The following is a 72,089-nucleotide window of genomic DNA, read 5'->3' on the forward strand; positions in this document are numbered from 1 at the left end:
TACACACATTTGAAACCGGGGTATTTTAACATACAAAGTGATCCATGTAAAATAATGCCATTCAACACGAAGCAAAAATTCTCTCAGGGTTGTCTGCCAATCTATTATCTCTACTCCCACCCCCTACAACAGGAGAGGTGACATAATGTCTTTATCTGGGGACACCATTGTAAGCTAAACTTCAGCCTAACCTTTTAATGGTTTCTTCATGACAGTCTCTGACACCGCAAATGAATCCCGTTGTCACAACTGATACGCTGTCGCCTGATCCTGACAGAAGCTGATGAGCATGCTACTCAGTTTTTCCACCACAGCCATGGGGCAGCTACTGACATTCCTCAGGCCCTGTCCCGCAGACATCTAACACAGCATCCCACTACTAGGACAGTCCAAGGACCCTCTAGTTCTTTCATCTGCGCGGAACTCAAAATAACCAGGAAGACTGGTTCTGACTTAGGGATTTTCCTTTTCTGAAACAGCTAACTGGCGCTCCGGATTATATCAGTGAAGAATCAAGAGCCTGGAATCCACACGAGCTTTATTTAGGAAGGAAAACAGTCTGGTTAGTTTAGGCCTTGATTAAAACAATGTAGGGATACTTTACCAGTCCTTGGACACTGATATATAACCATTATGATAAAGGAACTGGGTAACTGCCTCACTCCCAACACAAACAAACAATTCCACCTGAACCTCAGGCAGGCCTTTCCGCTAAAGCGTTAGGAGGAAGGTTTATGGTGTGTAGAGGAGCTGGGCTCAGGCTACCTAGGAAATAATCCGTGTCCAAAGAACCCACAGGCCTCCAAGGCTTACCAGAGTCCAGACAAGGACTGCTGTAGTCACTGTAGGGCGGCTCTCAGAACAGACTTTGTTTAATCAGCTGCCCGAGTCCCATGAAAGACCTTTGTTTAACAAGTAAGTAAATGTATTCTGGACAGAAAAGCAGAAGCAAAACACACATTGAGGTTTTTCCCCGTGGAAGAATGCTTTCCCAGTGTGCACCAAGCCCTGCATTGCAACCCAAACAGGAGCAACATGTCCCCTAAACGAACAACAAAAGTACTTTCCAAGTAAGATCAGACGGGGAAAATAAAATAAAGTGTGTTAAAGAGGGTTGAAGGAAATTTTGGGAAACAATGTAATTACTACTCTGCCCATAATAGCAACTTTTATATTTTCTCTAGGCACACGTATACACAGGGGTGAGGTGGGGGAACTTAATGATTTAGATTTGAATTTCTCCTGCCTTCTCATTGACCTTGAAAAACGAAGTAGCTCAGGTTACACAACCTTGAACTAAGCAGAGACTAAAGCTTCACAGTGCTAGTGTTGAGCATACAGTTGGGGCTACAGCTTGAGTTTAGGTTGGTGTTGGGTTCACAGTGACAGATCCGTCCCAGCCTAGGGAAGTAAGAGAACACACCTGTTCAGATGGTGTTACATGAACAGCTTCAGCTCGAACTCTGAGAAGAGAAGGGAAGTTCATCTACACTGGAGAAGTAGACCAACAGACACATTAGAGTTAAAATGGAGTCTCACATACATGGAGGTCAGACCAGAAAGAGAACCAGGTTTCTCCTTCAGGAAAAATCCCACCCATTTCTGTAAGGTGTCCTAATACTTTTTTGTATCACTGTTTAGAGTCACCCCATGGCACCAGTGTCAACATAAAGGGACAAGGAAGGAACGGCAGGCTTATGAGAACTCTCAGGTCCTCTTCTCGAGGTGTCCTGACCACAGCTGGAAGCAACTCCCGTGTTTATCTGCAGTCCCTACAGAGCCCAGAGCACACTGTGTAATGCGCTGTGTGCCTTTCAAGTCGGAAGCTCTGTACATAAAAGCACTTACCCTTCGGGGGTCCCAGCTATAGTTATTTCTGTACAACCATCAACAAAGCCATTAGCCACAGGATCTGAGGTGGCTGCTGACCTGGTACGGCGGACAGGCACGGCATGCTTGTCCTTCAGGGGACCTCACTGAAGTCACTGCTGTGGCTTCCTCAGCTTGGACATATTTGGTCTAGGGAATGCAAGGAATTTGCTGGCTGAGCAACTTCACCCATTCTGCTTTGTAAGGCTCCTCTCCATAACTGTTTCTAAAAAAAGAAGAAAAATCCCCCAGCAGGCTCTGTGGCAGAAGTAGCACCCTGGTCAAGGGGACAGTTTAAATGTGAAAGAAATTTCTCAAAACTGCACCACACTTACTCCAGAACCAGAATCTGGTCCTTGCTTCGCCTAATTATCACTCCCTAGAATTACTGCCTACCTGTCCTGAAGACAAATGGCTAATGGGAGTTCTTCCTGGTTTACTGATGTTTAAACTGAGAGTCCCAGAAGCTGAACATGGCCATGTTGAAGCACTGGGTGGCAGACCAGGACTTGGCAGGCAATTGTCATGGTGCTGTAAGGTTGTGTAATATTGGTGGTGTATTCTTCTCCCAGATACTGTGTAACCGTCACTACCTTCCTACTATATTCAATTTGATAAAATATCCTTAGGCATTAAGTCTGGATTTAAGAAAAATACATAAATCAAGGTCAGGCTAATGACATAGTTAAAAAAAAAGTAGTATTATTACAATTAGTGTGATATTTTTTATTTGTAAATAACCCCCAACACTGTATCTTAAACCTTCTTCAGAAAGTAAAAATTGGGTTAGTGTCATGTAGAAACCATGCTTTCCCTCATTTAATTTACTCACTTATGAGTTCAAACAAACAAACAAACAAACAAACAAAAATTAGCCGCATCTTAAGGGAATAAGCCCAAACTAAATTAATTTGGGTGCCTAAGTGGAAAAAGGTGGAACACTTTTGCCATCTAGTGACAGAATGTGGCCTGGCAACTAAACCAGCCAACACAATTCCTTTCTACAAACTCTCCTCAGGACTATGAGCCCAGAAATGGCTCTGGTGACAAATTAATGGTGGTGGTGGTGGTGATGATGGTGATGGTGGTGGTGGTGGTGATGGTGATGATGGTGGTGGTGGTGGTGATGGTGATGATGGTGGTGGTGGTGGTGATGGTGATGATGGTGGTGGTGGTGGTGGTGATGGTGATGATGGTGGTGGTGGTGATGGTGATGATGATGGTGATGATGATGATGGTGATGGTGGTGGTGATGATGATGGTGATGGTGGTGGTGGTGGTGATGGTGGTGGTGGTGGTGGTGATGATGATGATTTCAGTGCAAGGAGACAGTCTCAAGAGGTTTAGATGCTTCTCAAGTGTTTCTGGAGGTAGACCCAATTTTTCTTTGAAAGATGCACCATGGGTCTTGTTGAGTTCCTTCATTTTGCCTAAAACCACAGTCATCATTTTATGAATTAACCAGGGTTGGAAGTGCACACACAATCAGTAAGCCTGAGGTGTTTTCTCCTGTCTGAACAGGACTTGTTCTTCACAAGGCTTGGAATCGGACTCGTAACTTTTTTCTTGGTTCTCTGTCTCTGATCTTGTCTGAAATCTAGGGTCTTCTCACAATGCTCAGCAGATATAAAATATGTAAAGATACTTACCCTGCTTCAAAAACTTCAAAATATTACTTTGAGCCCAAGAAATTACAAAGTAATAAGCTTCGTGTGCATTTGTGGAAGATGTACTTTGTCTCATGTTTCTGTTTCATTTGATTGGGTTCATGGTCTGTGTGGAAAGGTATTTACTTAGGAAATTTGGAATTCATGTGGCGGGATGAGAACGTTTTCTGTTACAAAAAAAGAGGAAAGTACACTTCAGTTTAGTAAATGTAGGAGTTAAATGAACACCAGTGTACTCGAGAACTGTACAGCCTGGGCATTATAGAATTCGGTTAGGTTTTGTTCCAGTGACATTCACAGGGTGTGGCTCTCTGCTCCCTTCTCAAGAGGATGGTCGTTAGCTTGGTGTGTCCCTCAGAAATCTTTTAAAAACCCAAATTCCAACTAGACTTTGACTCCTGAGGTTCCATAAAGCCACGTATGTGTGTCAAGGTCGCCTTCCTATTCCTCTCCATTTATATTTGAACTTTCTCCACCATATGGGTTCTAGAGATTGAATTCGGGCCATGAGCCTCAGTGGCAAGCACCTTCACTCACTGAGCCGTCTCCCTAGGGCTACCTTATTTTTAAAGACAGTCACTACTGGGCCTAGAACTACCAATCAGCACTGGCTAAGAAGCAAGCAGCAGGGAGCCTTTTGTCTCCGTGACCCTAGTGCTTGTTTCTAGGGATGTGCCGTGGCATTGACTGTTGACATGTGTGCGGGGGCTCTAAACGCTGCCAGCATTACTGACTGAGCTGCCACCCCACCCTGTGACATGATTTTTATAATAGTGACTCTTAGAAATAGTGCTTATGTGGCCCAGCATTGGTTTAGGCCAAGACTGGCTACCAGCAAATATAAAGTTGACTAAACTGTCTTTCGACTTGCTGCTTAACCTTTCCAATTCTTTCAAAGTCCACAGGTGAAGCTGGCCCAGACAAAAGTGACAAAGATCCAGAGAGGATGTAGTTGTATTTTCTATGTCTTTTGTGGAACCAGGGATCGGATCCAAGATCTTACAGATGCCAGTGCCTCCACACCACTTCACTGGTGTGTGAGAGCACAGTGAGTCCACTGGGAACGAAGTGAGGAGAGACAGAATGGAAACAAGCCAAGAGTTCATCACTGTATAAAGTTTTTAAAGACAGGTTTATTTATATATAAGTGCATGAAATTGAATACAGAAACTTTATTAAAATACTGTATATTACAAACTTTAATCCAATAAATTCTGTGTAATGACATTGAAGTGCTGGACTCACTTTAACATATATTCTGTGTGTTTTCAGCAGTTCACCCTGTATATTACAAAGAGGAGAGCCATGTGCAGATGGATCTCGGAAGTTGTCCTGGGACCAGACGCAGATGGTGTAAGTTGTGCGTCTCCCTTTACAGCAGTGAACTGAACTGCATTCTTATCTTCTGAGGCCAACTTTCAAGAATCAAAGTAACTTGCATATGTTTATTGCTGCCCTTTGAAGAAAATGTGTGGTGAAAAATAATTTAAAATAAGGACCAGCATCTCTGAGGCTAACCTGATGCTTACTGCGATTAAAATACTTAAAATTCACTGCAAAATTTGTGTCTCCAGGGAGTTATGCTATATACACAATGAGATTTGTACATGACTTGGGAAATAAAAAAATTGCTCATATAAAATTAAAAATCAATAGTATACAATATTTACAACCTGTTAGGTATTACATATAAACACAGTTTAAATAATCCTTCAAAATGAAATTGTTTTATGTAAACATGCAATACACATCCTCATACAGTGTAGTCTATAGTCGTAACAGAAGGGGAAATCGTGTTCACATAATGCGGGTTCATCAAACACACTTCTGTCTGAGTATCATCCTCCAATGTCTATCCTTCCTGTCTTTAAACTTCACAGTACATTTAGTATTTCTATCGTAAAAATAAATCCCTGATGGTAAACATATTTCTAAAGGTTACATAAAGTGTCTGCCTTTGTACTACAATATTAAACTAACACTGTCCACACAGGAATCTCTAGTTTACATAAAACTCAACTTTAAAATCCCACATTTAATTTGTTTGACTACAGTTTTCTAATTTCATACTTACTTGGAAAAAAAGAAAGAAAAAAAAGGAGAAAGAGGAGAATGCCCCCGTGTGGTGAAGGGTGGTAAAAGCAGTTGTCATCTGTCACAGTGGCTAACTTCTATGGAACTGGAACTGTAGAAAGTTAAGTAGCTGGACTTGTCTCAGTGGCTCACCTTAAGCTCTGGAATCTTTCTGTAGGTGAAGTGCACAGAGCCAGCTCATTGGTGCCAAACCCCAGCCCTCCCTTAGGTTCTTAACTTTCAAGGCACTGAGATATCATTTAGCTTAAAAAAGAGTTACAGTGTGGTTTAGCTAAATGGTTCATCAGTGGGCTGACAAAGATTGCTTCTTAGTAGGTGCTGGATCCTACTTACACAACGCCATGGTAGCGTATAAACAAGCTGCTCCTGGGACATCTTAAGGCGGGGCTAATACTTAGGCTAGAACCTTGGGTGAATGTTCTGCCAGATCATAGGGCGACCATGAGCATGAGGGGAGCTTCCTGTTTGTCCATCCAACAGGTAGAGCTCAAGAGTAAAGGTGAGTACAGGCAAAGAGTGAGGGTGTTTCTAAATTTCTTCATGGAAAACACATCTACTATCATCAACACTATATGCAGACAAGAGTATTTTTCTTTCTAGGAAGGAAACTTTAAAACTATTCTATCCCAACCACTTTCAGTGATGAAACGTAAACATTTTGACTTAAAAAGGAGGAGCCATGCACAGTGGTACACACCTGCAATCCTGGTACCTGATAGGCTGAGACAGAAGGATCACAAGCTCAAAGCCAATCTGGGCTACAAAGTGAGACTATCTCAAAAAATATAAAACTTAAAAACTTTAAAAAAAAAAACCCAAACCTTTAAACATCAGTAGTATTCCCAAGCTATAGTTTGTTTAGACAAGCCTCTAAACAAGTTAATGTCTTGAAAAGAATCCCCAGTACATGTCTAGGAGGGGAAGAACTCTACTCATGGGGTCCAGATGATGTGCATTAGAGCACAGACCTAGGCATTCCCCAAAGGGAAGGGCTGTATCTGTACCACCGAGCCTGGACACCGGGTGTGGGTACAGGATATGGCCTAAAGGAAAAGAGGGGCATCCCATGGATCAGCTATCCCCCACCCCCACTGTGCCTTCCATGTAACCTTTTCAATGAGATGACCACAGCATAAACAAGGGCACTGAGCCGTCTCTCTAGACCAGTACTTCAGCTTCTCTCAAGAACTGTACACAAAGGAGAGAGATTGTTAGAGAAACTGTTAAATAAATTAGTTTGGGAAAACAGAAAGGCCATTATGTATGTTCAATGCATGTGCCATACATGTGAAATGTGTGAATGTGAAAGTCCATCTTAAATTAACAAACAATTCTGTATCTCAGCTCAGCTTGCTCAGAAAGGTAAGAGCTGCCATTACCCTCATAAAGAGGTAGCCAGTTAGTCACCCTGCTTCCTGAAAACATTTCACATACGAAACATTAATTTCTCCCAAACAGATTCTAGTTGTGTTCTAAGTAAGGGAGGCAAATTCAGAAACTAACCAAGCACACTGGGTCACCTACAGAAAACAGGAACCTCAAGGGCAGATCCACCACACACAAAACGTACTGAAAGCACATGTGTTTTGTAGAGCCCACGCTCACTGGATTAGCAAGCTTCTCTCTCCATGGTTGTTTACAGTCTTAACGGGATGGAGGAATCATGCTTGCACAGCACAGGGAATTTTTTTTCATATATGCTTTTGCTTTTGTGTATTAACCTCTCTAACAATTTCCCCCTTCGAATTTCCCTGTTGCAAATGGTATTATACATTTAAAAAACATTACATTTTAAAATCCAGTAATGTCCTTCATATCCTGAACAGTTTCAAAGGATGAGAAATTATGGATAATTAGGAGACTACTGGATGACTGTCAAGTCTAACCACTGAGAATATAACCTCTGATTGTAAAATGAAACAGTAATCTACCCGGTCATACTAGCCCTATGTTATCATACTTCTCTGTAATCAGAAATTCCCCAGTAATGTTTCCACATTCTTTATGTCTTTTAAACAAATTAAATATGGACGTTTCGTTGTTTTGAGACATTCTTAAAAAATATTTTCTATGTTAAGAGCACTGTTGTCTACATACCTTTCAGAAAGAGCTCTTAGCCTTCTTACCCAAGTTTACAATAATGGTACTTTTTTAGGTTAGATGGAGAGAGAGAGGGGGTAGGGGTGGGGGGGGTGGGGGAGGGGATGAAGGGAGGGAAGGAGGGAGGGAGAGAGAGAGAACACACAACAGTGACACCGGACACTGCTCACAGTGACAGATGATAGGTAACCAGAGGGCAGGAGCTAATACAAGGGCAGTACTTGCATAAGGGACCTAGTCAATGATGTTCTGTGTCAAACCAAAGAGAGCAGGTAGGAAATGGCTGTGGAGGACATGCTGGCCACACCCACTCTTTCTACATTAACCAGTGGTGACCAGACCTGTAATGTATTCCTATTTACCCATCACACCCACCACCATCAACTCCCCAAGTCTCCTTAGAAAAGTTATCTGTAGGGGTTGGGGATTTAGCCCTGGGTTCAGTCCCCAGCTCCGAAAAAAAGAAAAAAGAGAAAAAAAAAAAAAAAGAAAAGAAAAGTTATCTGTTGGTTTTAAGGGGCAAAGAGGAGGTGAAAAAAAGTAAAATTATACGAAAGGTTGTTTTTTAATATACGAAAAAAATTAGAAATGGATGAAGGTGAATTTTACAAAACCCCATCCCAATGGGTATTGCAAAATACCACTTTACAGTTCTATTGAGTGTCTTGAGCCCTTTCTGTCAGATACACTGTTTACCACAGGAGGTATTAATAATTCAAAGTGAGACCCGAAGCTGAGAGTGGCTAAGTGATGCTCAGACCAAAGTGAAGGAAGTGACAGACAGAGCATGGACTCCGGCCTGTCCCACTGGCTTACAGTATGATCCTTGTCCCCAGTTCAGAGCAACATCTAGACACTAAAATGTCCAATTCAGAGGATGAGATGGAAAAAGAAAAACTGAGGTCACGGGAGGGAGAAAGGATGAGTTTCAGGAAGCAATAAGGTACTATCCCAACCTTTTTAGGGTTTGAAATTGTCCAGTTCCTGGTTGACACTGAGGAAATCTTCCTATTTTAGGCATCTTGTACACAGGAGATCGACAGAACAGAACTCACCAAACTGAGCTAGGTATCGAGTTCCAGCCTGGGCAACTCACAGAGGCCACCCAGCCAGCCAGCCAGCCAGCCAGCCTTCGTTCCTTCCACATGGGGAATGAAAGGTCCTGGAGCACTGTTTCCTAGAGCATTCTCAGATCTTAAGTCATCCTTGTTCCTCACTACACATCTTATTTCCTTCCTTTCACAAACAAATCCCCTGAAGGCTTAGAAAAGGAGCTGTGGAATTCTATGTTGCAAATACTAAGAGTCCTGGGTGAGACCTTAACACTGGATGAGATACACAAGGATTTAAGTTAACCTTGTCTCCTGAGAAGCCAACAGAACTGTGTCACAGCCCGTGTCCTCCATCTCCTTCCTGGGAAAGTTATCAGGTTTCTCTTGTAGCTTACGTGAGGCCATGGTGCTAAAGAAGAAAAAGTACTACTCAACTGTGGCTGAAGTTTTAAGAAAATGGAATTGACTATGTCAGTGAGGGCTTTTGTCAGGTTCAAATCAAGGGTCTCCAGCAAAATCCTTAAATACCCTCCAGTCTACTTAAAAGATTAATCACTTAACTGAACAAATATACCAATTTCTCCAGTAGAACAGGAAAATGTTCATCAAACAAAGCTTTCCAATTGGTCTGTATCCATATATAGCTATCTATATATGTATAGAGTGATATACTTGTGTATATATATATATTTCATTAAACACTTTGTCTCTATAAGAAACAGCTTGAGAACTTTGCCAAATAAGCAGATATATAGACGGTTTCATTGATCCACACTACTCCACTGCACTTCAAAATACAGGAGTGATAGTTACACGGAATTCCAACGGAAATAAGTAAAGAAACTACAAATGCCCTCACATGGGAAGTGCATACACACACAATCCTTAATGCGAACCAGCCTGACAAGGAGATGACTGCAGGACAGTGTGTAAAGTGGTGATTAATCCTCTTAGACTTTCATCCTAGAGCATGAAACAAGCCCAAATCTCTTTGGCCCATTCATTCAAATATTCAATGTGTCAAGTGAATTTTTAGTTAGTTTTAGATTTGAACAACAGGCTCCATATTACTTCAAACATGATAACTTTCTTAGATGATAAAATAACCATGTTAAAATAGGTATTTGTTCTGTACACAAGACAAGCTCCGAGTTGCTGATAAGAGCAGAGGCCAGCCTAACAGGAGAGGAGAACCAGGGTTATTTGGAAAAGATGCTCACGTTTGAGTTTAGAAAGCAGCAAGACTACAAAGAATGGGCGGTGGGGTAGGAGAGCAGGCCTGGGCACAACAGGAGGAGCAAATCTCAGACTTGCTCTCCAACATCTCTGAGGATGTAGGTTTGCTTATTGGTTGATTTCTGGGTTGTTAAATCTCCAAGCCACATTATTAGTAAGTCTGCACTGGCTGATGCACTGGCAAGAGCAGCTCCTCCAAAAACTGAAAACAGATTCTTTTTGTTAGAGAAAAGGGGGTATGGGTAATAATTCTTAAACCAAATCAAGTTAAAGAGCTCAAGGTGCTATGCTATTTTTTAGATTACCTACAAATTCATAATTTCTACAATGGATCTTCCCTTAAGTTAGCACATTTGTAATTACAATTGGTTAACACACACACACACACACACACACACACACACACACACACACACACAGTTCAACCAGGGTTTGTACTTTCCCAACTTCTTGTATTTGTAATATTGTAATTAACAACTGTGTGTTTTCCTAAATCTCTTAAAACATTTTATAAACAAAGTACATTTCCACTGCTAATGAGTGTGATCTGAGACTCTTTTAGACCAAGGTAATAACTTAGAAACACAAACTTAAATCACACGCCTAACATTCCCCTTAGATAAAGATTCTGCGCTGTTTTGATATACTCAGACTAACTGCCAACTTGAAAACAATCCACTTAGTCCCCCAGTCTTCCTGAAGTACACTTAGTCCCCCAGTCTTCCTGAAGTATAATTCCAACCCTGCCACATACACAGAGTGAGACAGTTTACTGCTCTTCCTATGTAAGGTACTTATTATTTTTCTATAAACGAAGCATTCTTAACCCCAGAGCCTAATTTAGGCCACTCTCAAAGCAGTACTCCAGAATTAAATTTGGGAGGCAAAAAACTCGTTTTGAAGGGTTGAAGAATGCAACATGCATTTCAGACTTTTTCTTACAAAATGTATAAGAAAAATGTAAATTATATTTTATGACACACAAGTGACAATGTGTCTGACTCATAAAGGTTTGATCCATAAATATAGAATATGATATATGAGGGAAACTATTAAAGGTGTAGGTTACTGGAAAGTGTGCACCCTACGAGTCTATCTGAATCTGTAGAACAGCTTAGCTAGTCCTCCATTAGGAAGACTAGTAGTTTTCACATAAATTAAATAACAACACAGAGACATATTAAAACCCCAAGTCCCAGAAACACTCAGCTTTAAAACCAAACCTTCCTTAGTATTGAAAGCTCAGTATCTGACATTCACATGGGAGTTAACATAACAAAACAAAGCCTGACTACGTTACCTGAATCCATGTCAAGTATATTCACAGCACTCACCCTACATCTACACTTGCAAACTGTCACATGATCAATGTTAACAGAAAGGAAAGTTTGGCACATAGATCAATCTCAAAACGTTTCTGTAACTTAACACAACACTGTTGAGAACGATGATTTCAACACCAATGTTAACCTGATTGGCAGCTAAACAAGGTGCTCTTTCTTGCGGCTTCACATAGTGTCTCTTGCACCTTGCCTGGGATGGAGGCACGTAAGGTGCAGTGCGGTAGTGCAATCGCTTGGACGCCAGAGGGCAGGCTTTCCACACAGCTCAGGGTCTTCCCTAGGTTTTGACTTGCTGGATCCCTGCTTGTACCACTTCATTTCAGCTGGTTAGCACTGCACTTCCGGGAATCTGTACACCCATTTCCTTAGTCAAGAAGACATTCCCTCAGAACTCAAAGTGTTGCGAGGATCCTTGAAAAGGAGATGATAAGTGTCAGTACAGTCTGCCCCACACCCCACACCAGGGCTTCCAGGGGGGCCATGTTCTTCCCAGCCACTCTGTAGATGCCAGCCACTGCTGCACCTGTGAGGGAAGCAGAGCAGAGTCACCCAGGGCACCACCAGACACACGGCTGCCTACCTCAAGCCACCTTTCCAGCAGAATACCTCAGCATATCTTCACCTGACACAGTATTTGCTTCTCCCACGGCTGGTTAAAAGTTACCTTTACGGAACCACCCAATTCGGGAATGGTGCTTTCAACTGAAAGCTAAAAGACACGGTTCATGCTCTCAGTGCTTTTAATGTGAGGATATTTTCAATTAACAATTGCCACTCATGTTTTACTCCAGAATAAACTCTCATCCCCTTAAAATACATACACTGTAAAGGAAAGAAATAGATGCTGGCCTCAGTACTCCATGCACTAATTCTAGCCAGCAGTCACGGCAGGAGGAACATCAGTGCCTCCTAACTAACAGTGCTGGAATAGCCATTCTGCTCCTACCTCACACCATGCTGCCAGGTGGACTAAAGAAAACGCAAAACCAAACCACAAGTGTAAACTTGAAAAGGAAGTAAGTAGGTTCGATATACTAAGAAAGAGGGGGCCTTAAAACCACAAGGAAGGAAAGTAGGGAGGGAGGGAGGGAGTGAAGAAGAAACGAAGCGGAGGGGAGGGAAAGAAAGGGAAAAGTAGTAGAAAAGAAAAGGCACAGCAGCCCTTTAATCGCCGCTCGCAGGAAGCAGAGGCAGGTGGTTCCCAGTGAGCTGCAGGCCGGCCTGTCTCTGACTTTCCTTTACCTTCCTGACATGGTCAGATGCAAATTTCTGCAACAGTTTGGATTAACGAGGAGAGAGGGTTATTGCTTCTTAAAATTCTGGTAGGGATGCCCTAAGTACTGTATTTGGGTCTGGAGATTGGGGGACAGGGCTCTTCAGTGCTTCAGTGACTTAAAATAGTTCCTGTTCACTAGTGATCTCCTGAAGCCCACGCTGACACTGACACTCACTAGCATACAACTGTCCAATAAGTGTTACGCTTTAGATTCTCAATCGGTGACTCCACTTCCGTTGTTTCTTCAGTCCCAGTCTGTATCTGACCTAAGGCTTCGCCTGTCGCCAGTCCACTCACTTCTTCATGGCACCAGGCCTCTGTGAATTCTTCTAAACACAACTAACCAAGAGTCACAGGATTTCCTCACACAGTGCAACCACAGTATGACAAGAAATAACGTGCACATCAGCTGTAAGACGATGTTTAGGGTTTGTGCAAAGCACACAGCTCCTGCTAAGGAAACAGTTTTACCTCTAGTGAAAGGGAAGATGGGTTCCTTAAGTGGACAAGTCACATACCCTAACATTCCAGAGCTTCCCGAATAAGTTCTAACAAAAACAATACTCATGCTTTGGGGGTGGGGGGATTCAGCGGATACACGCTAACATTCCTGTGAAGGAACAATTCATCAACAGCCGGCTGCACTAACTTTTAACTACCTAGGACACACTCACTATAACAACACACTACAAAACCAGAGGCCTAAGAACTATGGCCCTGCTGAGAGACTAGAAAAAGAAGATGAACAAATGACAAGAGCCAAGAGACGTAGCCCTGGCTATAGGGAATACAGCAAACAAGAAGGCAGCACCCACACACTGATCGGTAACTGACGGGTTACGTCGGTGGTTACTGGGTTAAAAACTGACTTACATCATAGGAGGGGGTCCCAGCTGATACCGAAAACAAAGGTGACAGTCTGACTAACAGATGACTACCTGTTTCTGTGAATAATTTTCTTTGGAACAAGTGGTGTCCATTCATTTTCCCACATCTATGCTTTGTGCTACAACAGTAGGCTTAGGTAACATAGATCATTGCCTCCTGAGTCTAAACACTGACCATCTGTCTGTTCTTTAAAAAGATTGGTCCTGACTCTTGGTGGTGGTTTGAAAAGGCCTGGCCTCCACAGACTCATGTCTGAATGTTTGGCCCATAGGGAATGTCACTACTAGGCGGTGTAGCCTTGTTCGAGGAGGTGTGGCTTTATAGGTCACTGTACAGGGGGTGGGGGTGGGGGTGGGGGCTGCTTGAGGTCTTCTATGCTTAAGCTCTGCCCACTGTGGAATTCCAGTCTCCTCCTGCCTGGCTTTGGATTAAGATGTAGAACTCTTGGCTCCTCCAGTGCAAGGCCTGCCTGAATGCTGAGTGCTTCCCATCAAGATGATAATAGACTGAACCTCTGAAACTGTAAGCCAGCCCCAATTATATGTTGTCTTTATAAGAGTTGCCTTGGTCACGGTGTCTGTTCACAGCAGTATCCTACGCTAGATGAATGAAAGACTACTATAATAGGTAAAGGTCTAAAATAAAGGATATATATCAGTATCTTTTTATTCTCATATGAAACAAAATTTCTTAATGCCCCAAATTATAAACCCTAAGTGGGAAACAAACAAGCAACCCTTTAAGCTATAGTACATCGCTATTTAAACATTTCTACTCAATAAACTCACTACATAAGGGGAACCAGTAAGAACCTGGGAAAAGTGATTTGCAAAAGCCAGAGCAGCCTAGGCCCTCTGTGTGAGCATGAGAAGTGACTGTAAGACAGTGAGGAGGAGGCAGGTGCAGCCAAAGCAGAGCACAGAATCAAGCAATGTGCCCAAGAGAAAGCTTTGTGAACAGTGAGGGAAGAAAGATGTGGAGATTCACCAGGATACAGAGAAATGCAAATTAAATCAACCAAAAGATGACACTCTACATCTTTAGATTAGCTAAAATATTTATAAAAGATTAGACAGCTAAAATGGGGTACAATACAGAAATAAACCCATTTCTTCTTTTTTAAAACTTTATTTGTAGCAGGGTGTGGTGACACATGACCTTGATCCCAGTACCCAAGAGGCAGCAACAAAGGCAGGCAAGACTTTGAGTTCCAAGGTAGCTCGGTCTACAGAGTGCTGCAGGATAGCCAGGGCTACAAACCCTATCTCAATCAAGTAAACACACACAGACATAGACAGACAGACATACACACAAAGGGGGGTGGGGGCAGAGGCTCTTTATGTATGTAGCAGGGAGCAGGCTGCAGTGTGAAGGTGACAGCAGGATGCTCTCCACTTGGAAACTCACCACTTGGCAGCTAGGCTATCTGGATACCCTACTCTCTCCCTAGTGCTGGGGCTACAGGCTTGCATGGCCACACCCAGGGTATTGCATGGGAGCTGGAGCACCAACTCAGGTCCTCACATTTACAAAGCAAATACTCGCACACACTGAGTTACCTCCCTAACACCACTCTAACTCACTCCTTTTCTGCTTAAATCAAACCACACAGTATCTATACAAATCAAATGAGAAGAACAAACAAACGAAAAGCCCAACAACACATCACTTTTCTTGGAAACAAAATCTAAGTAAGAAACATAATGGATATGTCCCAATATCCATCCCATCAGTACTGTACTGATAAGGATAGTTAGCAGCTGCTGAGTTCAATGTACAGCTATGTATAAGCCACTGAGCTACACTAAGAAAAGACATACAGGGCTGCAGAGATAGATCAGTGGTTAAAAGCACTGACCACTCCTCTCGAGGACCCCAGTTTGCTTCTCAGCACCTACATGGTGGCTCACAACCATCTATAAATGTAGTTCCAGGGGATCTGATGTTTCCTTCTAGCCTCTGACAGCACTGCATGAATGTGGTGCACAGATACATATACAAGAAAAACACCCATGTGCATAAAATAAAGTGGAAAAGAGCTTTTAAAAACAAAGAGAAAGAGATGACATACAGCTAAATATTCTAGATAGTTTTCTTTTTTTTTTTTTTTTTTGCTCTTTTTTTTTTTTTTTTTTGCTCTTTTTTTTCGGAGCTGGGGACCGAACCCAGGGCCTTGCGCTTCCTAGGTAAGCGCTCTACCACTGAGCTAAATCCCCAGCCCCTAGATAGTTTTCTTAATGCATCTTTGCAAGTAAAAAAATTACTAACAAAACATTTGTGTGTTCTTGCTGACCCAAGAACCAAATTTTTATCTGAAATTGTGGCAGACTTACATTTTCAAGAATTTCTAAACATTTCATTGCAGTTTTAAAAATCACTAATTTATCATACTTGTGATGAAACTGAAAGTGGGTTGGTTACATGTAAGCAGCCATATTAGACATAAATGGAGGTAGAATTAAATTCCCCACACACCCTTCAAAATCTTACAATGACATAACCGCATGATTAGTGTTTACAACATCTGAGCAAACTGCTTCTCTGTTCTCTCCCCAGACCATTACAAACAGAAGTCCAGACTCACTGTCCCTGTCTCTTGGAATCAAAGTGACCAGTGCATAGCCATCACCTAGCTCAGACCCTGACACAAGTACAGGTTCTACCCGTAGCTCTTCCTTCTTCTTCCTTCACCTTCATTCACCTTCTCGATTCTACCCATTTCCTTCCTTCTCTTTCTCTTTCACCCTATCCACCCAGCTAACAGTACTAAGTAGTTCTATTAGTGGGTGTGCAATGAAGGCCCTGCCTTTAAGAGTTTCTCTTGCTTCTTTTCATATATTTTATAAAGTTATAAAACAGAATGTCTGAGTGAATCTGAGTGAAGAACTTTGCTTCATACCAACCCCTTTTAAAGTATCTATTTGTCTGGAGATGCTCAGAAGTTCATGTGTACTTCAAAGCCCACCCACAGAGGCTCATATACACACACCTCAAAGCCCACCCACAGAGGTGCATGTATAGCATTACTGCTCTTGCAGAAAACAGGAATTCAGTTCCCAGCACCTATGTAGCAACTAACAACCAGCTATAACTCCAGTGGATCCTACGTCCTCCTCTGGCCTCTGTATATACTGCATGCACAAGGCACACAGACATATACACAGGCAAAACACCAACAGGAATCTTTAAAAAAGGAAAAATAAAAATGTCTATTTGTTTTCTGCGGCCTGCAGGAAAAAACTGCAGACTTTTTAGGTAGCCTTTCAAGACCCTTTGTCACTTAACTCCAGTCTCTTCTTGATGATTCTCTGAGAACCCCAAGAGCTAGACCTGCGTCTGGCCTGTTTCAAACCCAACCTGTGACAAAGTGGACAAAAAGCCATAGGATAAAGTCGCACAGTGCTCCAATACAAGCTAACCCAGGGAATCATATATTAAAGAAGGGATTTTTTAAAAAAGAGACAAATCACTATTTCCCACAAGTGTGTCATTGCTGTCTTGATATCAGGAGACATATTTAGACACAGGACGACCCCTCTCCTCTTTAGGTAAGATACGCTAATCACTCTGAAGCAGGCGGTAGAGGGCCTTGTACTATAAAAACAAGGCCTTCCTCATATTGTGTGGCCAGAATCATCTGAAAGAAAGAAGTCCCTGGTGGAGAACCCGGAACAGATGCATGCAGCAGTAGGCGGTGGCCTGCAGTGTAGAAAACAGCCACAAGGGGATGCTGTGTAAGTCTGTGTCTCAGAAGCAACAGGAAGTAAGTCGGCAGCCTTAAGCACAGCCTGGGAGAAAGCAGCTGTCCTGCTTCCAGGATGCAGCTGGGTTCTGCTCAAGCAGCAGCCCCAGAAACCAGAACTAACTCTGAAGTGCAGGGTGGAGGAGGGCCAAGTTCAGCGTCAGGGGAACAAAACCAAGTGACAGGTTAAGAAAATCCACAAGACAGCTCTGCAGAAAACTGCATTTCCTGAAGCAGAGAAGTTTTGTCATGATAAGTGGTACAGGAAAAAATGCAATGTTGTCACAGGCGGATGAGCCCACAGACTCAAAGGCTTTCTCTTTGAGTTCTTAAAAGACAGCTGCTACTGTTGGATTTCAGCGCCTATCTTTTTCCTCAGCAGACAGTACGCATATTTAAAGCAGAAACTTTTGCTATAAAACCCTTTCAGACTGAAGCAGTCAGGCCTCTTGCAGATGCCTTTCCTCACAAAGCCATGCAGAGCACATACACACAGTGACGCCTTCTGCCTGGTGAGTCAATCATCTCACCTTCGCCTTCGATGCTGAGGTGCGCTCTACAGGAAAGACACTGTTTCTTTTACAGTAAGAACAGCACTTACAAAGCAATATTTGCATATAAAATTATGCCCTTAGACAAAACAAATCGACTTACTAGTAATCATTGCTCCGGTTACGGAGGCCAGGAAGCCGATGCTGACGGCGATGATGGAGAGCACTCTGCCCTGCCTGTGCCGCTGGAGCATCACAAACATCAGCACGCCTGCAGCACCGTGCACAAACAGAGAGGAGAAGAGAGCCCAGAGGAAGATCCAATACCACATCTCTGAAAGGGAAAGAACAGGTTAGTCCTGCGGACAAGCACAGTTGAGAAGACTCACGAGCACCCATGTATATCAAAGGCCTCATCTGCTATCTGACACACAGTAGAAAGGCAGCCAGTGACTATCATCAAAGCTAATCAAGGCTTGATGGAAGAACTGCTCCATGATCTCAAAAGGTGAAGGCCATTCTCTCACTATCTCTCCATATCCCATTTAGAAAGCTGTCTTAACACGCCACAGGGACAGAGCACACCGTTAGTCTTCCTGGCCTTCATTTCCTGTCTTCCAGGCCTCTGCTGCTTCACACTATCCACACACTTCTCATGGAGACTGATGCTCTACACTGGTGTAACTCCGTCTCCTGCCCACATCCAAGAGACAGGCACAATAGAGGTAGCAGCTACTCTGGGGGGGTGGGGGGGCTGAACATTCCCTTTCCCTGGAGATTGACTGACTCATCTCCATCTTTGAGAAACTGAGTTAAACCTGTTTCCTCATCACACAGTGCAGGCCACAGAACAGAAAGAAAAGGAGGGAGGGAGGGAGGGAAGGAGGGAGGGAGGGAGGGAGGGAGGGAGGGAGGGAGGGAGGGAGGAAGGAATCCCACCAATGACAAGAGGCCACCAAGACTAATATTTCAGCCACTTCCAGGGCCTGTCATATTATATCTTTATACAGAATAGTTTCTCTGTAATTAAACACCTGGTTCATGTGAAGCAGTTCAGGAAAGGTTGCTTCTAACTGAAGAGCCAACACCATGTTTAGCCACCCTTGAGAGGGTCATCTTTGGTATGCAAACACTCTGTGAGGAAGGGTCTCCTCTGCTATTTGTGCTACTTGTACTTTCTGTCAAGTCTTATGAGGGGACACTTTTTAAAAGTAAGAACTATTTTTCCAAACATCATAGTGGAAATTTATAACCATGCAATTACCATGAAAAACAGTATGGCAGTTCCTCACAAAACCTAAGAACAGAACTACCATACGATCCAATGCCATTTCTTGGTGTGTATCTGACCTGATTAGATTTTACTGTCAACTTGACAAAACCCAGAGTCTCCTGGGAAAAGGGACCCTCAACTGAAGAGCTGCCCAGATCATTTTGGTCTGCAGCCCTGTCTGTGAGGGGTTGTCTGGACTGATGAGTGTTTTGAGTGTGCACAGTCATTCCTAGACTACTAAGAAATCTAGTTGGGGACTAGAAAGACAGTCCAGCAGTTAAAACTCGAGTTCTCTTTCTAGCACACAACATGGTGGCACAAACCTGTCTTTAGTACAGTTCAGGGCATCCATGTGCACCTGGTACACATGCATACAGGTAGGCAAAACACTCACACACAGAAAAGTAAGTAATCACTAAGAAAGCCAGTTGATCAGTTAGCATGCCAAAGTGAAGGGGGCCCCAACACTAGATGGAGAGCTATAGGCAATTAATGACTGCTGAGAGGGAAAAGCCACTCTTCAGAGACTAGTCTCTTAACTGGTTCTCCAATGCCAAGTGGTCAGCCTGAAAAATATACACACAAGCACAACTAAGTAGACTGGCAGGTTCTGGTTATATGTGCATACACATATATAATGAAAAAGAGAAAAGTGGTAATTAGGAAATGAGGAGGGAGGGTAGGAGGGAAGGAAGGATTAAGGAAGAAAAGCAAGCAGGCAAGCATATATTCCACCTATGCCCTTAGAACTTCTAAGAGGCCAGAATAAAGAGGGATGGACTAATTCCTAAGCAGAGGAAATTTCAAGACGGCATAGCACTGAGTCTGTGATGTGACTATTACTGATTACTCTGATGCAGGCTTACAATAGAGAAAAGCAACAGGCAGGGCAGAAGGAAAAGAATGTGTAGCTTGGAGAGGAAGAGAATGGTAGGAAGCATAAGGCTGCCATAAAGACATCTGCTGTGGAAAAAGGCTGTGATTTTTAGAGAGATAAACATTACTAATTTTAATCGTTGTGCTCTGCACTGGGATAAAAGGTATTCTGAAGGAAAGGCCTCTCCTGGCTAAGCATACAACTTGTGACAGGAGAAGTCGAAGGGTTTTTTTTTTTTTTTTGTTCCCAAAACAAACATCTAGCCAATGTTTTTCACAGCTTCAGTACATTGAAGCTTCTGCAACTATGGTTCAAGGGAAGGGCCAGTGTCTAGTCCACGCTGGCCGCTGAACTTGGCAGTGTCATCCACATGTCGTTTTTGGAGGTATGAAAGACACATGATTAAGAAAGTCATTGGTTGGGGCTGGGGATTTAGCTCAGTGGTAGAGCGCTTACCTAGGAAGCGCAAGGCCCTGGGTTCGGTCCCCAGCTCCGAAAAAAAGAACCAAAAAAAAAAAAAAAAAAAAGAAAGTCATTGGTTCTTTCTCCAGAATTCCAGAGAGCTGCTCTATTTGTCAGGGTTTTCTAGAGAAGAAAAACTGATAGAATGAATCTATACATACATTAAATGGGATTTATTATGTCTGGCTAGTCCAACAATAGCTGTCTCCTAACAGAAAAGCTAAGGGTCCTGTAGCTGTTCAGTCTATGGGGCTGGATATCTCAGCTGTCCCACGCTGGTGCTCATGTTTCAGGAAGGTCCTGGGGAGAGCTGCCCGTATCCAGTTGAAGGCTGAAGAAGTTGTTCTAACATCAGCAAAGGAATGCCCAAACAGCACGACAGATGAATTTGCCAGCCAGAGTGAAAACAAGCAAGCGAACAGCAAAAGCTCCCTTCTTTAATATCCTTTTGTGGGAAGCCACAAGGTGTGGGCCAGATTTAAAGTGAGTCTTCCAACCTCAAATGATACAGATTTAGGGCTGATCTTCCACAACAATGATCCTATCAAGGAAAATTCTACATAGGTTTGCCCAGCTGCTTGGTTTTAATTACTTTGGACTCAGTCAAAGTTGACAAGCAAGACTAGTTATCTCAGTTCCTGAAGCCAGGCAACATGTGGCAAGGACAAAGCCTCTGAGAGGCCACTGTGTGAAGTTGTGAACTTTGTAAAGCCTATGTTGTGGCAGAGATCCCAAGATGTTGGGGGATACCAGAGCCTTACCTGCTAAGGAGTGTTGGGCCCTACCTTGGTGTTTCCCTTCCCCCTCGCTGAGCCTTTCAGCCTGCTATAGCAAGAAGTTGTTTACACCCTTGGCAGCTGCTCTTAGCCCCTGATTTGAGGCTGGGATTTTCCATGGCACCCTTCCTCCCCACCCAGCCTTCCAGCTTGTTGTTGTTTAAGAAGTTGTTTATGCCCCTGATTGGGCCCGGAACTTTCCACCACACAGACTTTTCCTGTTTTCCTGGTTGGGGATTTTCACCTGCCTTGTTTTCCACGGCTTTTGCCTCGCATATATAAGGAGATCTCAGTAAAGCCTTGGTGGCACTCGCTGAAAACGGGTGACCTGTGTACGTGTTTTCTTTCAATCCCGTAGACCTACGCCCGATATTCACACACTGATGGCGCAGATGCCGACAAAGGAGGTCTGCCTAAAGCAAAGAGAACCAGCCCCCAAGAGAGATGCATGTTGCAGGCAGCGAAGCTGGAGGACAGCCTCTAAGCCCTTTAAACTGAAACTCTTAATGCTGGATGCAAAGATACAGGATTTGGGGTTTTCCCCACTAGGTTTCAGTCTTGCTTTGGTCTGGTATTTCCTCACTATGCCCCCATTCCTCCTCTTATGGAATGTGAACGTATATTCTGTGGCATTATATGCTGAAAGTATGTAATTTGTTTTTTAGTCTCATGGTTGAGTCACAGTTAAGACATTTTCTTGGAAATACCTCAAGTGACTTTGAACTTCTGAACAATGCTGCAGCTGTTGAAAGACTATAGGGACTTTAAAGTTGGACTAAAAGCATTTTTGTATCATGAGATGGCCATGAGCCTCTGGAAGCCAGCGGCAGAAATGGTGGCGTGAAGAAGAACTGTCTGTCCGTTGGCTCGTCTATTTGTGCACTTGATTTGCACAGTGGTATTTGGGAAAGACACGGAACCTTTAGGAAGTGGAGCTTTATGGAATGAAGTACTTCTCATTTAGGCTTTGAGAGTTTATAGCCTCACTTCCCTTTCGGCCCTGTTCTCTATCTCCGCTTCTTGTGGGTAGAAGAAATGTGAACTGTAAGCCAAAATAAACCTATCATCTTTAAGTTGATTTTGGTCAAAGTATTTTATCACAGAAACAGAAGACTAAGACAATACCCAAAAGGATTGAAGAGTAGACTAGTTGCTTCAAGAGATACTGGCATGTATGCTCATGCAAGCATATCCATCACAGATGGGAGGTAGAAGCAACCCACGTGTGCAACAACACATGAATGATCACACACACACACACACACACACACACACACACACACACACACGGGGGGGGGAGCGTGAGCTATCTTGGGAAATGATTCAGTTTTAAAAAGAAAACAAATTACGTCACATGGCTCAGCTCAGATGAACCTTGAGTACATCTGTTGAGTGGACTGAGCAGTCACCGAAGGACGTACATTGTATGATCTTCATGAGTACTGCTGGTCACTTAGTAATAACCAACCCCAAGTGGAGGACATCCCCATTTTACCTCTGGTCAGAAATATTCGTGAGAACAGGAAACAGAAATCGGCTATGCAGTTTAGGAGCTGGATCCTCAAAAGTGAACAATTCCATTCTGGTCCTTGGCCAGAAGCAGGAACTGCCTTTGGTTTTTCGGCTGGGTATCAGTAAGTCAGGAAAGAGTCCTGGTCTCTTATGTCCTCCTACATGAACATCCCTGTCTGCAGGCTGTGCTTGGGCGGGTGACTCAAACTCCAGTCCAGACATTCATCCCCTCTACTGAACAGCTTTGGAGCAAGGACTCCACATTTCCATGGTAATAAGTTATATCTATTCCCCAATTTCAGCCTATCTCCTAAATGACTTTAGGTCCCCATTCTTCAAGGGGGAATGTTACAGGATCCCTTCTATAATCTATTCTGGCCCTAGGTCAAAACATGGTATTCTGATCTGTTCGGAAGGTCACATTACAGTGTTGTCTCCTCCGTTGAGAGTTAATCTAGCTGGATGGGATGCCCCTCAGAAGTCTAATGAGTCTAATGTAAGGGGGGGAGAGAGGGAGAGAGAGAGAGAGAGGTGACTGTCACCTTGATGAGACAATGTCCTGACCTCCCCGAGGCCTGCTCTTGGAGCAGGCACTTGCAGAGCTGGCTGCTGTCAGCAGCTTGGCCTTCCTAGGTTCTGAGTCACCTGCTCCTGCACGACCTGCCGGTTCTCACTTAGGAGGGAGCAGACACCACAACCCCCTTGGCATTCCTGGCCAGAGAATCAAAGACAACTTCTGCTTCTGGACAAAGACAAGAACTCAAGCGTCCGGGACCTAGTTACTTACCTTACAGTCTTTTTACCTCTTCCTTCCCTTTAGATATAAGGCAGAGCCTGGAAAGCTTCCTCAGACACTGCATTTCCTTCCTTTTCCTCTGAAGACACACCCTTGTGTGCCAAGGGGCTGTTTGCTGGCCTCAACACCTAACTCGAAAGGCATGATTTCCCCTCTTCTAACTCTCATGCTCCTTACTCCTGACAGCTGCTAAGATTCCCAGTCTGCCTTCCCCACTGTTCTGTTTTTGTTTTTTTAATTAATTAATTAATTAAATATAAGTACACTGCAGCTGTCTTCAGACACACCAGGGCATCAGATCTCATTACAGATGGTTGTGAGCCACCATGTGGTTGCTGGGATTTGAACTCAGGACCTCTGGAAGAGCAGTCAGTGCTCTTAACCACTAACAAACAAAACAAAACAAAACAAACAAAAAAAAAAAACTCCAGTAAAATTATCCTTGAGCTACCTTCTGAGTTTGTTTTTAAATTCTTATTCATGAGACTAAAAGCCAAAGAGACTAATTTCTTGAGTCACATATAGCCTCTAAGGTGGGCTCCCAAAATCCTCTAGTATGGGGAAACTCCAGATGTTGAACTGGCATCTGAAGTTAGCCAGTCTGTGGGCTGAGCCTTGACTTGTGGGATCAGGTGTTAACTGCAGGTGAAGTGTCAGAATTGAATTGCATGGCAGGACACCTAGCTGATGCCTAGGAGAGCTGCTTGTCATACTGGTCACAGAGTCTTCCCTGGGAGAGTAAATAAGACATGTGTTTCATATGTTTATTTTTATAGCCACTATTTTTAAAGATAAATAAGTTAAAATGGGTAAAACATGGATATAAATTTCTAACATTTACTTTTAAGTGAAGACAATAAATGACAAAAAAATTAAAAACAAACTATCTTGAAAATGAAGAAAGGTACAAAAGGGCAACATAAGATGTATCTGTGGCAACGGGGGTGCTCCGCACTGGGTATCAGTAAGTCACTGTGTGAGCCACACAGCCACACATGCCTAAACCGTTCGCTCGTGTTCCCTCCCCCACCCTCTCTCCCTCTCCCTCTCTCTCTCCCTCGATTGCTCACACGCACGCACACAGTGTGTGTGAGAGAGACAGAGAGAGAGAGGTGTACAAATGAGAACAAGCACATCCACAAGTCTGGAGGAAGCTGAGTATGGTTGGCAGACCGAGTCAACGTCAGTCGGTGCAACACACTGTGGCTTCTAAGACGGCCGTCAGGCCAGCTGGACAAAAGGCTCACCAGCTCGCTCTCTCCTACGTATTATTTCCTACCACTGTGTGGAGTTATAATTACCTCAGAATGAAAGGTTTAATCACTAGGAAGAGAAGGACAGAATTACAGAAAACAAAATTGAGAGCATGGACTCTCCTGCTACACACAGAACGGACTCAGAACACTTGATTGTTTCAAGCAGGAGACATCTGATATGTTTCATAATGTGTGCTAAATAAAATACCACACATACTTCCCAACAATTAAAGGTAGAGACTCTGATAATTAAGGGAAAAGGTGCTTTCCTATCAAGGTAAAACAGCTTCAATTATAAGTTCCATTAAGAATTCAAAAGTTTAACTAGTTCGGCAGATATCTGTATATTAAAGGATATACTTCCTCAGAGTGAACCCAAAAAAGTGAAATGTAAGGAAGATTAGTGTCACGAGTAAGCTCCTGCTGCATCCTACTCTGGGCCAGCCAGCACAATCTCATGGTGGTCACAAGCACTGCAGGACCAGAAGTTAACAAAAGCCTGTATGTCCAGCAAACTGAGGAAAACCAAACACATTTTCTTACTCCAAGGTCCTCTTCCAATGTCCTTGTAGTACACAAGGGAGCATCTCTTGATTACATAGACACAGGGTTATCTAACAAAAAAGGGGGATTGTTTACTCACCGAATAGATTACCTCTATACAGTAAATGCACTTAATAGGGAGTTTCTCAAGCTCAATGTTTCATAAAGATCCAAGATATCAAAAGAACAATACACTAAAATACAACCTCATGAGGTCCTGAGGTCCAGCCCAGTGTCATCTGTCGAGTGAACTCTCTGAACTAACTACCCCAAAGTTAAACTTATGCTCACAGTTCCACTTTACTCTCTCTTAATTATGCTAATTTATTACTCATCTTCGAGAGCACAGACTTCTGCTGCTAAGGTTATTAGGTTGGATTCAGAGTTGCTACTATTGTTCTTAATTTCCTGGCATTTCAACATGGCCTTCAGGATTGACACAGCCTCCGGAACTCTTGGTCACTCTGGGCAAGCAAGTCTGACTAAGACTCAATCCCCAGTGGTAATCACAGAAAACCTTTGATTGGCTAAAGTAAAGAGAATTACAGGACTTCAGTAACAGGTACCCACAGCCCCAAGGAGGAATGATACCAAGAGGTTACTCAGAGCCCTTTCCTCATTTGTTGCATCCACAAAACAATGTATCACTAGAATGTATTCATTTGGAAAAGCCATATATCTGAGTATTTGTACTAAAATCACCATCTCAGTTAACAAACTTCTGCTCTGATGTGAATGACATGCAATACGGTGGAACTGAGTGCAGTACATCTCATTTGATCACAGCACATATTCTGGGCAAATGCAAGCCCAATATATCAAGATGTCCTCTTGTGGTATTGGGCCTATCCTGCATGGCTCCAAGGACTGATCTGACCAGAATTATGAAGGGAGGGAGGGAGGGAAGGAAGGAGGGAGGGAGGGAAGGAAGGAGGGAGAGAGGGAGGGAGGGAAGGAAGGGAGGGAGGGAGGGAGGGAGGGAGGGAAGAAAAGAAGGAAAAAGGACAGATAAACACAGAGACTGGGTAGACTAGTCTCTCTGATGGAGAAGCCACAATACTGCAGAAGCTGAGCATGTTTATTATATAGTTGAACAGGGAGGCAAGGCTATTACATATAGATAAACAAGGGGCAAGTTTACTGGGAAGACAGTAGGAACAGTCTTCAGGAGGCAAATATCAGGGGGCAGGAAAGCTAGGACAAATTATTTCTGCATATAGGATCAACATGCACACTTGGACCAGAGGAAGGCTCTGCTAACCCTCTGAGCCTCACCTGAGGAAAAGCTTGCCCATTTCCAATGGACCTCAGTAAGTGAGGCTTTGGTCCTTGACATGGGCAGCTCATGTGAACAACATACACCCACTCATGACTTCACACACTCAGCTTCCTCTGCTCCCCACAGTCTTACACTTTGCTTTGCATTTGACCCAACCAGGCTTCATGTTTTGGGTCTTATAACAACTTCCAAAACAGAGATCATTAAGAACAGGGAGCATATTGAAAACCAGTGCAAAGCTGTATGGCACACTACAAAGCCCACAGATCCATCAATGGCAGGATCAGGCTAAACTATGCATTGCAAAACAGGTAGCAAAGCTTGACCAGAATGTTCATTAACAGTTTCCAAATATCCAACAACTGGCTGACCGGCAGTAGTCACAATTCTAATCCCCCATTCCCCTTCCTGAGCTTAACCAAATCTGGATTTGCTGATGTGTGAGCACTGACCTGGACCACTCTGCTGACAGCAATGTCCACTATCTCAGAGACGGAAAGTGGAGCTTTGCAAGCACTGGGAGAGCTGGAGGCAACTGTTTAAGCTACACAGCTAATGTGAACATGTAGACCCATCCCCACCCCATCCCGCACTCACCCCACCCTTGCTTCTGTCTGTCCATCTTCTATCAAGCCCCTCCATCTAAGCAATAAAGGAAAGAGGCCACATCAGGTGACACTGCTGATGCTAAACAAAATATAAAACAAACAGCTAAAAATTACCATACACGAAGTGAACACTTTGAAGTGCTTTATGCAAATAATCACAGTGCTCACTGGAAGAGACACGTCTTCTTCCAGCACACAACACAGTCTGCCTAGTCCTTTGCCACAGGCAGGGCTACCTTCCCCTACACCAACTTCACCTGGGTCAGTGCAGTGTTTGCTTATGTTCAGGTGAGGCTGAGAGGAGAATGCACTCTAGTTTGCAAACAACACTAGAATAGCTCGCTCCCATCTGTAACACCCACCAGCCCTGGTTACCAAGTCACTTGCTATGTTCTATGCTTTTGTTCTTCATCTGAACAAACACAGCTTATGATAAATTAATCTCTTGAGACACCTAGAAATCACTGAGTAAAAACATCTGAGAAAGGCAGACACTGGATGATCCTGCTTGTTAGAAACCAACCAAAGACTTGGTATCAGATATGTAAGATGGATGCCGGGTAACAGTATTTTAAAGTGTTCACTTTTGAACATAGTCTAAAATACTTTTGAACATTTGTACTGAAAATATAGTTTTTAAAAATTAGGCTTTATAAAATTTTTCAATTCATCAAAGGAGATAAAACACTCTATTAAGCTAATGGCTGCTCCTGAGAATTACCTAAAAAGCAACTTCATTCCTGGAGGTAAGACCTAATCAATTATATTTCTATCAAATCCTTCTAGTAGTCAATGTGTAGCACAGATGGAAATAGTAGGCTACAATTACATAAAAATGTTTATTTAAATATTCTAGTACAAGAATAATTTCTATCATTAGACACACATTGAACATTTAGTCCTTAAAAAAAGAACAATGGGCTGGACAGTAGTGGTGCACACCTTTAATCCCAGTACTCGGGAGACAGAGGCAGGAGGATCTCTGTGAGTTCAAAGCCAGCCTGGTCTACAGAGCAAGCTCCAGAACAACCAGGGCTGTTACACAGAGAACTCCTGTGTGAAAGAAACAAAAAAGCAAACAAACAAACAAAAAAAAAACAAAACAAAACAAAGGAGAACCATGGGACTGGAGAGATGGCTGCGCTGGTTAAGAGGGCTTGCTATGCAACCAGGAGGACCTGCGCTCAGACCCCAGCACAGAAGCTGGGTAAGTGGCCCATGTCTGTAACTCTAGGTCAGAGAAGGGTCGAGGCAGGAAGATGGCCATGTCTTACTGACTTCTCTGCCCTCCAAGACACAGTGATAGACGAGGGCACTTGATGTCCTCTTATGGCTCCCATGCATGAGCAGGCATGCATTCCGTCAGCGCATGCACACACACACACACACACACACACCTTTGTAATAAAGTTACCAACAAACAGATAAAAACTCACTGTTCAACATACTCTCTGCCTCAAGATGAAAAACACACCTACAAAAGACTACATTTGGGGACTCTTCATAATTTTCTACTTTTATGTAAATATGTAATACTTTTAAATAATCTGTGTTAAAATAAAGTGATTACAGGATTTTTTTTCTCATTCCAGAAAATCCAAAAATATTGAAATGGTTCCCACCACACTGCTGACAGCAGACACTTCCGATCTTGCAGTGTACGGATTGTGTTACAGGATGGAATCCATTCATGATCTGGTAAGGCCCTAGACTCAGGCCTGCTTCACATGGTTTCTGAACAATCTACGGCTGAAAATAAATTAAAGAAGATTTCTAAATATCTAAAATGCCAACTTTCTGAACAAATTCTACATCAACACCAGCTTGTATGCTCGGACCATCCAGGATGCTATCGTGCTACAATGGCCTCCAGGTTCTCCCAGCATCCCTCAGTCCCTACCTGTTACAGGGCATGCCTGGCACGGCACACACCACACCACACCACACCACACCACACCACACCACACCACACCACACCACACCACACCACACCACACCCTCCACCCTGAATTTTCCAGGCCAGGGGCTGGGCTTCCAAACCCTCCCCACCCCCCAAGCTCTTCCCTCTATAATGCAGAGATTTCGGTCCCATCTCTCTCCTATCCCTTTCTATATTTTCTCTTGCCCTGCCGATGCACTCTTTCCTCCTCTTCCTTCTTCCCACAGCAACTTCCCAGGCCTAGTTCCGTAGGGACCAGGGAACCTGCCTGAGAGCCGCCCCTCCCCCAATAAACCTGCCTTTACACACTTTAATTCAGCTTGAATTAGCTCATTTCATTGGAAGAACTTATCAGTAGGAATTTTTGTTTTAGAGCAGCAGTTCTCAACATCTGGGTCAAGACCCCCTTGGTGGGGGGGTGTCAAACAACCCTCTCGCAGGAGTTGCCTAAGAGTACTGGAAAAAACAGATATTTAAATTATGCTTCATAACAGCAAGATTACAGTACTGACGTAGCAACAAAGCCAAATGTTATGGTCACTACAACATTAGGGACTGTGTTAAAGGTCAAAACATTAGGAAAACCTTAGGAAAATTGAGAACCACAGCTTTAAAGGACAGTAGTTTTTCTGTTGTCATTCAGCACTTGTGACTAAACCTAGGGTCTTGTGCTTTGTGCATGACAATCACACACTGGGCACTGGGATTTTTCTAATGTTTCCCAGGTGATTTCCCAGGTGATTTTCATGTACAGTAAAATATCATCTCAAAGACATGATGTTGAAATCACACAACTGTATGTGAGTGAAAAACTCTGGTTTGACCAAAGCCAAAAGCTGTTGAGAGATATGGTAAGTTGGCGGCCAACTGAAGAAGTCTTTCATTTTTAAATTCTGGACAATTTCATATGTGAACACACTATATTATGGTAATGTTCACTCCTATTACCCTCTATCATCTCCCCCTCCTGCTGACTGTCCTTCTTCCCAAACAGTCCCTACTATTCTCATATGTCTCTCCCTCCCTTCCTCCTTCCCTACTCTGTGTGTGTGTGTGTGTGTGGTATGTGTGTGTATGTATATGAATGTGTATGTATGTATATATACGTGTGTGATGTATATGGTGTGTGTATGTGTATGTATATGAATGTGTGTGGCATGTGTGTGTGTGTATGGTATGTGTGTATGTATATGTATGGTGTGTGTATGTGTATGTATATGAATGTGTGTGGTGTGGTTGTGTGTGTGTGTGTGTGTGTGTGTGTGTTATATAGCTACAACTCCTATTGTGTTCATGGTTGTAATGGCCCTATCATATCTCGGACTTACTTCAGATTTGAAATACAAAATTATATAACCAAATTTAACTTTTAAAACCACTTCTCTGATAGATACAGGAAACTGAGACGGGAGCAGATGAGCAATTTTGTGATGCCATCAGGAGTCCTGGACTTGGATATTAGCCTTAAATGAAAAGAACTTGAGACATATTTAGGAGGACCACCTGTCTGGAGAGCTGTCCTATCTGGCCATCCAGATTTCTAGAAAGGATTAGTGGATAGATAAGAGTAAATGGTTTACACACATGGAAAATCATGTTTGGTCTATCTACAACACCATCCAAATGTTAGCGAGATGAGAAATAAAGAAACTAAATGCAGGAACATGTCAAGTCCATCAAGTCGATATGACCTACACTTTGAGTTTATATATTACATATTCACCTAAATATGGTATCTGTTTTGTCATACTTAAAATCTGTTTACTCAAACAGTATATTTGAATCAGAATTTAGGATATAGAAAACTACAAGAAATATCACTCTTCCTTAACATATTACAAAAAATCAAAACTTCTTAGTTTATGAGGAGGGTATTAGGCAACAAAGTCAAAAGATGCCCCACCCCCATAGATGGGCACCACCTAAGTAAATAAGAAGACACCAATCAGTGTGCTCCTCAGAGTAAAATGACATTGTGAGAGACACAGGCATGCTCTTTTCTCCTGGGTGTGCCCTAGGAAGACTGGGTGGTGAGCAGACTAGAAAGCCACCTGTAGGTGAAGATGGTATAGGCCAGATAGGAGGAGCTAACATGACAGCTGGCTCTAGGGATCCTTTTACACAGAGCAAACATCTGTAGCCACTGGGGAGGGCAGTGAGCCTTGTTATCCTCCAGAGACAAATAAAAATATACTGTGAATTCAGTATAGGGAAGGACTGAAGGAAAAACTTCTATCCTCAGGAGAGAAACAGAAGACTGTCCACAAACCCAGGGTTCCACTCCAAGCAGGAGTTCATTTCTACTGAAGGCACTAGCAACTCCTACCCAGGACCAAACACAGACAAAAGTCAAGTCTGGCCACCGGGATTCACAAAGGCAGGAATTCTGGGAAGATTCTAACCCAAATTCCCAGTATACCAAGCTTAACCAAATTCCCAGTATACCAAGCTTAACCAAAATCCCCACAATAAGCCTAGCACCGTGTCACCAGCAAAAGCTCAGCAGCAGGTAAGTGTATGAGGGGCCCTACTGCATGCAGATAAGTGTATGAGGGGCCCTACTGCATGCAGGTAAGTGTATGAGGGGCCCTACTGCATGCAGGTAAGTGTATGAGGGGCCTACTGCATGCAGGTAAGCGTATGAGGGGCCCTACTGCATGCAGGTAAGTGTATGAGGGGCCCTACTGCATGCAGGTAAGCGTATGAGGGGCCCTACTGCATGCAGGTAAGTGTATGAGGGGCCCTACTGCATGCAGGTAAGTGTATGAGGGGCCCTACTGCATGCAGGTAAGTGTATGAGGGGCCTACTGCACGCAGGTAAGTGTATGAGGGGCCTACTGCACACAGGTAAGTGTATGAGGGGACCTACTGCACACAGGTAAGTGTATGAGGGGCCCTACTGCACACAGGTAAGTGTATGAGGGGACCTACTGCACACAGGTAAGTGTATGAGGGGCCTACTGCACGCAGGTAAGTGTATGAGGGGCCTACTGCACGCAGGTAAGTGTATGAGGGGCCTACTGCACACAGGTAAGTGTATGAGAGGCCTACTGCATGCAGGTAAGTGTATGAGGGGCCTACTGCACACAGGTAAGTGTATGAGGGGCCTACTGCATGCAGGTAAGTGTATGAGGGGACCTACTGCACACAGGTAAGTGTATGAGGGGCCTACTGCACGCAGGTAAGTGTATGAGGGGACCTACTGCACACAGGTAAGTGTATGAGGGGCCTACTGCATGCAGGAGTGCAGAGATGACTGAAAGCTGACAATGCAACACTAAGTCAGCACCCAGGTCCCATCTCAGCACAACACAATAGCAGCAACCTCCGGAGAGTGTGAAGCATTTGGTACAGCAAGGGTAACCATAGCAACAGCCAAACTCAAGACCAGCTCAACCAAGCCTGGATCACTGCTGGTCTTTTCCAGGAGTGAGGACTATGTATCTCATTCTATCTTGTAACCAACAACAAAAACCTGAGATACACTAAAAACAGGAAAACCCACCGCTGAGAAATACAGCAAATCAATTTAACTCTGACTCAGATGGCACAGTTAGCAAATCCACCAGGCAGGGCATGTTAAGACCTAGGTGGAAACTCTTAGCATTAAAAGGAATCACTATGAGAGAAGTTGAACAAAACACATTAGATTAAAAAAGCAAAAACAAAATAAAAACCTCTGTCAATGGGCTCCTCAAGAGACTTGAGACAGCTGGGCTTAAAGATATGCTAAAAGAAATTATTAGAACTAAAAGAGAATAAAGATACATTCAAGAGTTACAAAGCTCCTTCAAATAACTTATGTAATTGGCATCCCAGAAGAGACAACAGGAAACAAAGGAGAGAGCTTGAAGCCGTCCATTAATACCAGAAATAAAAGGCATCAAGCCACAAATCCAAGATTCTCGGAATCCAAAACCAGACGAAGGTATTCCCCTCTATAGCAAAACAGAACACCGGAAACCAACCCTGGAGAGACAACTCACACGTGCAGACACCAGCTGGGAAGGACTGAGAAGGCAAAGCCCGCAGGCTTCCTAGAGGGAAAAGATCAGGCCAGGAAACACAGCAAACACCTTCGCCAACACTCAACTGGAAGCCAGCAGGCCTCACCCTCCGGAAAGCTGAAGGGAGGCAGAAAACTACATACACCAACATGTCTTCAAAGGGTGAAGTCACGGGGAAGATTTTTGTCTTCCTTCTGCTTTTCTTTTCTTTCTTTCCCTTTCCCTTTTCTCTTTTTGGAAGGAGAAGTTGGAATCTCCTGCCAGCATCCCTACACTAAAAACATTCAAGGAAGTTGGCCAATGACATCAGATTGGACAGAGAGCCACTGTCAGGCAGAAATGAGTGGCAGGGTTAGATGTACAAGTACAAAGATAGACTTTTTTCATCACTCAAGACGAATTCCTGTCACCACCACTTCAAACTTCCTTTAACATATAAACCTACTTAAATCTCTAAGAGTTCTCTGAGAGTTTTGCTTCTTAAAAGAAAAAAACACTAATTTTTAAAGTCAGCTCTGGGACCGTCAACAGCTGCTTCACCACTGCCGTTTAAAGTTACAACACTACTGCTCCCTGCTAACTGCTCAGTGCTCAGTGCTCAGTGCTCACTGCTCAGTGCTAACTGCTCAGTGCTCACTGCTCCCTGCTCCCTGCTCGGTGCTCCCTGCTCCCTGCTCCCTGCTCCCTGCTCACTGCTCACTGCTCAGTGCTCACTGCTCGGTGCTCACTGCTCCCTGCTCTCTGCTCCCTGCTCACTGCTCGGTGCTCACTGCTCGGTGCTCACTGCTCGGTGCTCACTGCTCGGTGCTCACTGCTCCCTGCTCAGTGCTCACTGCTCAGTGCCCACTGCTCACTGCTCCCTGCTCACTGCTCCCTGCTCACTGCTCACTGCTCAGTGCCCACTGCTTACTCAGACTAAATTACCCTCTTGCTTACTAATTATATCATTTCAAAATTGTAAATTACAATATGCAGCACTGAACAGTAAAAGGGAATCTTTAGAAAAACAGGTTTTCATTTACAATAATCAGTTTCGCTTGCTTTAAAATGTTAAAGTTATTTAAAATAATTTAAAAATTGCTCTACATTAAAGCTACAGCAGTCTTTCAGAAAAGTATCTGGAATAATTATTTAAAATCTGATTCTGTTATGAAGGTAGAATATATCAACTATAAAATACTTTAATGCTATTATGCATATGCTCTAAGGCTACTTAAATTATATACGTGATGTTTTTTAAAAAGTAATAACACTAACACACGATTTTTTAAATCAGACACTGACCTAAAAGCAATTTTAACAATGGCTAACAGTTTTCAGTCTCATCATAAAGGGTTATTTATATTTAAAACTAAAAAGAAACTTACCAATATGTTATCAATAGCATAACCTCTAATGAAACGCCCCATGTTGCATGTCCCTCATGTTCAATCTAGTAAGAGTGGCAGATAGGGAGGTAAGACCACAAGCAGAGAGCCCGTGTGGAGTGCACTGCCAGTCTGGTGGCTCACTCAGACAGTGCAGTCCACTCAGGGACGCAGCTATGTCAGAGCAGGATGAAAGCAATGGTCACTTCAGAACTGGAAGAATGTCCCAGGGCTAAGATCAAACAGCTCTTATCCTACAAATGAGCACATGAAAGGGCTAGAAAGGGCTGAAGAGGGGCTGCTTGAACATAAGAGAATTCAGAGATTAGTGAGGCACTTACGTGCAAGTGAAAAGTTGTTTTCTGGAACCCTACTACAATTTTCTGGGGCTGGAGAGATGGCTCAGTGGTTAAGTGCACTGACCTGACACCCTCAAACAGACAAACAGGCAGGCAAAACACCAATACACATAAAATAAAAATAAATAAATTTTAAAATGTTTTTTGAACTTTCCTTAACTCTTTAAAATTCAGCTTTCCCTTAATACTACTTATTATTATTAATCTTGTTTTGTTTTATCAGACAAGGTCTCTCTATATAGCACTGGCTATCTTGGAATTCACTATGTAGATGAGATTAGCCTGACTCTGCTGGAATTAAAGGCATGGTGGTGCATGCCTAGATGAAAATTGCCAATAGTTAGTATTATAGGTAAAGAAAGCAAGGTTTGGATGATGCAAGCTTGTGTAAAGTAAGACAGCTTGTGGCTGGAGAGATGGCTCAGAGGCTAAGAGCGCTTGTTCCTTTTGCTGAGGACCCAGTGTTTGCTTCCCAGCACCAACATGATGGTCCACAACCATCTATAACTCCAGTTCCTGGAGATCCAATGCCCTCTTCTGACCTCCCCGAAACACTGGGCACACATGTGATACACGTACACACATGTAGGCAAAACTCATACATATTTAAACAAACAGATCTGGAGATAAAGAAAACCAATAGATTGAGACAGCTGATCAAGACAGCAGCAACCAAAATTTTCTTGACACAAATATGTTGTTTCTTTTGCTCTACATACAGACATAAACCACATCAGCTTAGAGTCAGGGACATTCCAGTAATTTAAATTTTATGTATTACACACACTTTAAATATTTAATTCCTCTATATACTTTGGATTTAATAAAACTAATTACAATTTTACTACATTAATAGGGATCATTCTTTATATGGTTATACAAACAAAATATTTCAAAATAAATTACAATATTATCCATTAATCTTAAAAGGTAGTCACTTGGGAAAGCCAATCATTCTTAGCCTACAGAAGTGAGCTGTTCCTATGGAGATTCTGTCTGCTGTCATCCTATAGATGTCATATAAGCTTCCATCACATGTTACAGCGTCACTAAAACCTCATCCCAAGATGGCTTAGTAGTTTTAAGCACATTCTCACTTGCTGAGCATGCAATGCACAATTACCTGCGAGCTGGTTTAAAGTCCTTGAAGACCCATACTTTAGACATAGGACTGGGACCTCCCCAGTACAACCAGTCCCAGTGCTCCCCATGGGCAGCAGGTTTACAACTATACCAGCCTGAAACTGTGACAGCAGAGGGATGAGGGGGATCTGAGGATAGAAACCTCATTTCCTATCACTGCTTAAAAACAAAACAAAACAACCTTCACTCGGCACACACATCCTGTTAGCACAGTATGCCTGGAACAGTCTACAAGCAGCCGTTCTTCTCACTTTCCACCATCATACAAGTTCATTCCCCGCTCTTCAGTTATTTTCAAAGTCCTATTCCTGGCCTCCCCACCCCACCCAAGTCATCAAGCCATAAAGAAGCACTTCTGAAAGTGTCTAGTCCCCCAGGATCATTTTGTCTGTTTATCAGTATGGACCACAATGGCCAGCGTGGGGATCACAGTTAAAGAGTTCAGGATCAGCTCATGAAGGGGCGTCACACAGCCACTCTGGGACTCTACATGTGGAGCAACTTTCCCTCTTGTCACCTTCTGTTTCTCTAAGACTACATACTCTTGCCCTGTGTGTTGACACCACTGCTCCCCTCTGAAGGCTTCTTTCCCTTTGCCCATACCTACTTAAGTTTTCAACCTAACTCCCAGCAGATAAAACTGTCCAGGTAAACCTGCTTTTATTTTCCCATTCTTTACTAGACAGGAGCTGGTCCATGTAACACCAGAATACAACCTGATCAGACGATAACTTCTAGACTGGGGTCAATGGACTCTGTGGCTTCCGTTTGGGTCTAAGTCCTCCCATCTTTTTTGTAGGGAAGACAACAGTGAACAGTTCCTGGAAGCTCTCCTGCCACCTGCTCTATCAGTGTGCTCTGTCTCTCTGGTCCCAGGGCACTCTGCAGAGATCACAAGCCCAGCTGACACGTGCACTGGAGCATCCAAACTCAGTATTATTCCTAACAGCTGATCTGTGAGATGCTCCTTATTCCGAGCTACGAAATCTGAGAGTAACTGTAACTCAGAAGTACTTCAAAATTGTAAGCTAACACTCACTGCAAAGAGGCCTGCAAGGGTAGTCACCACATGCTATTTACCTCTGTGTTTACCACAGCTCCCGGCCCAGGTAGTTACTCAATGTTTGTGATGACTCCTCAAGTCCTGATCTGCATGCTCTGTAAGCAAGGGCAAAATGTCTCCATGACTGTGTCCTTACTTTAAAGATGGAGTTAATGGAGCCTATTACATGGGATATTGTGAGAATCAACTAAAACCACATGAAATGTTCTTAGAGCCAGGCCCTGCTCACTGAAGAGGTTTAGGGAAATGTTATATCCTACAAATAAAGTTTCTAACATGGACATGTGCCCATCCTTAGAACTAAAATTCTAAACACAAAGTGTTTTATAGAAGGACGCTATAAGCCATGGTGAATTATGTAAAAAGGAGAAAAATCAATGTACTCTCAAGGACACAGCACAGTGCTTCAAAGGAAGGGCAACGACAGACCACGTTAGCAAGTTGACCGTGTCTGCACAGGCCCCACCCAGAAGGTGCACTCTACCTTCTCTGAGTCCCGTAGGAAGTACATATGTGCTCCTAGGTTACACTCTACAGTCTATATTATAGCATAGGCATTTAGACTCAGGTAAAATCTGGCTTTTCCTACTTCCATAAAGTTTAGAGGAAAATTTCTTCAAGTTGAGTCTACTCAGTCCAAGGTCACCAAATGAAATTGATAGTTTAATGAGACTTCTTCAATGTGTTGGTGCCACCACTGTGTACATGAGTAAATGTTACTGCTTAAACACTAGGTCATTAAAATATGTAATTAGCCTATCACACCTTATATAATCATATACAGTAAGATAATAAATTATTTAATCGCTAATTACAGGAAGACATATGTGGAACGCTCTCTTCATTTCTGGCACCAGAGGTGTTCAGTAGCCATGTTTAAGATTTTTCCCTGGTAGTTACATGGGGTCAGTGCTCAACTTTCAAGGCTTGCCTCTCACACTTGATCACTTTTATTCTGGCTTCTTTCCATGAACCCAATTTCCCTTCCTTTTTGGTTTCCAAAACAGTTGCTAAAGATACAACACCTCTGACCTGTCCCCATGATTACCTCACTGCCCTGGTCACTAAAGAAAACAGAAATATAAGAAATTATTTTGTATAGTTAAATATTAAAGACCAAAAGTATAGCCTACATAATCTTAAATCAATCCTCAATACTCTAGTACAGGAGCTTATGTAAAATTCCTCAATAATGGAGTGGAAAGGAAGTGAAAGCTAATGATAATAAGCCTGAATTTTCAAAGCTTCCAGTGTTCTATCAGACACACAGTGGGCCTCTTAGAATGAGGCATGATACTAACCAAACACAACCTTACTTGCAATTACTGATCTGTGCTATACCACAAGGGTAAGATGTACTGATCGTGTGTTTCAATTATAGGCAACTGTGGGATCTGGCACATACCAAGAAGCAGGGTGCATGCTTATTGCTGCAGTTACTGGCCGAGTAATACCAGGGGATTTCTGAGACCTCATTCTACGGACAGCCTTGGTAAGGTGGGTAACCTAGTGGTGAACACAGCCACACCAAGGGAGGTACAGCTACCTGAAAACAAAGACAAAGCCACTGACTGCACCACCAGCCAGTGGTCAGTGACTTATTCCTCTCTTTTTGGCTGACTGCAAAAACAGTTTATTAACTTTAAAGCTCTAAACATGTACTATCATAATATGTGCATGAGTATTCCAAAAGTAAGTAAACATAGACGGAGAAATGGGAACCCCAAATTACAAGTGGCTCAACTGACAAATGTCCAGCATTGCAATGCTGTAAGCCTATCCCCACACAGCCACTGTGTTTTGCACTGTGTGTGTGATAAACAAGAAGCTGTGTTAGATGACTTCTGGTCAACCAGGGACCACTACAGCTCATTTAAGACAGGTCAGGCTAAGTGTTAGTTTTCGCAAGATAGATGTATAAATACATTTTCTAATCACAATTAAAAAAAATTACAATGGCTTTACCAGACTATAACCATCATAATTTGAGGAACAACTGTACATACATATACGTGCATATGTAAAATGAAGGGAATATATCTTTCATTATATTTTGGACCCCAGACTCTCAACACGTTCCAATAAAGAAAAGGAGAGGTACATTTACCCCCACATTTTCTGCTGTCAAAGAGAAAGTAGACAAATCTAAGACAGTACCCACTTTTCTTCCAGGGTCCAATATTCCTTTCCCAATACTAAACCCTGTTATATTTGGCCAACAGTTTAAGGATCTGCCTTTTCTAAAGGAAAAATTCTTCTCTAAATCCTTAGTAACCAAATTTGGATCAGAATACAAATTGGGAGCCAAATCAGTTAAGGAAAACAAAATAAAGTGAAAAGATACAGCTAATTGTTAGTAATTAAAAAACACCAACTTACACAGCTGAAAAGGTAGACATAGTATGGAGTCCCACTTCAGATTGAGGGGTAGGAATTTAGAGTGCATTCATAGAAAAAGGTACTTGTGAATGAAGAAAGAAAACCATTCATCTCTCTAGTAGGCTAAAAAAGCCTATAACCTATTCAGGGCTAAACAAAGGGTATCCTAAAAATACATCCCAGAGAAAGGGGGAGACACACGGCAACTGTGGACGGTGGTCATCTAGTGGCAGACACGGGACCTAAGAATGGCTTGTTCTAAAACAGAGAAACATTACACAGCCGACAAAGCCTGAGAGCATTCCTAAGACAGGAAATGCAATAAATATGGGTCAGTAACTTTTACAAAATGACAGCCACTCTTTTTTTTTTCACTAATATCTTACATCTTCTAGCATTTTTTATTTACTGGACAAATTAGGCAACTGTCATTCAAGACCTCAGTTTCTGTGGCTTTGGCCACATGCGTCACCAACCATTTAAACAATACTGAATGGAAAATTCTAGGAACAAACAACTCATACGTTTTAACTTGCTGGCCATTCCGAATGACAATGTAAGCTGTTCTGTTCTAGCTCAAGCAAGAAGCATTTCTGTCCTGGGTATACGGATTCATCTCCCTTATCAGACTGACTCTTAGCTCTCAGATAGGCTGCCTTAGTAGTGCGAGCTTGTGTTCAAATAGTCCATTTACTTGCTTAATAGCACCAGAGTGCAACAGCTGTGATACAGGGAATTTTATTACAGTGCGGAGTTAAAATGGTTTGTTTTACTGTGTTATAGTTAAGCATCTTACTGCATCTGTAGAAACTAAACCCTATCATAAGTGTGTGTTCAGGACTAGATGCTTCTGTAGTTTCAGGCAGCTATAGGGAAGGGGAAGGGGAAGGGGGAAGGGAGAGGGATGGAATGATGTATTGGAATGTATGGGGCCCAGCTCATGGAGATACCTTTACACATCTCCAGGCTGGGACGAATACGTGCCAGGCTAATCCTAAGTCTCCTAAGACTTACTACCTCTCAGACCTGTCTGCCTTAAGTAGCTATGTGGGGCAGAGAGGACAGGCATGGAACTGAGGGTGGGGACAGGGACAAGCTCTGGCACTGTCTCTGATATTAAACAGCTCTCACCACAGACTGCTAAGAGTGACACGGTGGGATTTCAGAGACTCTAAAACTAAGCAGTGGCTGCTCTAGGTTATGATGGATGCTTCTAGTTCTCCTCCGTTTACGTTTATTCCTATCAAGGGAACACATACATAAGACTGTTTTCCCAAGGTTAGACTCTTGCTTCTTAGGTAAAATCCTAAGAAAAGAATAACTAATATCACACTTGCTCATGTGTAGAAAGAACAGAAGCAAGAGTTTCTTTCCCTCTGATTTGGTATTTAACCCAATTTCCTAATACCTAGACTTCTGTAATTCCTTCAGCTATAATCCAAGATAGCCTGCCTGGTTTTATACTACGCTTCTTTTGAATATCTGTCTTACTTGCAAGTCTGCTATGATGCCAAATATGCCTTCTGAATTAACAGTACATGTTACAGTCGCAGAAAATGTAAGGATTTCCTCACGTTAGCTACTAAATGTAAGCTTGCTCTCTGCTTCAATATCTGCAAAGTGAAGATAAACAATCTCCCAAAAACTGTTGAAAATATCAAATAAAGAAAATGAAAACCAATACTCGGCACAGAATACAAATGCATTCAACTTGCATTTGCCTGTCTTCCAAGTCGGGGAGATGACTGTCTACAAAGGTTGCCTAACCATCCCACTGTACTCTGATGGCACACTTACTCCAATGAACTACAACACAGCATCACGTTTAAATCCCGAATTAGGTATATCTCACAATCTCACTTTAATAAACAGGGATTTATTATGTATGTGCTAGGACTTGAGAATTCACAATCAGCAAGGCAGAAAGAAGCCTTACTCTCAAAACACATTCAGGCTAGAAGAGACAAAAATTTTAATGTGATTAAAAACAGAAGTAGGTGCAAAGAGCAGAAGTATCAGGATGAAGCAAGAAATGCACCCTGTCAAACGGAGCAAAGGGACCAAGCTGAATAAAGACCTACATAGTGGAAAGGGAAGGCACTGTGAGGCAGATTGGCTCTGAAGCCCCACTTGCTCACTATCAGACTTACAGCAGTTTAATTTGCCTGAATTGCTTTGTGTATATATTTGCAGAGTTAGAGAGCAACACAGAGGAGACGCTCACTAAATGGTGAGCTTATTGTCTCGTCTCTGGAGCTGGGTTTGCTTGTTTTGAACAGGTGAAGCAGTACACAGCACAACAGACTATCAAGCTACATATGGGACAGCTACACTGAGCCAAGCTGGTCATTAATATAGGCAATATATATTCTACGTTTTTTAATCATGACACGTTAATAAACAATTCATACTTTAGAAATATGAAACCGTGGATAAATGCACACAAGGTCGTAAGTAAAATAAAGGAGTCTATCTTGATGTGAATTTAACTTTTCAGAACTATAAAGATGCAACCAAGAAGACTCTGCTGGCTCCAGAGTCTCCTTTCCATCTGTGGTTTTCATAAATAAGAAATTAAGTACCCTGAAAAGTGTCTGGGTGGTACATAACTGAAGCCCCACTTGCACACTATCAGACTTATAGCAGTTTTTTTTTTTCTCCTTGAACATGGGAACCATGCATCATGCCAGATTTTACCGATAAATATATGTATATTATATGTTATTAATTTGCCATCACACAGATTTTGAAATAGTAATGTTCAGTTGGAGTTAAGACATTGTAAAGAACTGAGTTTTTGTTTGGGGATTTTGTTGTTGTTTCACAAAAGTAGCCACTCCAGATTCAAATTGCTAACCCTATTGCTTTCTAGTCAATGTTACTCTTTAGACACTATTTTTAAAACTAAGAACTTAAGAGTACTTATACTTGCACATTAAGAAAACCAGAAGTTTCTTCACAAAGCAAACCTACAGATTAGATGAAAATATTATGTGTATTAATGCTCACTCTGACAACCTGATGCTATAATGTAGCTTAACCCAATTCCCAATCACCTTCATTAATGAAGGGAAACACACAGAACTCTCAAATTTCACAAATACAGCAACTTGAGGCCAGAAGGAGACAGCCTGACAAAAGGAAATAGGAGAGAAGACAACTGTTTCGACTGCTCTAGACCTTGGTCCAGCCCCTGACCCACTAGAATCTACTTAGTCATCTCTCTCTCTACAAATAAAGAAATGAATGGTCGGTCCACTGCGATCACAGTGAGCAGGCAATATAAGTATTGCAAATGGTTTGAGATCTGTCAGCAAGAAAGCAAGGCTAAACCAGGGAAGAAAGAATAAAAAAAGGATAAACTGCAAGAAGGTATGTGTGAGTGCGCGCGCGCACCGGGAGGTGGGGGGGTAGTTTATGACAGAAACATGAACTGTGATCCACTCAGGGCACTGGCGCGACTCGCGCGTGCTCCAGCGGCCGGCACCGGGCCGGGTTTGCGGACGCCCCGAACACCCGTGGAGTGTGGGTCCCCCACCGCTCCCTCCGCCCCGCGCATTACCCGTGAGGTTCCTCAGCACCGTGCCATGGGCCCAGAGGCTCAGGACCTGCTGCACCGACAGGTTGATCATCGAGTGGTCGGCGCCCTCCGCCCTCATCGTCCCCGCGGGGCGGCAGCGGGGCGCTCCGGGGGGCGCCGCTCGGCGGGTGTCGCAGGCAGCGTCCTCCCCGCCGGGGAGACATCGAGGAGCGCTGGCGGGCGAGGCCTGGGCCGCGGGAGGGACCGCCGCTCCCGCTCAGGGCCCGCGTCGCGCCGCGGGGGCCCGCCACGCCACGAGGCCCAGGTCACGCGGTGAGGTCCGCGCGGACCGGCAGCCGGCAGGGGCAGGCCGTGAAACGAGGCTCATCGCGGGGACGCGCGACGAGGCAGCGGCGCACGGCCGCGGCACCTGCCGCCCGCCTGCGGCTCGGCCTTCGGGTCGCCGACACTCGAGGAGCCGCCCCCTCCGCCCGCGACCGCCCGGGGCGCGCGCATGCGCGTGTCCGCTCCTCTGCCCCGCCTCCCCCGGGTGAGCGGCTGCGCACGCGCACTGCCCCCGCTCCGCGCGCGCGGCCCCCTCAGCACCCTCCAGCTCGGACGGCCGTCGGCTCGCAGCGTCCGCCCGCAGTGGGGCGGAGGGAGCGCCGCCGACGTCACTGGCGCCACCGCCAGGCCTCGCTGCTCATTGGCTGCTCCGAGGGAACAACCTCCACGCCCCTCGCCCCCTCCCGACTGCGCGCCCCCAGAGACTCGGAGCGGGTGAGCTGGGCTGGGATGAGAGCGACCGCTGCGTGTGGATCCTGGGAGCTGCCAATTTTTTTTGGAGAGGGCGCTTCGCTCCTCCAGGTCATTCCCTCTCCGTGAGGGCATCCGCGAGCAACTTTTTTGCAAAGGTGTAAATGCTAATGTTTTTATTTGCAGGGTTTTCTGAGAGTGCGTCCAATGACCTGGATACGTCTCTTCCTTTGCTAAATCCACTAAAACAGAAATAGATCCTTTGTCATTTCAGCCAGCCTTCCGGGCGGCAGTAAAACTTGAACTCCTCTAGCTGCAGGATCTGAAATCGCTTACTGACACAAGGCCCGGCAGGTGTCCCGGCCAAGGCTGGCTCTAGCGCTTCTTCTTGATAGGATTCTTTTCATCTAAAATTCCCCGGCATTTAAACTAAATCAGCCCGGTCTCCCTGTCTTTCAGATTCAAGGTGCACTTCTGAAGCATCTTAATCTCAGTTATGCTGGTTACATTCTTCCTTGAAGTTTGAGACCTTTTAATTAGAAAACATTTTTTTAAAAATTGTGTTTGCAATAAACATTAGTTCTCGTCACCGCACCCCCGTCACCAAGTCCATCTTTTTCCAAAGACTCTGCTGCTAAAGTTTACAGAAGGAAAGAAAGAAAGACTAGCCAAACCAATAGATGCATTTGCCTAGACCCTGAAGGGTAGAATTGCCGAAATATTGTTGATTGTGGTGAGTACCTTAAAAATGACAGTAATGTATAATGCAGGTTTATACTTATGCATTTTTTTCTTTTGCTCCCACAGTATAGAAAAAAGTTTGGAGATTGTAATAGGAACTGTACTAAAACCCACTGTAGTGTAGGTTTTAATGGCCGAATTAAATGTCAATGCAAGATTATACACTATCAGGTAGAAGTGAGGCTTTGGCATCCTAATTCGTTTTATATAAATCAACTGATTTTGAGGAGTGAGTTGAAGAGACTTCATTTCTTTTTCTTTTTTTCTACTTCCTGGCAACCATAGTATCTGTCCTATCTCTCTAGTCTGAATTAACATTCAGAATGGGTAGTTACTTAATGGTACTGCACAGGGATTTGACATTATTAGGGAGCATGACCACATTCAGTGAAAGACTTAAATAGCCCAGTCTCTGAGGAACATGTTAAACTCTCCTGTTGTAACCAGAAAACCTGCTTAACTAGCCAAAGAAGAGATGTTTGCAACAACCACAGAAAATCACTCATGCTAATGAAGGTTTGTGGTTGCACCAACTACACAGTAGTCCCTTTGGTATCAGCAACACCCATCCTTACTACTAGGCTGCCAGGAAAAACTGCTGCCCTAGGTGGAAACAGTTGCAGGATCAGCTAGAGTTCATCAAAGGCTGTACAGCAAAAAGTACAGGGCAAGCTGTTTGAAGCTCCTTTCCTAAAGGCATCTGTGGAATATTCCAGATGCTTGGTGCTGGTAGACTGACCACTTGACTGGCTGTCCCTTTGCTCAAGGCTGACAGGGCGACAAGAGAGAGTCGACACCTGCCAAATGGTCAAATTAACCCGTCCCCAACATCTTTGTTAGTAGACGAATATTGGAAAGAGAGCCCACAATTTAAGAAATCACCATTAACACTAATAGTGTTCATAATGTGTTTCAGCAGTGAGTTGACAGCGGCTAACTAACACCTGTCTTATCACCTCAGGGAAAGGTAGGTCCTCCTCTGCCTCATTCTCAAGAGCCAGCCCACAACAGAGTTGCTCCTCCAGCAACTGTTTACTGCTTATATAACCTCAGTTATGTAAGTCTTCTAACTCTGTTGTTGTGAGTTCTTGTAATTTTCTTGTGAGTCCCCCTACATCCATCCAAGCAGAAGTGTTCCCGTCTAAAGGAAATACTTACACGGTGACACTTGAGGTGGGTTCTATGATTGTTCCTGACACTATCACCATGACTAATGAAGCACTTCAGTTGAGAGTCTACTGTCCATTTACTCCAATCTAAGACTCGAACATCCCCACTTCCTCATAACCGCTCTCTGCTTCGCCCATCATAGCACAGCACATTGACTATTTTGTCTTCTCCTAAAGCCTGAGTATCTGTGTCCTAGCCCTAATTTGACTGCATTAATGTGAACATTTAATGACAATGGGTTATTAATCACTAAGCTTCAGTCTCACTATCTGTGCATCTTAGTATTATTCATGCATTTCATATGTCACTCACTGTAGAGAACATATTACATTATACTAACATGTCATTGCAACATTTCTTGAGTTATTTTGAGGGCCAAAGCACTTAGCATTTGTTGTTGTTGCACGTATGCACGTGTTACAGTGCATATTGTTAAGCGTTTAGAATGGAATCTGTATTTATAGATAACACGAGGTGCTAGTTTTTATTACTGTCACATTTAAATATGGATACATTTTGAAACCAGATGAAAACTGCTACCTTGTAAAAATTCCTTCTAGAGAACAAGCAAAAGGAGCTTGTAAAGGAGTCTTTTGAAAGGAAAACATGGACTTAGGTTCTCCTACTTTGAAAACTGCAACTGTAGTCCTGTGGTTCAAAACTCTCCTGAGAAGGGAGAGCCCTCCCTCCACTGCACCCCAGTGGCTCATTGCTCCTCAGCCAAACTCACTTACAAGGCTTTTAAGATGCATTCCCAATTTTTAGTCAGGTGAAGTAACACCAACTCCGTCCGAAGAAGATGAGAAAAGTCAACATATTTAAACTTCATTTTTTTTTTTTGTAATTTCCTTCCCCATTCTGTGAAAAGCATGGGTTTGGCCTCAAAGACATTCAATAGACCTGAAAAACACGAACCACAGTATAGACCATGCCATGGACTGAATGTTTGTATCTCTCTAACTTGATGCACCTCCCAAATTGTTAGGAGGTCTTGATGGTGGAGCCCTTGCAGATGGAATTGATGCCTTTATTAGAAAAGATGAGAGAGAGGCTTTCTCATCTTTGTCGTACCTCAGGAAGGTGCCCCTCTGCAAGGGAAAGGACCCTCAATAAACCTTTGTATCTCCCAGCCTTCAGAACTATAGGAAATACATTATTTAAACTACCCCACCTGTAGCGTTTGTTTCAGCCAATCACCCCGTAAAGGCAGACTGCTGTTCACCTAGCAGAGTAGAGGAGCCATGAGGAAAAAACTCTAAGCGATGGAAAAGCTCTAAGTGTCAGTGTGAAGACTCTGAAATCACAACCCACAGAAGACCGCTCTGAGCTTGCTGCAGCCTGACAAAACCTCCTTGACTGTTTGCTTTGAAAACAAAAGGTTGGGAGCTGGAGAGATTGCTATCAGTTAAAGCACTCGCTACTCTAGTGCAGAAACTGAGTCTGTTTCCAGCGCCCACATCGGATGGCTCGAAACTGCCAGCAACTGCAGAGGGGGATCTGACACCCTCTGACCTCCGAGGGCACCCATACACATACCTGCACATAAATAAACAATAAAATCTTCAAAAACAAGTTAGTATTCCTTCCACAAATGGAATACAGAAAGTCCGCACCAAGAAGTCAGGCTGTGTAAACTCAACCGTATAATTCTTAGGCATTTGGAGCAGGTGCATGGGAGGGATGTGAAAGAGTTTGGAAATATGAACTAGAAAAGCCCTCCAGTGCTACAAGCAATGCTTAATGGTCCTTCTGGTGGGTGTTGGAAGAATGTCAGCAGAGGTGAACAGTGGGAGAGCAAGGACTCTGTCAAGAATCAGGTTAGGTAGCAGTACTGTTATGTTCTGACAGAGAATCACACTCTGCCAGTGCCCTGAGAATTTGAGTGTGGCAAAATTCAACAGGAATGGACTAATTTGTTTGGCAGAGGGAATTTCAAGACAGGAGAGTATTCAGGCTACGGCATGGTGGCTGCTAACTGCTCTCATCCAAGTCTGCAGCGAGAGAGTAGCAGACAAGTAGAACAAAAAGATATGAAAACCGTGTGGTTTGCCAAGGAAGGGTAGCCTGGTGGGAAAGTTCCAAGGCGATGGGGAAATTACTGAGACCCCTAATTATAGAAACAATCAGCAGTAAGATCAACTTGGGAAATCTCAAATTCATTTGAAAGGAATGTGGTTAGGCTGACAACCCACTGAGGGGACTCCTTGCTCAAAAACAATCACCTAGAAAAAAAAAATGTTTCACCAGGCTCCGCACACAGAGGAAATGAAACTGTGGTTCAAGGGGGCCAGGCTACATCTAGGGCTGACAACAGAGCTTCATAACCTTGACCCCATGGTACAATCTTTCAGACATGAAACATGCAAAATAAGGGCATCGCAGAGGCTTGTACCAAGAAAGCTGTACTACAAAGCTGAACCAAGAGGCTTGTACCAGAAAGCTGAAGGCCTGCAGGTGCCATGCAAGAAGTCCCCAAGAGGACACTGTATGAAGCTGTGAAAGTGAATAGTAACTGTTAATGGGGACCCAGTATGGGTGTTGCGGGTCCAACACCCACAACAAGGAAAGTTACAATCCCAGGAGTGAAGCCAGCCTCAAAGACAGGCTGTTACGGTACAAGCAGCAGCGCTGTAAAGTCAGCGTTACTGGAGTCTGAATGATTCTACCAAGAACCCTAGGTACAGGACATGTACTTTTTCATAGAAGACAACCAACAGACAAGTCTGAGATGAGTATATTGTGGCACATCTAAAGAGACCCCTTGTCACAGGCTGAACAGGTGTGGCAACCAGACCCCAAGTTTTTAGCTTTGTGTTAGTCACTTGTTTTATTGCTGTGAAGAAGACACCGTGACCAAGGCAACTCTTATAAAGGAAGGCATTTCATTGGAGCTGGCTTACAGTTTCGGACGTTAGTCCAGTATTGTCATGGAAGGGAGCAGTACTGGAGCAGTACGTGAGAGCTACATCCGGATCCACAGGCAGGCAGGCAGGCAGTCAGACCGACAGAGAGAGAGAGAGAGAGAGAGAGAGAGAGAGAGAGAGAGAGAGAGAGAGAGAGACTGGGGCTTGGAATATGGAGCTGTCTTTTGCTAATTTGTGAGTTCTTTTCCTGCCTTTCTTCACCCTTTTAACCTCCTAACACTAGATAGGAGAGAAGAAAAAATAGAGGGATATATATATATACATATATATATGTATATATATGTGTGTGTGTGTGTGTGTGTTTGATTCTCTATATATGAACTCAGTAAATATATTGAACATACTCTATATGGGTATGTACTCAAAATTTATGTATCTACACTCAAAAACACAAAATTGTATATATCTATTTTTCCATAAATGCTGAGGTGATTAAAAAGAACTATAAAAAGATGAACATCTGACCTTTGCCTTGGTGAAGGCACGAGATTGGCGCGGCCTTATGTCCACAGCACTACAGTCTAATCTCAAGTTTGAGAGATTAGAATCAACTAGGAAAACAATCTACTCCCTCCCTCAGTATCTCTGTCTTTCCTAATTATAAAAGGAGTGAGAGACAGTGTTTTAAAACCCCGTTGGCCAATGTATGTTGAGAAATTCACTGAGCTAGGCAGCGGGTGACTGTCACCTCTTAGATTGCCAAGGGCTCTATGACCAACAGCTTGCACCACACAATGTACTTCCTCCTTGCAGCCAGAGAACATTTCAAATACTCAAGAGTCTGGCTGTCAAGGGAACCTCCCATTTTATGTTCAGCCTCCTTTTCGCTGTCCTGGATTTCCAAGTTTAAATGAAATACAAAGTTAAATATATGTTTGTTTGCTTGTTTGTGTTAGTGTTTGTTTTTGTTGATATAGGTTTCTCTCTGTAGCCCTGAATGTCCTAGAACTTGCTCTGTAGACCAGGCTAGCCTCGAACTCAGATTTTGCCTGCCTCTGCATCCTGAGTGCTGGGATTAAACCTCTGCGCCACCAATACCTAGCTTATGATATAGTACTGTATTGTCAACTATGGCGCTCAAATTGCAGTAAAGGAGTAAATAAGGACTTTCTTTAATTTCCTCTGGGTTAAAGATAAGGCATAGTTAAATTCTTAGTCCATTTTAGTCTCACAGCTTGAAGGATAGATTTCATGTCAAATGTTCTTTAGAAATTGAAAAAATAATGAAGATTTCAACTTGACTTAAAAAAAAACTGATGGGAATGTTCTAATTAGATATTTTACTACTGAATTACATGCTGCCATTGTTACTTTTATAAAGGTCCTCTCCCTTCTTCCCAGAACTTCTGAGACAGTTACTTAAAAGGAGAACAGTTTTTATAGCCTCTGCTTTTTTCTCATTTTCCTTCCTTCCTGGACATGATATGAGGAGTTTGTTTATTCCTTTCTATTCTTGGTTAAAAAAAACAAAACAAAACAAAAAACCCAAAAAAAACAAAACCAAACAAAACCAAAAACAACAACCAATGTCTAAATTCTGAGAAAGTAAAAGTAAATTCATGGAATTAGATCAGTCATTCGCTTTGAACTTGCTGCGCGTAGAACACAATTAAAAAAATTCACCCCTGATCTTTTCTTTATCCCTCAGAGCTTCAGGCAAGGTAGATCGAGCTGTTTACATGTCTGGGAGACAAAGGTGTACTGTGTAGTTTCGAAAAGTTATGTCAAAAGACATCTTGTCTGGATTTAAGTCATTGAGAATTTAAATCAAAGTAGATTTCTCACTTAAAATCAGAGTCTATTCTTTCATATGCAGATACCTAAAATTGGCCTTGAGAAAATTGGCCTTCTTGTGAAAGCTGTGTTCAATGGTGCTAATGTCTGTCATTTCAGGCTGAGTCCAGCGTTCTGGAATTTTGAAGTGTGGTATCACACCCATTAAGTGGCCAACCTAGACAATGCTTCTTTTGATCTAAAATGTCACATGTCCTCATAGGTAAGGCTTATGTCATCTATATTTAAATGTGCAGGGCTGGAGAGATGGCTCAGCCGTTAAAGGCTAGGCTCACAACCAACAATATAAATGTGCAGCGATTATTTAGCAAGAAATAAAACCAAAATTGCACACTGTATTGTCTACATGACTTGATGAGGATCATTTTCTTCCCTTCTGTCCAGAGCTAGAACCTTTAAAACAGTGGTTCTCAAACTTCCTAATGCTGTGGCTCTTTAATACAGTTCCTCGTGGCACGGTTACCCCAACCATAAAATTATTTCCTTTCTACTTCATAACTGTAAGTTTGCTACTGTTATAGACCGTAAGATAAATATCTGATACATGGTTCCCACAAGTGGTTGTAACCCACAGGTTGAAAACCGCTGCTTTAAAGACTAATAACGAAATTCATCGTCAACATTTTGCTTGAACTATATCTATAGAACAGACACTGGGCTAAGCACTTTTCGGTGTGATATTTCCAATCCTTTCTTTGAGAAAGTATCATCTTCAGCTCAGCTATTAAAAACAAAGATTTCATGCAATTCGCAGGCAAATGGATGGAACTTGAAAATATCATCCTGAGTGAGGTAACTCAGTCACAAAAGAACACACATGGTATGCACTCACTGAGAAGTGGATATTAGACAAAGAGCTCAGAATACCCACGACCATATGAATACCAAGAAGAAAGAAGATCACTCCAAAGTGTGGATGCTACAGTCCTATTAGGGAGAAGAGAATAATTTCTGGGAAGTAGAAGGAGAGAGGGATCTGGGAGGGAGAAAGGAGAGGGAGGGGGGAAGGGGGACAGTTCAGATATGGGAGGAGATGGGGGAGAAGTGCAGAGGGTCAGGAATTTGAAAGTAGGTGTGTAGCAGTGGGTGAGGAGGAACTGGGGGTAGCCACTAGAAAGTCTCAGATGACAGGGACCCAAGAGGTTCCCAGGACCCAACAATGAGGACTTTAGCCGAAATACCCAACAAGGGGAGACAGAACCTGTAGAGACCGTATCCAGTGGATAGGCACGGCACCCTGTTGAGAGATAGGGCTACCCATCCACCTCAAATATACTAATCTAGAATTCCTCCTGTCAAAAGGAAATGCAGGGACAAGGAGTGGCACAGAAATTGAAGGAAAGGCCAGCCAGAGACTGCTCCACCCAGGAAACAATATCAACTCACCAGACCCTCCAAAGCTCCCAGGACTAAACAACCAACCAAAGAGTAGACAGGATGTCCTACTGTCCTCTCAAGCTATTCAAGTTTGAGAACAGATCTTTTCCTCTCTTGAATAATCCCCCATCCTTACATACATCTGCGTTGTTTTGATAAGGTCTTCACCGTGTGACAGATGGACCACTCTCTGATGCTCCGATTAGCTTGCCTGGCTTCAACCTCCACTCAGCCACACTACATCTTGCATAACCTCATCCCTACTTCTATCACGTTACTCCATGGTTCAGCCGCTCTTTCTGTGCTGATAGTCACATTCAAATGTGTCTGGCAAGTCCATTGTGACATGCGGGGCAGTTTCCCAAAGCTTCTGGCTCCTGTTGGAGCCTAGAAAGATCGATTGTGCTTCTGCAGAACGGAACATGTTCTCACCTCTGTTTCTCTTTGGGTCTTACATCCAGTGCTTTATCCTCTCAAATATTCCCCTTCAATATCCAAATCAAACCTCGCCCCCTTCCAAAGATTTTTCTCCAACAATTTCAGTTTCCATCCTCTCCATAAGAGCTCAAAGGTGATAGAAGAGATGTCAGGGGTACAGCGTTGCCCCTCTGTCTTGGTATCCTCTGTAATCGGCTTGTCTGTTTATGTATTCCGCATCTCAGGACTTACAAAGTTCAACATTCGCACCAGTCTGGGCAATCTTGTTTTCCATAATGCGTCTTTATACCGCTTTCTCATCTCATGCCTTCCTTCTCTCCTGCAGTGCTGTAACACTGACAACTAATATGGGACATTTATTTGATTGAGGCATTTTTGCTTAGTTTAATGAATAAAGCTTTTCAACAGTTTGAGAACGAGATTTCGTATAGAGGAAACCAAGTTTCTGAAAACCAAATGTGTGCCTGAAGACCTGGAGCTAAAGGGATCCTGAACCGAAACCAGCAAATCCACAAAACAAATCAAACCTTTTCTCTGTGTCAGCCGTTTGGATGGGTAATTTGTTACAGTAACAGAAAGCTGGTTAACATAGTGGGTATTCCTGAGAGATTGTTAGCTAGCGTTGTGAGTGTGTTATCTCTTTGCCTCGGTCACTGAAAACGTGTCACAGAACTGGATGCTGTACCCAAGCCAAATGTCTGAAAACAGAACTCATTGACATTTAAGAGTGAAAAATTACAAGTGCTTCGTTTTTACAGTCTTAATTACTGACAACATTTGTTTCTGTATACCTTTTTCCTTTAGACATAACATGATCATCTCAACATCATCTCAGAGAAGGGATGACTTTAACCTAGTTGCCATGGCAGCAAAATAACCAGAACACTACAAAGATGCATAGTTACATTGTATCAGTATTAGATGTGCGGACATCCTCTAGTAGGTAGAAGGGCTGGGCAGATAGAACTCTTACCTGGGAGTCCAGTCTTGACTCCCTCTTGCTCCTTTCACCTCCTAGATAGAAATGACCTTGGGAGATGGGGAGTATACAGGAAGTGACAGGTACACTAAAAGTGTACCTCTATGATTGTAGCTGTCATGCTGTGGTCATCCATGAAGGGGCGGAACTCTGTGCTGATGCAGCTTTTTGGAGAGATCACCAGTTCCTAGAAATAATCTCTCAGTCACACTCCTAGAAGTAAGCTAAATAAACTCATTGATTCACAGAGTGGACTGAGCAGAATCCACTCTTTGATCTGTTGTTGAGAGCAGATATACATGGATTGGGTTCATGGCTCCAGCTACCTATGTAATAGAGGATGGCCTTATCTGGTATCAGTGGGAGGGGAGGCCCTTGGTCCTGTGGAGGCTTGATACCCTAGCATTGGGGGAAACTAGAGTGGTGAGGCAGGAGTGGGTGGGTGAGTGGAGGAGCTCCCTCATAGAAGCAAAGGGGGTGGGGGTGGATGGGCTGGGTGGTTTGTGGAGAGGAGAACAGGAAGTGGGACAACATTAGAAATAAATAGGATAATCAATCAATCAGCACTGGTTGCTTTTCCAGAGGTCATTACATTAAACACATATGTTTTTTTAAAAAGATGTTTATTCATTCCTCCTTAAGAAAAATTAGTGCAATGCCTTTCTAAGAACTACATGATAGGATTAGAGTTTAAAAAAAAAAAAACCTAAAGGAGAGATCGGATGTCAAAGTCTAAGCATTCGCTAACAAAACACATTCTCTGGCCAGGAAAATGCACAAAAAATTCACACTAAAGCATCATTAGAGCAGGAGTATTCTCCATAGACAGCACCTTGATGAATGAAGTAGTATCAGTCTAGATTTCTGAGATTGAACTTATATTGAGGGAATAGATAGGTGAAGCCCTCCATATGTAAAGCCAAGGTTGTGGAGAGCATCAACAGGGCTGGGGGACTATTTGTAGGGAAAGTCACCCAAGAGGCACTTTATTTTTTATTATTTGGGTTTCTTTGATAACAAGTCAACCTTACCAAAAAAAAAAAAAAAAAAAAAAAAAAGGCAAAGAAGAACAGGAGGAGGAGGAGGAAGAGGAGGGTGGGGAGAGAGAAGAATGATGAGAAGAAAATTAGGAACTGATGTGAACAAGGATCATCACAGAGCCCAAAGGCAGAAGCTAGAGAGGTTCTAGAAGGAACTGAAACGAGGCTCCACAGCTGACAGACTTTGAGGAAGTGTTTCTGCTCCGTCTTTGCTTCTTCTTTTGGCTTTCCTCCTCCCTTCTTCCTGAGGACTATCTTCTCTGGACTTCAGCCCGTTGTACGGAGGTAAAGTCTCAGACTACACGAAACAAGGTCATGCCTGGCTGAGAGGAGCACAGACCTATTTAAGTAGACCATGGACACTGGAACAATTACTTGTCGCCCTGCAATGTTGTCATGTGCTACAAGTTTGGTCTGATCACTCCTTCCGTGCTTACTCCAATATTAAGATGAAATGTTGAAGTGTTCAGTTTGTGGCCTTCCTTAAACTTCGCCATGGGCAAGGAAGTACCGAGTAGACGACAAGACAAACTTAACGTCAGCACGGACAACAGAAACATAACTGTTTCCGGACAACTTCCTTGAGTCATGCTTGCTGCAGAGTTTAGGCTCATTTTGAGTAGAAAATCTCAAAGGAAAATGAGTGTTTGTGAACTCGGTAATATCCCAAGAGCAGATACCTAACCAAGTACGATTTGAACATAGCTTATCATTAAAATCTGGGCCGCTCGAAAATATAATTACACATAAAAATCATGAAATATGCTGAAGTAAAAGATAACATACAGCCAAAAATAATTTAATCCTAAAGATCCTCACAAAGAAAAAATTACAAGCAAGTTAATACTGTGTTAAGAGATTTACAAATTTTACAGCATCATACAGAAAGGCTTAGGAGAACTACCCCAAAATGTCATTTTCAGGTAATTTCTGGGTTGTATGGTCATGGATAATTTCTAGTTACTTCAATACTATCATTGAAGATGTCATTAATGAAAACCTCTTTCCTTTGTAATTTTAAACAATTGTTTCTGTTAAAAAAATACAGATAGCCCAGTAGCAAGAATATCATCCTAGTTTTTTTTTTTTTTCTTTCTTTTTTTCGGAGCTGGGGACCGAACCCAAGGCCTTGCGCTTTCTAGGCAAGTGCTCTACCACTGAGCTAAATCCCCAACCCCATCCTAGTTTTTTTAAACAGTATTTTGATTAGCTAATATGTGAGCAATGTGCAGATAGAAAACAATACAGATTATTATATTCAATAGAAGTGGTGTTGAAGGACATTTGACTTCATTTTACAGAAACTTTCCCCACTTAAATATTCAATAGTTCCAACACCTTTTTTGTTGGAAAGTTCTTTCTTTGCCTGTGTGGAGTAGAAATGAACTCTGTTTCTGGGCTCTCTGTTACATCGCTCTGACGCTCATTCACTCTTAGGATGGTATTGAAATCTCATGAAGAATGTAACTTTAATGAAAGTTGAATTCAGAAGAGTATAAAGCCTCAACCTATTGTTTCTCAAACACGTGTGAATCTTTTTATCCAGAAAAGAGTATACATCCCCAGCTATTTGGGTTTTCTTAATTCCTCTCTAAAATTATAATTTTAATGTCAAGTTTTTCAACGTTAAATTTAGTTTACAACTATTGGATGCCTCCCCAGTTGTGACTGTAAATGAAATATTTGTTTTTCCAGTTGTTTGATGCTGGTGTGTAAGGTGATTGACTTTAGAATATCAACGAGGTAACTTAGAGCATGGTTATATTTGATTAATTTCTCTAATGTAGCAGTTTCTTGCTGAGATTGAAAGATTCCATCCTATAGGGAAGGTTTTAAGAAAGATGGTGAACAATTCAAAATTGCTTCAGGAAGTACCTGAAACTGACTATATTCTCTAGGCCCCTCCCTCCCTGTGTAAGTAGTAAAACCTGATAACAGTTATTCTCAAATAAGCCAGGCAGCTAACAAGACTCTGAGACCAGAGCAGCCTGGAAGAAGCAGAAACCAGCAGAGCTGCCTGGAAGAGGTTTAGACCGAGTTACTGGGAAAGGACATTCTCCAACCCACTGAGCTGCCCGAAGGCTGTGCAGTGAGCTCTAGGTTTCCAGCTTTTGTGAGCTGTCACCTGTGCCTTTGACTCATTTCTGCTCCTGTGAGTAACCCCTCGCCTATTTGTATAAGTAACCCCAATAAAATTCACTGGCTCACCAAGTTGGATTTTGGTAGTATCCATACTTCGATCTGCCCTGGGGTCCCTCTCTGGGGTGAGTAGGTGTGTGTATGTGTGTGTTGTGTCCCTGTCTGTGGTGAGTAGGTGTGGGTATGTGTGTGTTATGTCCCTGTCTGGGGTGAGTAGGTGTGTGTATGTGTGTGTTGTGTCCCTGTCTGGGGTGAGTAGGTGTGTGTATGTGTGTTGTGTCCCTCTCTGGGGTGAATGGGTGTGTGTATGTGTGTGTTGTGTCCCTGTCTGGGGTGAGCAGGTGTGTGTATGTGTGTTGTATGTGTATGTGTCTGTTGTGTCCCTGTCTGGGGTGAGTAGGTGTGTGTATGTGTGTGTTGTGTCCCTGTCTGGGGTGAGTAGGTGTGTGTATGTGTGTGTTGTGTCCCTGTCTGGGGTGAGTAGGTGTGGGTATGTGTGTGTTGTGTCCCTGTCTGGAGTGAGTAGGTGTGTGTATGTGTGTGTTGTGTCCCTGTCTGGGGTGAGTAGGTGTGGGTATGTGTGTGTTGTGTCCCTGTCTGGGGTGAGTAGGTGTGGGTATGTGTGTGTTGTGTCCCTGTCTGGGGTGAGTAGGTGTGGGTATGTGTGTGTTGTGTCCCTGTCTGGGGTGAGTAGGTGTGTGTATGTGTGTGTTGTGTCCCTGTCTGGGGTGAGTAGGTGTGTGTATGTGTGTGTTGTGTCCCTGTCTGGAGTGAGTAGGTGTGTGTATGTGTGTGTTGTGTCCCTGTCTGGGGTGAGTAGGTGTGTGTATGTGTGTGTTGTGTCCCTGTCTGGGGTGAGTAGGTGTGGGTATGTGTGTGTTATGTCCCTGTCTGGGGTGAGCAGGTGTGTGTATGTGTGTTGTATGTGTATGTGTGTGTTGTGTCCCTGTCTGGGGTGAGTAGGTGTGTGTATGTGTGTGTTGTGTCCCTGTCTGGGGTGAGTAGGTGTGGGTATGTGTGTGTTGTGTCCCTGTCTGGGGTGAGTAGGTGTGGGTATGTGTGTGTTGTGTCCCTGTCTGGAGTGAGTAGGTGTGTGTATGTGTGTGTTGTGTCCCTGTCTGGGGTGAGCAGGTGTGTGTATGTGTGTGTTGTGTCCCTGTCTGGGGTGAGTAGGTGTGTGTATGTGTGTGTTGTGTCCCTGTCTGGGGTGAGTAGGTGTGTGTATGTGTGTGTTGTGTCTCTGTCTGGGGTGAGCAGGTGTGTGTATGTGTGTTGTTTGTGTATGTGTGTGTTGCATGTGTATGTGTGTTGTATGTGTATGTGTGTTGTATGTGTTGTATTTCCCCAGGAAAAATCATGGCATACAGCAGTTTCACTATTTGCTTAATTGAGGCCTTATATTTTTTCATCAGCAATAAATATTAGGACACTTGTTTTATTTTGTCACATATTTGACGGGTTGTGACTTCGATAACACATTGAAAGGGGACATCTTCCCCTCTGTCTCCCTGGGAACACCACACAGGTCCTTCCATCGTCACTTGCTATATTAACTAAGAGACTGGGGGGGAGGGTCTCCTTTATCAGGTCATTTGATTTCTAATTACCTTAAAAATTTACTTTCGTAAGATCTTTTCTTAAGCGTTTGTCTTTTTCCAGGTGTGTTTTACACATCTGCTGAGAATAGCCTATGCTTTTGCGTCTTCATTTGGTCAGTATAGCAAATCACATGTATTGACTTTTGAATATGAAATCAGCTCTGCCTTCTTGAGATAAACTCCACTCTGCCACAGTTCGTCACTACTTTAATGCATCAGTGCATCTAGTCTGTCAGTATTTTGCATGTGTGCTTATGAAAAGGACACAATTTAGTGAGTTTTCTCCTAAAAAAATCAATCAAAACTCACACTATATTTAAAATAAATTGTAAAATTCTCCTTTCTCATCCAAAATAGCACTAATTTCTATATTTCTTTCCCCAAAGCATCAAGGTGCTTTATTTTTCTTTCTGATAATTCTTAGGAATTCTGAAAAGACACTGGATGTGGTCATGGAAGAAGTGCGTCAAATACATTGTCAGTGACTCTGATATCCAACGTCCATCTTCTAGAAAACTTTATGAGAGTGTATTTAATCTGATACCCGATAAGCTACAGATTGAACGAAGTGATGCAGACGGTGTGACGGGGTCTATTCACACCTTTGTTTTTCCTTGACGGTTGCTAATGAAATCTAAGTTTGTTCAAGTCAATTTCTGGTGCTCATGGGTAGTTTTCTAACTTACCTATTGCAGAGTTAACAGCATACTAAATATTTACTACTAGTGAGTAGTCAAACTTGTGCTCTGTAGAAATACTTAAAACATTTTTTAATCTGTGCATGAGTGTGTGTGTGTGTGTGTGTGTGTGTGTGTGTGTGTGTGTCCCAATGAGACCCAAAGCGTGTGGAGCTCGAGTAGCAGCCATTGTGAGTCATTTAAGATGGGTTCCAGAAACCAAACTCAGGTCCTCTGTTTCCATCTTCTGGAAGAACAGCAAGTTCTCTTAACCACTGGGCCATCTCTTTAACCCTATAGTAATATTTTATAAGATAAATTCCTCAACAACAGATAATTTAACCCCTATAATTACATGCATGGTGTTATGTTCAAAGTAAGTAACCTGGCAGCACAGACCTGTAATCTCAAATACCTGGGAGGCTGAGACAGAAGGATGATGTGTACAGGGCCTGCTTGGGCTACAGGTGAGTCTAAGGGTAGCCTGGGCAACTAGACAGATCCCATCTCAAAATGAGAAATAAGAAAAAGGCTTCTGGGAACACACATTCAGAGCCTGCCCCACATGTGGCCCATACATATACAGCCACCAAACTAGATAAGATGGATGAAGCAAAGAAGTACAGGCCGACAGGAACCAGATGTAGATCTCTCCTGAGAGACACAGCCAGAATACAGCAAATACATAGGCGAATGCCAGCAGCACACCACTGAACTGAGAATAGGACCCCCGTTGAAGGAATCAGAGAAAGGACTGGAAGAGCTTGAAGGGGCTCGAGACCCCATATGTACAACAATGTCAAGCAACCAGAGCTTCCAGGGACTAAGCCACTACCTAAAGACTATACATGGACTGACCCTGGACTCTGACCCCATAGGTAGCAATGAATATCCTAGTAAGAGCACCAGTGGAAGGGGAAGCCCTGCGTCCTGCCAAGACTGAACCCCCAGTGAACGTGATTGTTGGGGGGAGGGTGGGAGGGGAACACCCATATAGAAGGGGAGGGGAAGGGGCCAGGGGGATGTTGGCCCGGAAACTGGGAAAGGGAATAACAATCGAAATGTAAATAAGAAATACTCAAGTTAATAAAGAAAAAAAAAAAAGAAAAAGAAAAAGGCTTCTGACATTGTTCAGTGGTAAGGTGCTTTGTTTAGCATGTGCAAGAGCCTAAATTTAATTAATTCACACATACACACAGTGCTAAAATATCCCCAAGGTGGTAACAATATAAATTACATAGAAGTGGAATGTTATTTTAATGGTATCTTCTGGAAAAAGGTGTCTTTAAAGAATGAACGTTCAAATACCAGAGATTTGGAAAGATTCAATGGAAGGTCCATGATTAAGTGACCCACATGCACCTCCCCACTTCCCCTGTGAAGATGAAACATTAGAAGAAATCTATTTCTAGCCACTGCCTTAGATTTATTCCGTGTTTCTGATGTACTTTTGCTCATTGCTTGTACGTCACTGAAAGTCCTGCGTGTTATTTCTGAGTCACTAAAAGTCCTGTGAGTTATTTCTGAAAGTTGAGAAGGAGAGCTATGGCACTGGCTGAAAGCATTTTAAAATTAACAAATACTTCAACAGATCAGAGGTCAAACGAGTCAACTTTGGTTAACAAGGATTGTTATATAAAGTACATATAAAGTGTATGTGTGTATCACTAAATTAAAACGGAATATATTTATTTGGGGTATTTTGTTTTTGCTGAGATTGGGGGAAGGGTGTCTCCCCACATAGCCCAGGCTTGCGTAGAACTCATTATGTGTAGCCAACTGGCCCTGAACTCTTGATCCTCCTGTTTCTGCCTCTCAAGGACTAGATTTATAGATATGCATGCCACTGTACCTGGAAAACGTATTTTTAGGTTAAAACCTATTGAAGCAAAGTTAAGTAGCATGATGGCTGGCCAGCAAAATTCTCCACAGCCATAATTTCAGAGGTTCTGATAATTCCATTGCTTGCTTTCTCAAACCTCATCAGGCCAGAATACTAGGACCTTTGGCAAATGCACAGAGCAAAATAAACGCAGTGAAACTCAGGAGGCTTGGGAGGCAGTGGATGGAAGCTCTGTTTTTTGTTGGTTTTGTTTTATTTTCCCCCTCTGCATTTTGACTTGATGCTTCAAAATATCAGGATTAGAGGGTCTCTTCAGCTCTGTTACCTTGCCGTCCATTGTCAAATGAGCTGTCTTGTCACCAAAACTACCAAGATAAGAATCTAAGGTGAAGGGTGATTCTAAGAAGATGAGCTGGAGACCCAGGACCCCAGGATTTAGTATTGGGACTGAGTCTCGATTTTCTTGCTGACACCCGAGGAAATCCCCAGACAGGTAGATTTCAGTATAACATTTGGTTGCCAGTTCTATGTGTTCCTCACACCAGTATTTATAATGAATATTTTCTCCCTTCATGAAATGCAATTCTGCAGTCAAGCTGATGGCTACAGTAAAGACACTAGTTATGTGGAGATTGTTTTCCCCAAAGGCTCTGTTTAATATTTGGTTGATAATAATTAAATACAAATAATTTAAAGCTCCAAAGATAATACAAGCACAACCAGCTAAAAATTATCTACCCAGCATTGGTGTCAGAACTTATCTTTTCCAGTCATTTTGTGTTGCTGGAGTAAGATAGCAGCAACTGGGTGCTTTATAGAGAAAAGAAGGTCACATCTCATGGTTCTGAAGGTTCAAGGACATGGTGATGGTTCACGATTCATGGCATCCCAGGGTAGAAACACGTGTGTGTGTGTGTGTGTGTGTGTGTGTGTGTGTGTGTGTGTGTGTGTGAGAGAGAGAGAGAGAGAGAGAGAGAGAGAGAGAGAGAGAGAGAGAACTTTCCCAAGCTCTCTTATAACAACCTATTCTCAAAGGAAGTAACTAGTCTTACCAGACCTGTTTTAATTAACTTGGGGAGAAATGTACTGCAGTCTAAATCCCTCTTCCAGAACACCCCTGCACTGGGACCAACATCTCAGCACCTGAACGATTGGGGTAAATCATATGCAAACCAAAGCACTATCTAGGTCTGAATCAAGTGTTTGAAGAATTCTGCCCAAATTACAAAACCTCCCTGCCCCTCCCTCCAATCCATGTGCTGTTTTCTTCTTTGTTCTAAAAGAAGACAAAATTATATTGTGGCACGCAGAAGTGATTGTGATTGCTAAAAAAGGAACCAGCATCGTCAATTGCTTCCAAAGTAACAAATATTCTCACAAAAGCCAACTAATGTTTGACAGATACACACCCTAGGGAGAGGAGCAGCCGAGAGTGTGCAGGTCTTACACCATCTCTCTCAAGGTCTTCTTGACCTTGACTTTCACTCTGGAAGCAAGTCCCGGAGATGTCACCCAAGGCAACACATACCAGCGCTCCCTCATTTCTTAGTTTTAATAGTGTGGAACTCCAGAATTCAGATGTCTGCATCCCCTGGGGAGGAAGAAAGACTACACTCCGCTCTCTGGTGGTGTGGTCCACTAAAGAGCCTCCTCAGTTCTGAGCATCGCTCATCTTGAGCTCTGTCCGCCATATTGGCAGCACAGGGAAAAAGCTGCTCAAGTTAAACTGGGTCCGGACACAAACTGGAGTCAAGGTCTGAGAAGTGGGGTCTACAAGGTGTGGTTCGAGTCATAGGATGCAGCCCTAGTGAATTAATTAATGTCTTTCTCACTATTATGACACAGCCTGATTGTAGACCGGATGTGGAACCGGGTACAAACCTCAGGGCTTGCCCCTCGGTGCCTCACTTTTTTTCTTGGTAGTATACTACTCATTCGGTAGCTCTTTTTGCACTCTCCCCATCACTTCTGAGGGTTTTTTTTCTCTCATTTTTTTCTCCAGTGTTTCATTTTGTCTTTGGATAGCTTTGAATGAACTCTTCCCTCATTTAAATGTGCTGCCTGTGACTTCTTAATTTCAGATTCTCCTTTTTTCATATTTGTCTTTGTCATTGTTGTCTCCTCCTCTTCCTCCTCCTCCTCCTCTTCTGTTCTTGGTCAGTGTTCTGGTGCCACGCAGAGACACCATGATCAAGGTAACTTTTATAAAAAGAAATCATTTAATGGCAGGCTTGCTTACAGCTTCAGACGCTTAGTCCACAGAACAAGGCAGCACGTAGGCAGACATGGTACTGGAGGAGAAGTTGAGAATTCTACATCCAGATGCACAGGCAGCAGGAAGAAAGAGTGACACTCAGCCTGGCTTGGGCTTTTGAAACCTTGAACACATCCCTAATGATGCACTTCCTTCAACAAGGCCACCCTTACTGCATTCAAATATATAAGCCCATGGGGGGCATTCTTATTCAAACATTTACTATTGGTGTGCCTGTGCATGTGTGTTCTTGTGCACGCGTGTATGCATGCATGCATGCATGCATGTGTGTTTGCGTGCGTGTGTTTGTGTGTGCATGCATGCATGCATTTGTATGTGTGAGTGTGTCTTGGGCATGCTCAGCATGACTGATATTATGGAGCTATATAACCAAGCCCCATTTTTCTTTTCACAAATTTTCATCTGATTGAGTCAGGATAGAAAGATGAAAAAAACATGGGGAAGTGGGAAGGGAAAGGAGCCCCTTACACTGGAGACTGAAGCCTCCCACCAGCCACTACACTGTAAGTCCAGCACAATTAACATTCGCAGTAAAGGCTGCCAGCATGGAGACAATGCAAATGCTTTGTGCTGAAGTAACAATGGCCCAGGTTCAAGGTCTGAATGTGTATAAGGTGAATAGGGCCTTATTCCTTTCCCTGACATTGCCTGAAAAATCCCAAAGCAAAACTGTTAACTTTGTTCCTAGCAAAGGTCTCCCGTGTTCCTGTGAAGCATCTTTTGCCTCATCAGTGCAGGCCTCTCCGTGCCCATTCAGGCTTCTTAGCAAACTTTTGGAGATGGTAACTTCACATCCCACTCAAATACTGTAACTATTGTAAAGCGAGAGCAAGGAGCATCAGCTGTGCCTCAGAGAATCACAGGCTCATGTGCTCCGGCGTGTCTGTCTTTATGTCTGAGGGCCTCTTTGTTTCTTCTTTTGGAAGGGTTCAAAGTCACTGAAGGAAGACACCAGACTCAGACAGTATACAAAAGTAAAGAACATTTATTCTGCAGGAACAACCAGCATGCGGGAGTCACCTATTCTTCAAAATGGTGATCCCAGACGAAGGCACACAGGCCTTCTTACAGGGAAGTAGGGAAATTTTCTAGAAGGATTAGGTAGCCTAAACGTTCTTTTCTGGGTACTAGGGGGTCACAGGTGGTCAGTGGTCTGCGTTCCTTTCAGTATGTAGCTTTGGCCGGCTCATTGTGTAGACCAGGCTGCCTCAGACTCTCAGAGATCTGCCTGCCTCTGCCTCCTGCATGATGGGATTAAAGGCCTGTAGCACCAGGCCACCCTTCCCCTCTCTCTTAAAAAAAAAATACGTGCTTAAATGTATATTACATGTATATTAAAATATATTGATCAAACCCCAATTCAGCACGGTAAACTGGCCTGCCCGCTGAAGTTGTTTTCTTCATTGAAGTCATGAATCTTGGTTTGGCCCAGGTAGGGGTCCCAAAACACCTTAGGGTAACTCCTTCATCAGCGGAGGGTGATGCTAAACCTCCACTGTAACCCCACAAAGGCTGACAGTTTTCCTTTTTGGTTTTGATTCTGCTGTTAAGATATTTCTAGTCGTTCATTCATTCTAAGTTTCCCTTTGAGTCCCCACACTGGTTATAATAGCACTTTCTGTCCTTGTATGTTAATTCCAGAGTCTGGGTCCTTGTCCTATTACACTTACCTTTTAAGACAAATGGTATTTGGTGACATCTTCCTCTCTAAGTCTAGAAATGCTGAGTCATTTGGATCATAGGGTGGCTCACCACTTGGATCAGTTGGCGCATAGGGTGACTGATACATTTTTAGGACTGGATTCTGTTCAGTTGTTCTGTGTGCGTGCACTGATTTTTTTTTTTTTTTTTTTTTTTTTTTTTTTTTTTTTTTTTTTTTTGTCTATGAAGCAGGGTTTTGTGTATCACAAGTGAACCCAAACTCACTATGTAGCTAAGGAGGATCCTGAACTTCCACTCTTTCTGCCTCTACCTCCTGATTGTTAGGACTACAGGCCTGCAAGGTATACCACAGCCAGTTATGTGGTATGGAGAGAATCCACACCACACACTAGGCCATCACTCTACTAACTGGGTTACATCCCCATCCCTATTTTTGACTTAAATCAAGAAATTAATCTGACTTTTATTTGATCACTAGCTTTGTTTTTCCTGAAGTGGAATAGCTGAAAACTCTTTAATCTTGCAGACTTAGCTGGCTCTGATGTCCTCTCTAGGTTCAGATAGCAACAGAACGAACCGAGTTTGGGTCAGGTTGATCCACAGAACACCCTTCCCATGTCATGGCCACGACTTCTTCCTGACCAGTTTCTCTTCTTCTCCAATTACCGTGGTCTCCCAAATCCTACTCCATAGCCAAGTCAGCAAGGCTGGATTTCTTTTTGAATTTTACCCACTGTAACTAAGGCCCAGCTGCAGACAGATATTTGTGTCAAAAAAGGAATTGTCCTGCACCATTTCCTTCTTTCAAGTATAAATGTATTTCCAGCTTCTTTCACATATGTTGGTGTCTTCGGATCCTTGTATCTAATATTTTGTGTCGAGTTTATAGTTGCCCCCTGGCAATGGGTTGACCTGATAAAAGCAGCTTCTTAATTACTGGAAACTAACTTGCAGTGACATTTTATTTACCAAGCAGTTAGTACCTTATTAATTTTTCTCACCTGGTATTTATATTAAATGAAAAAAATTCCTCTACCCCCCAAATATTTGTTAATTTATTAACCACTTACTTCCAAGCATATTCCATGCCATAAGCACTGGCTACATAAAAGTAGGTGAGCCTCGGCCGTCTCTGACTCAGAGTCTAATGATGCACTGTACGTTAGCAGTAATTGCCAGCACGCACTTGGTGAATTATAGACCCAGGGACATATACGGCCCCTGCTGCTACTACTGTTATTTAGAGGCAAGCCAAACAGCTCTAGACATGACTTCAAAGCAACTGCAGGATCAAATGTCTGTACACGCAGCCCCTCCCTTTTCCAAGAGGCTCCAAAGAAATCCATCTGCCAACGAGTTTGATTACCTGTACATTTAGACAACTGAAAATGATAAATCTCAGCTGTCAGAATATCAGCCGGGAACTTCAGAAACATTTCTTCCTAATAACATTTGCGCAGGTAACCTATGTTTCCTTTTAAAAGCTGATGGTGTTCAAGGGAAAATGACTTGGTAACTCCCGCTGTCCTCCACCTAGTCATTTCAAAGACTAGCTCATCAGTGATAAAAGAAGCCTACATCTCCGTAAACAGTCACGGGAACAGGATGATTTGTTATTGCTGCCTTCTGTTTCTTCTCATGTCTTGACAATTCATGTCATAACTCCCTTAGTTGGCAGACGTAACGAGCAGATCTTTAAGCCTGACACACGCTCTTATTTGAAGCCACGAGCTATTTGTTCTAATGGAATTTTAATGACCATACGTGCATACATTTACTGACACTTCAGTACATTCTAGACCATTGGTTCTCAACCTGTGGGTCAAAATCCCTTTTGGGAGTGGGGTCACATATCAGATACCCTGCGTATCAGATATTTACATTATGACTCATAACAATAGCAAAACGACAGTTATGAAGTAATAACAAAATAATTTTATGGTTGGGGGTCACCCCAACATGAGGAGCTGCATTAAAGAGTCACAGCGTTAGGAAAATTGAGACCACTCTTCTAGATATTGGTTCAAAGATGGGACCTCAAAAAGCTGAAAAGACAGAGCCCCTTTCTCTAATGAATTATGTTTTAGTTAATATATTCTGCAGAGGAATAATTGTCTAATAACTGGATGTCAAATGTACAAGGAGAGATTATCCTAGAGTGTTTTCTGAGGAGGTTAAATTTTTATGCTATTAGAAGCATGCAAAAATTTAAAGGTCATTCGGCCAAACACTTATGACTCAGGCATTTCAAGGTATGTAGTTTTTGAGCTAGAATTAGTGAGTTTGTTTTCCCAACCATATAGACTAGAAACCCGAGACTTGTTTTTATGTATCCTAGGCATTTATGTAAAAACACACACACACACACACACACACACACACACACACACACACACACGTGAGAAAAATGAGTGAGCTTTCCTGCTGTTGAGAAAGATTTACATGTAGAAATATGTGAAGTTACAATGTAACTTTCAGTATTGGATTACAATTTAAAATATTATTATAAACTCCTGGTTTTGATAATGGAACGTACTCTAATTTTTAAAATTCTCTAGACAACTAACACATTACCAATACATATTATATATGATTTCCAATGTAAAGTGAAATTTCAAGTAAACAGTAAAATTACACCCTTTGAAGCCATCAGAGAAGTAAGGTTTTAGCATATTCAAGAAGCTTGGAATTTAAAGAAAGCTGGGCCCTCAAAAGAATGAAAGCACTGGCAAATTTGAATCACAGCAGGAAGAAATGAAAAGTTGGATGCCGTTCAATCAGAACAAAAAGACAGACATGTTATTTGAAGAGCTAAGGAAAATAATAAAGGACTTCTAATGATATTTGAGAATACAGGAAGCCCCAAGTAGGGCAAACATGAAGAAATAATACTCTGGAAATCAAACTTAGAAGAAGTCTGAACACTGTCTCCAGAAGAATTCCAGTAGAGGAGTTGGAAGATCGTGCAATAGGTAAAGTGTTTGATGCACAAGCATGAGGACCTGAGTTCAGTAACTCAACATCCACTAAAAGCTGTAGCCAACACATATCTGTAAGTAGATCTTTGCTGAAACAAAGCTGAAAAAACACTTGAGCAGAGGAAATATACCTCCAGGAGGTCAGTACTACACAAAGAAATGAAAAAAAAAAAAAAAAAAGGTAGGTTATAGCAGGACTTTCTGGACCCACGCAATGTAAATAATGAGTGACACGAGAAATTAATTTCTATTATTGGTTAGGCCTTAGTTTAGGCTACCTCCTTGCTAGTTCATCCACCCATCTATCTCTCTGCTTGTGGGCAAGAACCTTGCAGTCTGTTGGCTGAATCTTGCTGCCTCTGCTTCTCCTAGATACTCTCTCCTCAGCCCAGAAGTCCCGCCTTTCCTTTCCTGCCTCTCTATTGGTTATCAGATCTTTATTAAACCAATCTGCTAGTGAAAAAAGTGCACGCTCACAAAATTCCTCAGTTCTCTGCCTCTCTGCTGGAACAACAGTCAACAATTGAATAAAACAAAGGCAGCCTTCACACAATGTACAAAAAGGTCACCCCAACACTAGGTAAACTTGAAAAGAAATTTACATTGCTAGATGTTTGAAAGGATATGGTCAAAATAACTATGGTGGCCAATTGATGTATATTATAGAATATTATTGCTAAAATATATGAGATGATAGTACAAAGAACAGGATGCGGATTGGGAACATGCAGTAAGTCGTGGGGTTCTGCAACCACATGTAAAATAGTTTGGAGGTAGATTGTGAATAATTATATATTAATCAACTAAGGCAAGCAGTAAAATGTTAAAATGGAGATATAAGAAATAGACACTATTTAGAGAGAAAACAGGATCATAAAGACTCAACAAATAACAGACTAAAAGAAAAAAGAAAAAAAACAATTAGCAGCCACACCAATAATCACATTAAATTACCACATGAAAATGCAGAGACTGTCAGATTTAGTTTTTAAATTCATCCATAAAATGTAAATATAGCCATACCAATAGTTATAATATATTCGATTTCAGGGATTCTCTTACTTATTCTCAAAAGCCTGCTATAAACTCTATGTCCAGCCATATTAGTAATTACATTAATCTGCTGCATCAAAATGAAGAGATGACCAGATACGGATTTGGATCAAAAACCAAAAAGTACTTGCTGGGGTAGACAACATGGATATGGTGGTTTTCCCAAAGCGAGTTTTATGTATTGTATTCCAGATGTAATAACCTCTCCAGGTAGTTTCTCCACATGTGGAAGCATGACTACAGAATCTGTGTAGGTGGAAGATGGTGTGTTCATACTATTCCTGAGATTAAAAAAGAAAGAACGGGAAAAGAAAAAGCAAAGCCTGACTACATACTGTCTGTATAAAACAAAAATAAATCTTCTAGAAGTATAAGGATAAAATGTATTAAAATGATAGAGGAGGACAATATAGTAATAATTAGGGAATACATTCAGAAGGCATAAATGTTTATGCAACTGCAAACTGAGCATCAAAATGCATGAAGCCAAAACTAACAAAACTAAAAGAAGAAAATTGTGTGTTTCTATTCAGTTTGGTTTCTGTTGCTGTGAGAAAACATCATGACTAAAAGACACTTGGGGAGGAAAAAGTTTATTTCAGCCCATACATTAGTCCATCCTTGAGGGAGAAGAAAGACCATGCAAGGACCTGGGGGCAGGAACTGAAGCAGAGACCATGGAGAAATGCTGTTTACTGGCTTGCCCTGGGGCTTATATTCAGCTCCCTTCCTTACACAGCCCAGGCCCACCTGCCTAGGGATGGAATTTTCCATAGTGGGCAGTGCTCTCCTGCATAAAAGAGCAATAAAGAAAATGCTCACAGGAGAATCTCATGGAGGCCATTCTTCAATGGGGGCATCCTCTACCCAAGTGTGTCAAGTTGACTGCCAAGGATGAGCCTTGGCTTGAAGAGGATTTCCTGAGAAAAGGGTATTTGAGAAGGGGTAAAGAAATGACTTGAAGTCAATCATAGGTACAAGCTGACAGCTCTGTTCCTCTTGGTTCTCCAGACAGCTCATCAAGATAGCTAAGATCTCACAGACCAAAGCCCAGTCTTTTATTTACCTATCAATTAAATAATCTGTCCCAAATTCCCTTTTGATTATCTCATGAATTAGCATTATGACTTTAACCCCTTAATTCTTAGAAAAGAGAGCAAGTGAAATTTTTAACATAGCAATTGAATTCAGAGATCTGCCTACCTTTGTAAGCATAGACAATAAACTAGCTGGGTGGGATCCCATCCTGAAATCCCATTCCCACCACACCTGAGCCTAAACTTGCTTTGTCCCTGGCTGATCTTGAACTCAGGAATCTGCCTGCTTTTGTATCTTTCTGACAAACTGGCTTATTAGTGCAGCTGCCTTTGTTCTTTTAGGTGCATGAAGCCCCTCATACAATTAATATTGCATCCTTATATTTTGCATAATTGAGAAATTATATTTTTGAACTCATGTTTTCAGAGTTCTTTCCCACAGCCTTAAAAGATGTCCTGAAGGTCACAGCATTTACCATTTTGCTGAGGAACATAGAAACCCTCAACTTCTGGTCTTGTGCTGTTTCTAATTATCATGGAGTCATTATCCTTGGCAGGGAGAATTATCCTCTCCCAAAGGAGGAACATAAAGTAAATCATGTACATTATTATACATATAAGCCCTATGCCTACAGCAACTGTCAATACTTGTGGAGGCCCACATCCTCCTGGCTCTGCTCTAGGGGCAGGAAACCATGTCACGAGGACTCAGCAGTTACATTAAGATCAACTGTTTCAATACCTCTTTCTATAATCAAGCAAACTGACAGAAAACTAGGATGCAGGAGGCATAACTATTAGTAAGCAAATTGACCTAATAAACATTTTCAAAGCACCCATCCAATGATAACAGAATATATATTATTTTCAAATGTATGTGATTTTCATCAAGAAAGACTTTACACTCACTAAATAAACCTCAGCAAATTTAAATAAACTATAGTCATATAAAATATAGTCTATGGCTATATAGGGTTGAAATAGAAATTCTAAAAAACTAAAAAGGTATCTGGAAAAATCCTCAAGAATGTGAAAATTCAATATCACTCTTTCAAAATACATAGCAGACTTTTTAGCAGATCAAAGTAAAAATTGGAAAATTTTAAATTAAACTAAAATTTAAAAATTAGCATTAAATTTCATTAGTTGAAATGACCATTGATGATTGCGGCTTATGGCTAAAGTAGAGGGTAGAAGGAAATTTCTAGCATTCACAGCTCATGAGAAAGAACTTCCTCATTTCTTTTTTTTTCCCACCCACCCCTAACTTCCTCATTTCAATAACCTCGATTTTCAGCTTTAAGTTTATCCACAGCCAAATAAAAGAAAAATAATAAATATAAGAACAGAAGTAAATGAAACAGAAAAACAATGAATGCGATCAATAGATCCAAAGCTTGTGTTTTAGAGTAACAAAGATGGCAAACCTTGAACCACACCTATTACATTGAGAGCAGAGAAGACACAAATTACCAATATCAGAAACAAGAAATAATCATCATTACAGACCCCACAGACATTCAAAGGACGGTTAAGGGAATATGGCAGACAACTTTATACACATACATTTGATAAATAAAGGGGCTGGGGACTTTGCTCATCTGTTAGAGCACTCTTCTAGAATGGACAAGTCTCAGGTTCCTCAGCACTGCACAGACCGGAAGAGGGGTACACTCCTGTAATCTCAGAACTCAAGAGGTGAAGACAGGAAAATCAACAGTTCAATGTCACCCTCAGCTAAAGAGCAAGGTAGACACCCGCCTGGAATAATTTCGATCCTGTCTCAAAATAAACTAACAATACTAATAGTAGTAGTAGTGGTAGTAGTATCCTTAAAAGACTCAAAATACAGAATTTTCTTCAAGAATGGGTTAGATATTCTAATGTAGCTGTTCTCAACATGTGAGTTGAGACCCTTTTGGGAGTTGAATAGCCCCTTCACAGGGTGGTCTAAGATCATGGCAAAACAGATGTTTATAGTATGATTCCTAACAGTATCAAAATCACAGTTATAAAGTAGCAATGAACATAATTTATAGTTGTGGGTCACCACAACATGAGGAACTGTATTAAAGGTTTGCAGCATTAGGATGGTTGAGAACCACTGTTCCAATGTATATCTATTAAGTAAGTTCAGTTTGTAATATGAATCTTTCTACAAATAAAATTCCAATATCTTCATTGATTAATTCTTTCAAATAAAAAAAAAAGAAATAGTTCTTATTCTACCCAAACTCTTTAATAATACGGCAGAGAACAAAACCCTTTCTCCCCTTTAGCAAGCTAGCTGTGCATTGTAAGAAAATCAATGAATATATTACCAAAATGAGACACAGGTCAGTACCTCTCCTACGCATAACTCCAAAATAAATATTTAAAAATTAACTCTCAATATATAAAAGAGAAATGTGTGATGACTGAGTGAGATTCATTCCAGACGTACAGACGTAGAGTTGGCACAATATTGGACAATCAAGGGGCTGGAGAGATGGCTCAGCAGTCAAGAGTACTGGCTGTTCTTCCAGAGGTCCTGAGTTCAATTCCCAGAGCCCACACAGCAGTTCTCAACCATCCACGACTCTTCTTTCAGGCGATCTGGCATTCTCTTTTGGCTTCTTCAGGGACTAGGCACACATGTGATATACAGCTGTAACGTGCAGGTAAGACACTGATATACATATTTAAAAAATT

The 72,089-nt window shown here is 42.6% G+C and overlaps 1 protein-coding gene across 2 annotated transcripts; it reads right to left on the bottom strand.

Moving 5' to 3' along the window:
* Positions 1–4,649: 4,649 nt before the first annotated feature.
* On the bottom strand, positions 4,650–43,443 carry Tmem170b (transmembrane protein 170B). 2 transcript variants are annotated; one of them, NM_001008774.2, is made up of 3 exons: positions 42,960–43,056; positions 17,922–18,092; positions 11,212–11,884 (listed from the first exon to the last, which is right to left on the bottom strand). In NM_001008774.2, exons 1-3 carry the CDS (start codon positions 43,054–43,056, stop codon positions 11,754–11,756), a joined length of 399 nt encoding a protein of 132 aa, NP_001008774.2. In that variant the 3' UTR covers positions 11,212–11,753. The 2 variants fall into 2 exon arrangements, with proteins under 2 accessions (XP_038951803.1, NP_001008774.2); XM_039095875.2 differs by lacking the exon at positions 17,922–18,092 and having other exon boundaries at positions 4,650–11,884; positions 42,960–43,443.
* Positions 43,444–72,089: the final 28,646 nt, after the last annotated feature.

Source organism: Rattus norvegicus, chromosome 17 (genome assembly GCF_036323735.1).
Source record: "Rattus norvegicus strain BN/NHsdMcwi chromosome 17, GRCr8, whole genome shotgun sequence".
Taxonomy (NCBI): Eukaryota; Metazoa; Chordata; class Mammalia; order Rodentia; family Muridae; genus Rattus; species Rattus norvegicus.

Bases quoted from the DNA above. Each gene is read 5' to 3' on its own strand.
- Tmem170b (NM_001008774.2), bottom strand. From the start codon at position 43,056: ATGAGGGCGGAGGGCGCCGACCACTCGATGATCAACCTGTCGGTGCAG. The intron at 18,093-42,959 runs GTAATGCGCGGG...TTTCCCTTTCAG, and splicing joins GGTGCTGAGGAACCTCACGG to AGATGTGGTATTGGATCTTC. The intron at 11,885-17,921 runs GTAAGTCGATTT...CTTCCCTCACAG, and splicing joins AACCGGAGCAATGATTACTA to GTGCAGCAGTGGCTGGCATC.